Raw genomic sequence first — 72,089 nt, forward strand, 5'->3', positions numbered from 1 at the left:
GATAATGTCGCGAGTATAGCCCAAAACAAATTATCCTGGTCTGTTTGTGCCAGACTAAAGACTTACCAGCAATACAAATGCGCCTCTCAGGGAGGCGAAGAAGGCACACCATCACTGACGTACAATGATTGATTTTAAGAAGCAAAGTCACACAGTAACTCCGATACAGTCAAATTAAGCCAAAACTGCTCAAGACGGACAACATAGGGCGCTTGTACGCAGAACGCTCAATTGCCAACTGTACTCGGAAAGTTACATTGAAGTCGAAACTTCAGCAAGTTCGTCAAACAGTTACAATTAAATGAAAGTATATTAGACAGCCAACGGAAGGCAGGCTGTGCAGAGCGGCGAGAGCTCAGTCTTGTAACCTGCTCCGAGCGAAAGGCGCAGGCCGACTCTACCAAGAGCACTCGTACAAGCCAAACACAGAACATTACCGCACCCATGACAGTGGCCTTGGTTAAACGTGCCAATCAGCAACTCGAAAACCGGCGGAAAATTCCACTCTATTGCCGAAGCACCACTATTCCACCAATGGAGGTAGTTGGCGCCAATTTCTGAGCCGATTTTGCTACGTCACGGAGCTATCCCCTGATCAAGCCAATCACAGTTATGATTTTGCAGAAAACGCGTGAATTTGCCGGCCAAGACTGTCTGGGAACATAAGTCATTCCCACGCCTCGCTCGTAGCCCGTCAGAAAGCGTTTTCACTGTTTCTGCGAAGTAACGGAATCTCTAGCCCCAGCCGCCCCTTCAGGCCCCTGTGGGCGTGTCTCTTCCGCTCTTATGACAATTTCGGCATCTGGACAGCATCCACTCGGCTCCCTCACACCCGTTGGCATAACCCTTTCAAGATCAGCAGTGCCCGCCTGTCACCGGACCACCAGGGTGACGAGAGACACTGTGTGGGAAGTCCGCGTGTGAAGGAATAGCAACTTTTCACCGCATGCAATTAGAGAGGAAAATATTCATATCTTCTGAATACTCAATACTAGCCTTGTAATGACCATACTCGGCTATACTTCCCCAAATCAAATTACTCAGAGTAAGATATAAATATGAGAGGGGGCAAGTCACTATGTGCATCGTAAAGGCATGCCACCTCTCATACTTACGCGAAACATGTGTTGGCGGCAGCAGAATCCTTCTGCATTCAGTTTCAAATATCAGTTCTGTAAATTTTCTCAACAGAGTTCCTCAAAAAGAACATCACCTCCCCTCCAGGGATTCCCACTGAGTTAGCTGGCGAGTGTAATCCATTTGCAGGAAAAATATTACTCACCTTGCAAAAGGACTATCGTGATCAATATAATTAATTAGTCAATCAGTTTAATAACAAGAACGTGCCGCTATAAGGGTGCATGTTAGGGTCAAAGTACCACGAATATGATACGTGAGTTGGGACGGTAATCGAGAGTTTTCTCGTTTTAGCGAGATCTTTTAAAGAAATTTTAATCTCCCACCTACACAGGGAGAGATGGCCATCGTAATAAAATCAGCTAGATTATTATAAAGTGATATGTAGGATTAGTTTTTGAATTTTGGATCCATAAGGTCCCCTTTCTGTGCAGCGACCGTGGAATATAAAATTATAAAGAATGTAGCAACCAGTCGCAGAAACATAATTTATTTATCTTGTTATAAATCGATTTCGACTGATATCAGACATCATCGGTGCTGAAACAAATACAAGATACTGGGCATAAACAACGGCTGCTTTAACAAAGGAAAAACTTGAAAATAAAACATGTACAGATGTCTGAAATTAAAATTCAAAGTCATATCATACCATTTTTCTAACCGATACATGCCGTAAGTAGAAGTACTGTCCTTGGCAGATTTCTATCACGAAGTGACACATCATAGGTCAACACTACAACAAGACAACGTGAGGTGGCGCCACGTTTCAGTCTTCGAAAGTAACGTGTATAAAATGGAGGAATCCACATTTTGATCGAGAAATTCGTTGTGCATGGACAATAGCGTTTCCATCACGGATTGAGTAAGGTGTGGTGTCACCGCTAGACACCACACTTGCTAGGTGGTAACTTAAATCGGCCGCGGTCCTGTAGTACATGTCGGACCCGCGTGTCGCCACTGTGTATTCGCAAACGTAGCGCCACCACAGGGCAGGTCACAAGACACGGACTTGACCTCGCCCCAGTTGTACGGACGACATAGCTTGCGACTAGACCTACCAAGATTCCTCTCATTTGCCGAGAGACAGATTAAATAGCCTTCAGCTAGTCCATCGCTACTACCTAGCAAGGCGCCAGTTGTATCATTGCTAATTGCTTACTACTATGCAAGAGATGTATTTCAACAAGAACAAGACTACATTAAAGTTAAGTATATTAAAATCTCTCTTCTTTTCTTTATAGTTTTCATCCAGTCTCCTGTTTCAGAATTTACGCCCGTCTGCGTTAGTTTCGCGTGCACCTAGCCACTCATTGTGTCGAGACCTTAGGGAATCGACACAACAATATTTTGGCGCCGAGGAGTGGTGCCGCGCCCACGTTGCAGTCTTTGTGTTATACTTGCTCTAATTTGCTTGTGTCATGGCTTCGCCGCATTCTCCAGATGTACTGTCCGAATTTTTTCGCTTGCAGAATCAGCAGACGCAGGCGTTATTGGAAGCCCTTGGACAGCTCGTCCAGGGTCAACGTGCGCTGCAAACCGATGCGGCGGCAGCCGCTTCTTCGCTACCGCAGCCACACAACGCTGTCGCACCGCCATTTAGGCCCTTCGAGGCCACAACCGAAAGCTGGACTGAGTGGGCCGATCAGTTCAACTTCCACCTCACTGCTTATGGAATTCAAGGTAAAGAGCGGCAGCCGTTTTTGCTTTCTTGTGTCGGTGTGTCTACCTACCGGGTGATAGTGAAATTGTTTCCCCGACGCGACGTAGCAACTCTGACCTACGAGGAAATTTTGTCGGCTTTAGATGCCTATTTCAAAGAAACAGTTAATGTTGTTGCAAAACGGTATACGTTTTTTCGTACAAAACGTACGGCCGGTCAGACTAATAGGGAGTGGGTTGCAACTTTGCAAGGCCTTACTAGAGACTGCGCGTTTGCCTGTGAATGTGGCCTCCCATATTCAGATACTATGGTGCGTGATGCAATTGCACAGAACGTTTCTGATGTTCGCATAAGGGAACAGATTTTGAAGCTAGTTAATCCCTCCCTGCAACAAGTGATAGACATTTTGGACAGGCAAGACACACTTGACTTTGCTCAGGCATCATTTGAAACTTCGCCAGCAGTGTGTCACATTAATCGGCCCGCCCGGCCCGCTGCACGGGACGCTACGCGGCCCTCGCGCCCAACTTCGCTGCGGCCGCCTAGCTTGCAACCACGTGCGCCGCGTAAGCAAGCAAATGCAGTGAAATCTTGCCCGCGGTGTGCAACTAGACATTCGCGTGAAAATTGCCCGTCACGCCAAGCTATTTGCTTTTACTGTCAAAAGAAAGGACATGTACAAAGTGTTTGCCAGAAAAAGTTAAGAACAGACAATCGCAATAATTCCAGGCCCTTTGCTTCGCGCAGGAATCGAACCCAGGACAATCAGGCTCGTGGACCTTCGCCCATGGACATCCATGTAGTACATTCCCACCCGTCCAGTGACACTTTAGCTAACAGTGACTGTGTTCGTCCCACCCACAGTGTGCGTCGACGTCGCCGGAAATCCCGTAAAGTTGCAAGTGCTTCTGGACCTGTATCAGTTCAAATTGCACGAGACAGTCGCTCTTGTCGTCAACAAGACAATAAACTTTTTGTGGACTTAGACTTTGCAGGAAAAGTGATACCATTCCAGCTCGATACCGGAGCTGCAGTTTCATTGCTCAATCACGACACGTACAAACAACTGGGCGCCCCGCCATTGCGTGCCGCAAATGTTACGTTAACTAGTTACTCAGGACAGCATATACCTGTGTTAGGACAGTGCAGCCTTCTTGCCACATACAAGGGACAGACAAAACTTGTGTCATTTTATGTTCTTCGTTCCTCTAGTGCAGTGAACTTGTTTGGTTTAGATTTGTTTCAATTGTTTAATTTGTCTATAGTAAATCGGGTCCTATCAGTGAATCAGACTGTGCCTTCCGCCAGTGTTTCTAGTCTTTGTGAAGAATTTGCAGACATTTTTGCACCGGGCCTTGGTTGCGCTAAGAACTATGAAGCGCATTTGGAACTGAAAGACAACGCGCAACCAAAATTTTTCAGAGCGCGCAATGTTCCCCACGCATTGCGTGATGAGGTCGCAAAAACATTAGCCGAATTAGAATCTCAAGGTGTAATTGAACGTGTGCAGGCTTCTCTCTGGGCCTCACCCTTAGTCATTTTGCCAAAACCTTCCGGAAAACTGAGACTTTGCGTGGACTTCAAGGCAACTGTGAATCCACAACTGGTGACTGCTACTTTTCCTTTGCCCCGCCCGGAAGATCTTTTTGACAAACTGTGCCCGGGAAGATATTTTTCAAAATTGGACCTAGCAGATGCGTACTTGCAACTACCTGTGGACGAAGACTCCCAGCGCGTCTTGGTGGTAAACACGCATCTTGGCTTGTATCGCTTCAAAAGACTGCCATTCGGGTGTGCATCCGCCCCTGCTTTATTTCAGCAATATTTACAAACTATTTGTGCGTCGGTCCCTACGGCTGCGAACTATCTGGACGATATTGTGCTCTCAGGAAAGACAGAAGCCGAACATTTGCAGAATCTCCGAACATTATTTCAGGTCTTGCGTCAGAATGGTCTTCGCTTGAGGAAGGACAAATGTGTGTTTTTTGCTCGTGACTTACCGTACCTGGGGCATGTCATAAATGCCCAAGGAATACATCCGAGTCCAGAGCACCTTCGTGCCATTCAGGACTTGCCATCACCGCAGAACTTAAAACAGCTACAGAGTGTGCTGGGTAAGGTAAATTATTATCACCGATTTGTGCGCAATGCTTCTTCCATTTCAGCTCCGCTTCATCGCTTACGCCGTAAAGGTGTTCCGTTCGTCTGGACGACGGAATGCGAACGCGCCTTTCGCCAGTTGAAATCGGCGTTACTTTCAAATACTTGCCTTACGCCATTCGATCCCCGAAAACCCCTTTTGTTGATGGTAGATGCATCGGATTTCGGGATCGGTGCTGTGCTTGCGCACAAGGATGGCTCGCATGATCGCCCTATTGCCTTTGCGTCAAAATTGCTCTCATCTGCGCAAAGAAATTATTCACAAATAGAGAAAGAAGCTTTAGCTCTCGTGTTTGGTGTTACCAAGTTCCATGACTTCTTGTATGGTCGTCACTTTACAATCATCACGGACCACAAACCTTTGACATCGCTTTTTCATCCGAACAAACCTGTACCTCCACGTACAGCGCAGAAATTCATTCGCTGGTCTCTTTTTCTCTCGCAGTACCGCTACGCTATCTTGTATCGGTCCACTGCTAAGCACGGAAACGCTGATGCGTTGTCCCGTTTGCCTGTTGCTGAGGATAAAGCATTCGATTCTTCCGAACTTGCTTGCATGTTCATTGATTCGGAAGCCGATGACGTGGTCGCATCGTTTCCGATTGATTTTCGTCGTGTAGCTACAGCCACAGCTGCTGACCCTGTCCTTGCTCCCGTTTTGCGTTTTGTTGCTACGCAATGGCCCTTGTCAAAGTCACGGATCGAGGATCCTTTGGTTCGCCGATTTTTTGCCCACAAGGAGAGACTTTTTGTCCGACGTGGTGTTTTGTTGTTGCGTTCCGATAATGATCACTCCCGAGTCGTGGTCCCACGTTCGTTACAGTCCTCTGTCTTAAAGCTTCTTCACCAAGGACATTGGGGTATAGTGCGAACGAAACAACTTGCTCGACAGCACTGTACTTGGTTCGGAATCGATGCTGCGATTACGAATATGTGCTCCTCTTGCGTGGCGTGTGCCGAACAACAATCCGCACCGCCGCGGAAATTCTTTGCATGGCCGAAAGCCACTTCCCCTTGGCAACGCTTGCACATCGATTTTGCTGGTCCATTCTGGAATGCTCGATGGTTGGTTGTGGTCGATGCTTTCAGTAATTTTCCTTTTGTTGTCCGGATGTCTTCCACGACGTCTTCTGCCACCATCCAAGCCTTGTCTGCTATCTTTTGCATTGAAGGTCTTCCGCAGACTATTGTTTCCGACAATGGCCCACAATTCATGTCCGCAGAATTTCAGTCGTTCTGCAAGGCCAATGGTATTCAACATCTGACATCCGCGCCGTTTTCGCCTCAGTCAAACGGTGCCGCTGAACGATTGGTCCGGACTTTCAAGTCGCAGATGTTGAAGTTGAAAGAGTCGCATTCTCGGGAGGACGCTTTGTTGCTCTTTTTGTCCTCATATCGCTCTCAGCCCCGCGATGGTCGCTCGCCGGCTGAATTGCTCCATGGTCGTCCTCATCGAACTCTGATGTCTTTGCTGCATCCGCCACATCAGGTTCCTGTGCAGCGGCAGTCTCCTGCTTTTGCTCTTGGCGACGTTGTCTATTATCGCAATTATCGCGGTTCACGGCGTTGGCTCGCAGGGCGCATTGTTCGCTGCCTCGGGCGCGCGATGTATTTGGTTTTGGGGGCCTCTGGTGAGGTGCGTCGGCATCTCAATCAGCTGCGCCTCTGTCGTCGCCTGGGTTCTGCCGCTCCCCGTCTGCTTTCAGCGACGGAGCCGTCCGGTCAGCGCCTTGGGGACCCATCTACTGGCTCGCCTCATCCCCAGGTGTTACCGACGATGCCTTCCATTTTGCCTCATGGCGTCGCGCCGCCGCAGCCGCCGCCGGCGCCGCCCGCAGCGGACGCTTCGCTGCAACCGCATGGCGCCTCCCTGGGTCACGCGCCGCCGCTCGCTTCCCGTGACCAGCCGTCCTCCGCCATGGACTTCTTGCCCGCTCCGGACCAGATGTCGTCTTCGCCCGTCGGGTGCTCCGACCGCATGGAGGTCGACCCTTCTGTCTCATTACGTGCGCATACACCTCATGTTGACGTGCACCCTGGACTAGGTTTGCAGGCGTTTCCTAGCTCCCCTCGGACCGAATGGCCGGGTGCGGGTGGCACAGCCTCGCCTGTTGTTAGGCTCCCCACCTCATCGCATACGTCAACATGGGGTCCTCCCCACGGCGGGCGGAAGCCTTATCTCACGACCGTTCGCCGATTTGCGGGGGAGGAATGTGGTGTCACCGCTAGACACCACACTTGCTAGGTGGTAACTTAAATCGGCCGCGGTCCTGTAGTACATGTCGGACCCGCGTGTCGCCACTGTGTATTCGCAAACGTAGCGCCACCACAGGGCAGGTCACAAGACACGGACTTGACCTCGCCCCAGTTGTACGGACGACATAGCTTGCGACTAGACCTACCAAGATTCCTCTCATTTGCCGAGAGACAGATTAAATAGCCTTCAGCTAGTCCATCGCTACTACCTAGCAAGGCGCCAGTTGTATCATTGCTAATTGCTTACTACTATGCAAGAGATGTATTTCAACAAGAACAAGACTACATTAAAGTTAAGTATATTAAAATCTCTCTTCTTTTCTTTATAGTTTTCATCCAGTCTCCTGTTTCAGAATTTACGCCCGTCTGCGTTAGTTTCGCGTGCACCTAGCCACTCATTGTGTCGAGACCTTAGGGAATCGACACAACATAAGGTATATTTTTAAAAGTGAAGAGTCTATGATGGACCGCGGCTGCTCGTCTCGCAGTGTGCTAGCCGCGTCCTACGTAAGCGACAGAAGCGACCGACAGCTTAAGAGGACGCAACACCACCGCAGGTACGGTTACGCAAGTGTCGTACGTGGGCTACGTCCGTGGCGCTGCCTGTCCTCTGCTACAACTAGCGGCGTTTGAATTCAAACGTGTTTGAATCTTGTCGCTGCAGCGACAGTGAGAGCGACAGTCACGTGTCTTCCCGGCAAAGCAGTGGAGCGGACGCGCCGGCAGCTATAACATACTTATCATCCGATTTTAAGAAAAGTATTAGGTGATAAAACTTAATTCTTCCGCATCTTATAGCTTGATATCTTTGCTCGATAAATGTCTGAATTTATTTTCGTTATTCGTCATAGTTATTGCGCTGCACGAAAATGAGTATATGGTTCCACGAAATTTTTAAAAATCTGCAGAGGTAAAACCGCATTGCGTAGAATTTCCGTATAGTTCATTTAAGGCCATGCATTATTGCGTATGAAATGTAACAAATATGTCTAAATTGTATTTAAAGTTGAGACCGGAATGATATCTCTTTTCGTTCTTGAGAAATTGGTTGTTATATCCGCGGACGGGTCACTGGCAGCGCGTCCGATTTCTTTCCTGCGTTTCGCGAATCGAGTGGTAGTAAAAATCGTCCATCACCTAAACGGTTCCAGATATCGAAACAACGTTTTTTTTTTTTTTTTTGAAATGACAGCACGCAAAAGGACTGTTTTATCTTATGATTAACACTCGATACTTCCTTGTAAACTTGAGAGCAGAATGAAAACAAGACTCCCTATAAATTGTACCGTGAGGTTTTGTCCGAATTGTCATAGCCAAACAAAGAGAGAGAGACAGGCAAACGGTCTATCAAAGTGACCAGCGTTAGATCTTGTTTTGCACGAAAATAATTAACTGCTTGAAAGGAATCAGGGTAATTAAGGAAAACTTAATTAATGAGTTGAGGAAAAATTGAAATATTTCACGAAAGGTTGCTGCCAAGCTATGTAAATGAAGTGTCAAAAAGTTCATCTGTTCGAGAAAATCTGTTGTGAAATGATATGTGTACAAGAAATACACTATTTTGCACATAAAGAGATACATTGGTGCGGTATTTAAATGCCAAAAAGGCTTCCTTTGAATCAAGTACCAAAGTTAGAATTTTCGCGAACAGAAGACAATAGGTGGGCAAACGAGGAGTCAACAAAATCGTAATTTCTGAATAAAACTAGACAATAAAAAATGAAAGAAATCGGTCAAAGATTTTGTGAAATGATATGTGTACAAGAAATACACTACTGGCCATTAAAATTGCTACGCCAAGAAGAAATGCAGATGATAAAGGGTATTCATTGGACAAATATATTATACTAGAAGTGACATGTGATTACATTTTCACGCAATTTGGGTGCATAGATCCTGAGAAACCAGTACCCAGAACAACCACCTCTGGTCGTAATAACGGCCTTGATACGCCTGGGCATTGAGTCAAACTGAGTTTGGATGGCATGTAGAGGTACAGCTGCCCATGCAGCTTCAACACGATACCACAGTTCATCAAGAGTAGTGACTGGCGTATTGTGACGAGCCAGTTGCTCGGCCACTATTGACCAGATCTGGAGAATGTGCTGGCCAGAGCAGCAGTCGAACATTTTCTGTATCCCGAAAGGCCCGTACAGGACCTGCAACATGCGGTCGTGCATTATCCTGCTGAAATGTAGGGTTTCGCAGGGATCGAATGAAGCCGGCCGCGGTTGTCGTGCGGTTCTAGGCACTGCAGTCCGGAACCGCGGGACTGCTACGGTCTCAGCTTCGAATCCTGCCTCGGGCATGGATGTGTGTGATGTCCTTAGGTTAGTTAGACTTAAGTAGTTCTAAGTTCTAGGGGACTGATGACCTAAGATGTTAAGTCCCATAGCGCTCAGAGCCATTTGATCGAATGAAGGGGAGAGCCACGGGTCGTAACACACCTGAAATGTATCGTCCACTGTTCAAAGTGCCGTCAATGCGAACAAGAGGTGACCGAGACGTGTAACCAATGGCACTCCATACCATCACGCCTGGTGATACGCCACTATGTCGATGACGAATGCATGCTTCCAATGTCCGTTCACCGCGATGTCGCCAAACCCGGATGCGACCATCATGATGCTGTAAACAGAACCTGGATTCATCCGAAAAATTATGTTTTGCCATTCGTGCACCCAGGTTCGTCGTTGAGTACACCATCGCAGTCGCTCCTGTCTGTCATGCAGCGTCAAGGGTAATCGCAGCCATGGCCTTCGAGCTGATAGTCCATGCTGCTACAAACGTCGTCGAACTGTTCGTGCAGATGGTTGTTGTCTTGCAAACGTCCCCATCTGTTGACTCAGGGATCGAGACGTGGCTGCACGATCCGTCACAGCTATGCGGATAAGATGCCTGTCATCTCGACTGCTAGTGATACGAGGCCGTTGGGATCCAGCACGGCGTTCCATATTACCCTCCTGAACCTACCGATTCCATATTCTGCTAACAGTCATTGGATCTCGACCAACGCGAGCAGCAATGTCGCGATACGATAAACCGCAATCTCGATAGGTTACAATCCGACCTTTATCAAAGTCGAAAACGTGACGGTACGCATTTCTCCTCCTTACACGAGGCATCACAACAACGTTTCACCAGGCAACGCCGGTCAACTGCTGTTTGTGTATGAGAAATTAGCTGGAAACCTTCCTCATGTCAGCACGTTGTAGGTGTCGCCACCGGCGCCAACCTTGTATGAATGCTCTGAAAAGCTAATCATTTGCATATCACAGCATCTTCTTCCTGTCTGTTAAATTTCGCGTGTGTACCACATCATCTTCGTGGTGTAGGTATTTTAATGGCCAGTAGTGTAAATAGATAAGTGAAACGTTCTACGTGCCTTTGAAAGATGTTCGAAATAGTGAACAGAAAATAAGGTGCATCAAACGTTTCCGTAATATTTTTTATTTCATACTTTTAGACAAGTCATTTCACAAAACGTTTGACTTTGTTTTTCAATCAAATTGTATGCTTTACTTTTACAGACTATTTAGATTAACTGAAACGCTTGGCCTTAACACTGACTGCTGATGAATTACGTTCGCAACATCAAATATCTGTAAAATTTCGTGGTTGTTCATTGTAATTCATTAGGAATTTAATGTGTGTGATTTACTGGGACAGATGTTTATACACTTAAAGTCAAGTACTTTGGCATACCTTAAAAATATACTTAGCGATGCAGTGTAAACAGTATACATAAAACATAGTACTGTATACAGAATTGTAGCGGAGTCAGTTGAATTATAAGAAGTAGCTGGGATCGCACCCAGGACCTTTTCGTGGCTGTAATGACAAACCAGGAACGCTACCGTTACAGCACAGCTAGTTATTGTCCATTGCGCTCATTCTTTGTATTTCAGGTAGTTAGTCATTCTTCCGCATTTAGCGGCTGCTAACAGTTCTTGATCATGTAAAAAGCATTCGTCTTTTAATTTATTGATGAGATAGTCGAATGCTCCTCTGCTCATTCACGTGTATTCATGAATTTGTCTGGTGATCGTCGTAGTTGATGATGTATTATGAAATTTTCCATGAAGATCCCTCCCTTTGTAAATTTCACGCACAACATTCCTTTTCGCTTTATTTTCCTAACGAAAGCTAATTTTGTAGCCTTATTCTTCAGCTACAGTATTCTACAGTTTAGGGGCGTCGTTTTGTAGAAACAGCTGGTCGTCTCTAAGCAGCCATCTTATAGCGCGAGATGGTCGCTCGCACGCAGGACACTCGAACTTTTCACCCGATCCTGGTGCTTGTTGCTGGAGTGTCACGTATCCAGATGTCGCTGGCTCTCGGTCCCTTCCCGTCCTCTGCCAGCGGCAGGTGTGGTCACAGGGCTTCGGCCGACCGGAAGCCGCGGCTTCGCCTCATGTCAGGCAGGTTCAAAGAAAGGCACTGACCTGTCGGATCTCCAGGTACATAACATACTCGGTATATAGCGCTGGAATAAAATAGAGGTGATAGTCCAGTCTTTTCGGCTTGAAATTTCATAATGAGCATTACATTTGTAAAACATACCGTACGACGTACACTCCTGGAAATGGAAAAAAGAACACATTGACACCGGTGTGTCAGACCCACCATACTTGCTCCGGACACTGCGAGAGGGCTGTACAAGCAATGATCACACGCACGGCACAGCGGACACACCAGGAACCGCGGTGTTGGCCGTCGAATGGCGCTAGCTGCGCAGCATTTGTGCACCGCCGCCGTCAGTGTCAGCCAGTTTGCTGTGGCATACGGAGCTCCATCGCAGTCTTTAACACTGGTAGCATGCCGCGACAGCGTGGACGTGAACCGTATGTGCAGTTGACGGACTTTGAGCGAGGGCGTATAGTGGGCATGCGGGAGGCCGGGTGGACGTACCGCCGAATTGCTCAACACGTGGGGCGTGAGGTCTCCACAGTACATCGATGTTGTCGCCAGTGGTCGGCGGAAGGTGCACGTGCCCGTCGACCTGGGACCGGACCGCAGCGACGCACGGATGCACGCCAAGACCGTAGGATCCTACGCAGTGCCGTAGGGGACCGCACCGCCACTTCCCAGCAAATTAGGGACACTGTTGCTCCAGGGGTATCGGTGAGGACCATTCGCAACCGTCTCCATGAAGCTGGGCTACGGTCCCGCACACCGTTAGGCCGTCTTCCGCTCACGCCCCAACATCGTGCAGCCCGCCTCCAGTGGTGTCGCGACAGGCGTGAATGGAGGGACGAATGGAGACGTGTCGTCTTCAGCGATGAGAGTCGCTTCTGCCTTGGTGCCAATGATGGTCGTATGCGTGTTTGGCGCCGTGCAGGTGAGCGCCACAATCAGGACTGCATACGACCGAGGCACACAGGGCCAACACCCGGCATCATGGTGTGGGGAGCGATCTCCTACACTGGCCGTACACCACTGGTGATCGTCGACGGGACACTGAATAGTGCACGGTACATCCAAACCGTCATCGAACCCATCGTTCTACCATTCCTAGACCGGCAAGGGAACTTGCTGTTCCAACAGGACAATGCACGTCCGCATGTATCCCGTGCCACCCAACGTGCTCTAGAAGGTGTAAGTCAACTACCCTGGCCAGCAAGATCTCCGGATCTGTCCCCCATTGAGCATGTTTGGGACTGGATGAAGCGTCGTCTCACGCGGTCTGCACGTCCAGCACGAACGCTGGTCCAACTGAGGCGCCAGGTGGAAATGGCATGGCAAGCCGTTCCACAGGACTACATCCAGCATCTCTACGATCGTCTCCATGGGAGAATAGCAGCCTGCATTGCTGCGAAAGGTGGATATACACTGTACTAGTGCCGACATTGTGCATGCTCTGTTGCCTGTGTCTATGTGCCTGTGGTTCTGTCAGTGTGATCATGTGATGTATCTGACCCCAGGAATGTGTCAATAAAGTTTCCCCTTCCTGGGACAATGAATTCACGGTGTTCTTATTTCAATTTCCAGGAGTGTATTTTCCATGTTTCTGTTGGTTTGTATGCGACTTAAATAGGTATGTGTTTAATTACCCGATATTGATGCTACAGGATTAATGTACGTGGGGGCCATGGATTTATAGCATCACTGGGACGTAGGGTCGCTATGCCCGCCCCCCCCCCCCCCAAATCCTATAAGTCCCTCCAGACCCTCGAGCGCCACGCACTCTGCCTCGCCTTCTGTATACGCCTCCCGTCCCCCACACGGATCCTCTACGACCTGATTCCTTTCCCCCATCTGCTCCTTTTTGTCGAACATATCCACGTCCAACCACCGACTTGATCCCCCTCACCCCCTGGTTGCTCCTCTCCTCTCCAACCCCTGCCCTCTGCCGCGCCTTCACCGTTGTGTCCCCCCTACCCTCAACCTCTACACCCTTCACCTCCTTTCCCAGGATAGCCTCCATCCCCCTCCTGGATGATGTCCTCTCTCCCTCCATTTATTCCTCCTATCAACTCTGGTCCTCACCTCCCCCTCCCTTCCTCTGTCCTTTTCCCAGGCTCCCTCCCCCCTTCCATCCTGTTTTATCCCCCCTACCCTCTCTCTGCCTCCCTTCTCTCCCCCAACTTCTTCTGCTCTCCCATCCACTGCCTCTCCCACTCCTTCTCACGTCAGTCCAGCCCCCCTTTTTCTATGTCCCTCTCTCCATTGGCTCCCGCCTTTTTTCCATTCCTCTCCTCCCCCTTTTTCCCCTCCTTGGTCCGGGTCCTCCCCCCCCCCCCCCTATCTGCCACCGTGTCCCCTTATAGTTCTGTTTTAAGTGAGTGTTCAATGTTGTGCGTCCCCTGTCAGTGTTGCAAACAGCCACCATACTGTAGCTAGTTGTGTTTTTATCTCATGCAAACAGAAACCAGACTGTCGCTATGTTTTTTTTTTAAATTATGCCTGTCTATTTACTATTTGTTTTAATCAGCATCACCGATTGTTTGTTTTTATATTTTCTTCAAATATTTTTCTCCGTGTTTCAGTTTTTAACAGTCACTGTTTGCTCGCCTGCTTTTCTTGTTCTCATATCTCCTCATTCTGTTTTTTAACTTTTATGTAGGCTGCAGAGCGGTGTATTGTGCTGCTTTCAGCCCCCCCCCCCCCCCGCCAATCCAATAAAGAAAAAAAATTTGGTCGCTACCTACTCCTTGGAATGTAAAGTGAATCCTCCTCCCATCACCCCTGAGCTCACCGTCCCAATATTCCCCTTCGATGACCCCATCCACCCCAACAACTCGCTCCACCCTCCCACTACTGCAGAAGACACCATCTGCTTTGTCACCATCGTCCTCCAAAACATCCACCCCTTCCAGCGCCCCCACACCCTTTCCCAAATCGCCCTAGCTGCCCGTTCCGTCTTCCACCTCAAAACCTAGGCCACCTGCTCCCACAACCAAGCCCACTTCGCCTTTGCCCCCCTCGCCACCCTCGTCTAAATCTCCCATCCCATGGCGCAACAACATTACGGCTTCCTTTACCATAATATCCGCTCCCTGCCCATCCACAAACTCCTCTTCCTCCTCACCCTCCATCGACACCACGTGGATGCCTTCATCCTAAATGAAACCTTCCTTCAACCCCATATCTTCGTCTCCACAGCTCCTTACCGCCTGGTGCATGGCGGGGTTGCTATTGGCCACCTCAAGCACCTCCCTGTTCGGCCCCAACCTCTCCTCAACAATCCTGCGGAGCATCTCACCCTCAGCCTCTTCTTCCCCACCCATGCTGTCACCTGTGCCACCATCTACATCTGCCCTTGTACCCCCATCCTGTACGATTTCCTGGTCCACATTGACCACACCTTCTCCACCTACGTGATTGCAGCAGACCTCAATATCCACAGCCATGCTCCAGCTGAACTCCAGTGGTGGCATTGGTTTATCACTAACCTCCAGGGAATCCTGGTTCCCCTCCCCCAACACATCCAACCCGAATCCAGCACCACTCCCGACATGATCCTAGCCTCTCTCAACCTCCTTGGGCGCGTCATTGCAGATGTCCTTGACCTAACTGGCAGTGACCATGCCCCAGTCCTTCTCACTACACCATTCCTCGCCCTGACATTCCTCCTAAACTTGTCCACGACTACTACCGTGCTGACTGGGATGCCTACTGGGACTCCATACATACCCAGGTTGACCGCCATGACCCTACCCTCCAATCTCCTGAAGACATCTCCCAAACCACTGCCTTCCTCCACCAAACCTTGTCTGACGCCTTCGTCAGTATCCCTACCAGCGCCATCCACCCTGACAGCTCGGCCCTGCCCTCACAGACCATCCTTCTCCTTCATGAATCCGTCGCCTCTTCTGACCCATCCTCTGCACTCGTGACCGGGTGACCGGGACACACTCTCCCACCACCGGCAATTACAATGACACATCCACAACATGCTTACTGCGAAGAAACGCTGTGCCTGGCGACAGACATACACACAACTCAACACCACACTCCTGATAAACTCTTCCAAGTATTGGTGTGCTTTCTACCACCTTACTGGGAACTGTCCTACCCCGCAGTACCCTCTCCTCCTTGATGACCACCCCTTTCCTGACAACCTCAGTAAGGCCAAGCACTGAGTGACATTTATACTCATTGGTCATGTCTTGTGTTTTCCTTTCATTTCAGTACTCAAATGGTTCACATGGCTCTGAGAACTATGGGACCTAACATCTGAGGTCATCAGTCTCCTAGAACTTAGAACTACTTAAACCTAACTAACTTAAGGACTTCACACACATCCATGCCCAAGACAGGATTCGAACCTGCGACCGTAGCAGTCACGCGGTTCCGGACTGAAGCGCCTAGAACCGCTCGGCCACCGAGGCCGGCCATTTCAGTACTCTGTTAGCTTAAGTTCTCGTTATACTTTTTGCAAATTCGTTTATGACAGTCAGGTCCAAGAAATAAATTTGGAATAAATTTTGTAAATTTCACTAATAATTAAGTCTTTACTGGGAATTCTTTCCCAGATTAATCAGTTCTTGGCTTCAAGTCAACAATGCTATGTACACCTAACAGCTAGCCATAATTAGGAAAAGCTAAACAGTAAGCGTTAGTGTGTTGTGTACTGACAATCTTAAATGATCCATTATAAATGAATTTAAAGTCTGAAATATCATTATCAATCTCACTTGATATCCAGTTTGCTTTTCACGAGAACGAGGTCGCCAATTGCAAATTTAGCAAATCGTGCTTTCATGTCTCTGCTTTCTTTTTCATTACCTCTCTTAAACATTCTTTCTTCACCTCAGTGTCAATACTAACTCGTGGAGGGAAATAAGTTATCTCTTCCACCAAACTCTTAGACTTATGGTCTAATAGGATTTCCTCCGGAGTGAATCCTGTAGATTCGTGCTTCAAAGCATTAATAATCTTTTCGAAATCATTTATATATTTTCCCCAAGCTCTGTGATTTTTGTGAAAAGTGTTTGGCAAAGGCATCCCAGCTCACGCATGTATTGGTCCGCTGGATTTCCGGAAATAGACCGAGATGTGTAGCACTTCAACCCCACTGCTTTCCATGGCTTCAATCAATAATTTGGAACTAAACTGTGCCCAGAATGAGATTTTCACTCTGCAGCGGAGTGTGCGCTGATATGAAACTTCCTGGCAGATTAAAACTGTGTGCCAGACCGAGACTCGAACTCGGGACCTTTGCCTTTCGCGGGCAAGTGCTCTAGCATCTGAGCTACCGAAGCACGACTGACGCCCGGTCCTCACAGCCTTACTTCTGCCAGTACCTCGTCTCCTACCTTCCAAACTTTACAGAAGCTCTCCTGCGAAACTTGCCGAACTAGCACTCCTGAAAGAAAGGATACTGCGGAGACATGGCTGAGCCACAGCCTGGGGGATGTTTCCAGAATGAGATTTTCACTCTGCAGCGGAATGTGCGCTGATATGAAACTTCCTGGCAGATTAAAACTGTGTGCCCGACCGAGACTCGAACTCGGGACCTTTGCCTTTCGCGGGCAAGTGCTCTAGCATCTGAGCTACCGAAGCACGACTCACGCCCGGTCCTCACAGCTTTACTTCTGCCAGTACCTAGTCTCCTACCTTCCAAACTTTACAGAAGCTGTGAGGACCGGGCGTGAGTCGTGCTTCGGTAGCTCAAATGGCAGAGCACTTGCCCGCGAAAGGCAAAGGTCCCGAGTTCGAGTCTCGGTCGGGCACACAGTTTTAATCTGCCAGGAAGTTAAATTGTGCCCCATTATAGGACAAAATCGCTTTTGGCTTGCCAATATGCACAAAGTAATCGTTTGCAAGTATGTTATAAACTGCTTTAACTGTTGCCTTTCTGATCGGATATAGCTTAATGAACTTCGAGAAAGCGTCCAGCACTACTAGTACGTAGGCGAAATTACCTGAGGTTTTTGGCAGGGGGCCATACAGGTCCGTGCACACTAACTCCAGTACATCGTCAGGTCTTATGCTCTGCATAGGGTCACGATTTGTGCAATTGGTCACTTTCACCCTATGACACATATCGCAAGTCTTTATCCTATCTGTTACTCTCTTTAACAAATTGACAACCTCATCCATTTTCTCTGTACATGTCTTTGGTCCACAATGACCATCGGCTAAATGATAATAGTCTACTATTTCGAAGATGTACTTGGTGGGATAACACAAGCGCCAAGTGTCACTATTTTCATCTTTGCGTATATATAGGATATTGTTGTGCATTCTGTAATACTTTCTCAACTTTTCTCCGTCTTCATTCTTTTCGTCATACTTGGTCTTCACAATTTTCAAGCATTTGTCCTCGCTTTGATGACGACGCATATTTTTACAAACACACTCTATCTTCTTTTGTACTTCCACGTCTTGAAAGTAGTACAATTTCAGTACACCTTCGGATTCGTCATCCACTCTTCGCTTGTCGGTTTCAGGTAAAAGCGTCAGTGCATCCTTCATTTAATAATTAAAGTGCTGTAAATAAAGAGACCATCTTGTCAATCATTGGTGCAGTAAGCAACAGTCTTTGAGATAAGTGAGCGCCTTAAGGTCCTACAAGTAACCTTTAAATTTCTTAAAACCCCATAGGACTGCGAGATCTTTCTTCTCAGAAATCGTATAGTTTCGCCCACTTTTCGTCAGCGTCCGACTTTCGAAAACAACCGTCCGGTGCTCCTTGTTCTCTCCTTCTCCCACCTCCTGAAACAGTTCCACACCTAAACCGTAATTTGAAGAAACCGTTCTCATGTGAAAGGTCGGGATGGTACAATACGTTACTCTGTAAAAACTAGCTTTTCAGTTTCTCAAATGCGACCTGACACTCGTTAGTCCACACAGATGGCGTATTCTTGCGTAACAGGTTATTTAAGTTTGGATCATGAACGCTTGCCCCTGCACGAACTTGCGATAAAATCCGCTTAATCCTAGAAAACTTTTCAATTGTTTTCTAGCCTTCGGAGGGCGACCAAGAAAATTCAATTCTTGCTTCACAAACGCGCACTTTTTAGGGACCGATGACCGTCGCAGTCTGGCCCCTTTAATCCCCCAAACCAACCAACCAACGCGCACTTTTTCGGTTTCAGTTATTCCACCATGGCGTAACGCACTGAAAACCTCGCCTAAAAGATCGGTGAGAAATTTTACAAACTTTTCAAATGAAACAATGCATTTCTCATCTGCATTCTTCTTTTGTAAATATTTATTTCTCAACTTAGGCGCCCTGGTGACGGACACGTTTCTCGCAATGAGAAACCAGTTTGTTGATACCGTCACTGTTGAGTGTCTGAATTTGTTGACGGAGCCACACCCTCACCTCTGCTTGCACCACTTCATCACTGTCAAAGTGAAGTCCTCGAAGGTGTTCCTTAAGTTTTGGTAACAGATAAAAATCGGATGGGGCAAGGTCAGGACTGATTGATAGCGGTGTACCCAAGGCGTCGAATTGTTGCAGATATCACAGCGCTCGTTTATGGTCTGGAATTGTCATGTTGAAGGAGCGGGTGTTCTGTGTGTGGACCAACTGTTGGAATTCGAAACTCAATTACAACACGCTGCTTCTCACGCACCGACATACACTCCTGGAAATTGAAATAAGAACACCGTGAATTCATTGTCCCAGGAAGGGGAAACTTTATTGACACATTCCTGGGGTCAGATACATCACATGATCACACTGACAGAACCACAGGCACATAGACACAGGCAAGAGAGCATGCACAATGTCGGCACTAGTACAGTGTATATCCACCTTTCGCAGCAATGCAGGCTGCTATTCTCCCATGGAGACGATCGTAGAGATGCTGGATGTAGTCCTGTGGAACGGCTTGCCATGCCATTTCCACCTGGCGCCTCAGTTGGACCAGCGTTCGTGCTGGACGTGCAGACCGCGTGAGACGACGCTTCATCCAGTCCCAAACATGCTCAATGGGGGACGGATCCGGAGATCTTGCTGGCCAGGGTAGTTGACTTACACCTTCTAGAGCACGTTGGGTGGCACGGGATACATGCGGACGTGCATTGTCCTGTTGGAACAGCAAGTTCCCTTGCCGGTCTAGGAATGGTAGAACGATGGGTTCGATGACGGTTTGGATGTACCGTGCACTATTCAGTGTCCCCTCGACGATCACCAGTGGTGTACGGCCAGTGTAGGAGATCGCTCCCCACACCATGATGCCGGGTGTTGGCCCTGTGTGCCTCGGTCGTATGCAGTCCTGATTGTGGCGCTCACCTGCACGGCGCCAAACACGCATACGACCATCATTGGCACCAAGGCAGAAGCGACTCTCATCGCTGAAGACGACACGTCTCCATTCGTCCCTCCATTCACGCCTGTCGCGACACCACTGGAGGCGGGCTGCACGATGTTGGGGCGTGAGCGGAAGACGGCCTAACGGTGTGCGGGACCGTAGCCCAGCTTCATGGAGACGGTTGCGAATGGTCCTCGCCGATACCCCAGGAGCAACAGTGTCCCTAATTTGCTGGGAAGTGGCAGTGCGGTCCCCTGCGGCACTGCGTAGGATCCTACGGTCTTGGCGTGCATCCGTGCGTCGCTGCGGTCCGGTCCCAGGTCGACGGGCACGTGCACCTTCCGCCGACCACTGGCGACAACATCGATGTACTGTGGAGACCTCACGCCCCACGTGTTGAGCAATTCGGCGGTACGTCCACCCGGCCTCCCGCATGCCCACTATACGCCCTCGCTCAAAGTCCGTCAACTGCACATACGGTTCACGTCCACGCTGTCGCGGCATGCTACCAGTGTTAAAGACTGCGATGGAGCTCCGTATGCCACGGCAAACTGGCTGACACTGACGGCGGCGGTGCACAAATGCTGCGCAGCTAGCGCCATTCGACGGCCAACACCGCGGTTCCTGGTGTGTCCGCTGTGCCGTGCGTGTGATCATTGCTTGTACAGCCCTCTCGCAGTGTCCGGAGCAAGTATGGTGGGTCTGACACACCGGTGTCAATGTGTTCTTTTTTCCATTTCCAGGAGTGTAGTTACATTACACAGCCACATCACGCGCTACAGTTCGAAGCCCTCCAGGAGCAGAAGGCAACAAATATGTAAAAATGAAGAATAAAGATGGAGAATGTTAACAACGTTTGTTTTGAAACTTCGTGGCAGATTAAAACTGTGTGCCCGACCGAGACTCGAACTCGTGAGCTTTGCCTTTCGCGGGCAAGTGCTCTACCAACTGAGCTACCGAAGCACGACTCACGTCCGGTACACACAGCTGTGAGTACCGGGCGTGAGTCGTGCTTCGGTAGCTCAGTTGGTAGAGCACTTGCCCACGAAAGGCAAAGGCCCCGAGTTCGAGTCTCGGTCGGGCACACAGTTTTAATCTGCCAGGAAGTTTCATATCGGCGCACACTCCGCTGCAGAGTGAAAATCTCATTCTGGGAACGTTTGTTTTATTTAAAAAGCTTTAAGAGTATTCACATAAAAATTCGGAGACAATACTTTTCAGCACGCCCTCGTACTTAGCAGTAATACTAAAAAGCGGTATGAAATCGGACGATCCTGTCAGATCAGTGCTACGAACGGCGAAAGCCAGATTTAGATATGTTGGAAGAGTCCTGATGCAGTGTGGCACACCCGTAAAAGAAATGGCATGCAACACGCTAGTGCGGTCAGTTCTAGAATTTTGTTGCAGTTCTTGGAGTAGGCATGACGACAGACATCAAATGAATTCGGGTCGCAACAGGCCGGTATAGCCCGTACCAAAGTCTAACAGAAATACTCGGGGAACGCAAATGGGAATCCTTCGAGTAAAGACGATGTAGTTCTCGCGACATCCTGTTGGGCACATTTAGAGAACCAATACTGACGACGAATGTGCGATCATTACGCTACCAACGTGCAGGTGGTGGATTAACCACAGTAACACAAAAAACACAAAACATTACCCTGCCTACACGGTGTAGGAAACCCGTTGGTGTTCAGAACAGCTTACAGCGTTTCGGAATGGATGAATGTGGGTATTGTATTGTTTTCAAGGGAATCTCATACCATTATTTCTGTAAAATAGCGTCAGGTTCAGGTAATGATGATGTAAGTGGATGGTGATCACGGACCCTTCTCTCCAGAGTAGACCAGAAAGGTTCAATAGTAATGGTTCTGGTCACCGCGGTGGGCAGGGGAGATGCGACAATTCGTCCTCGTGCTCACAAAACCAGTCCTGGTCGACGTGAGTTGTGTGAATCGAGGTGCTGTCGTCTTGGAAGACATCGCCGTTGGGTAACAAGCATTGTACCATGCGATGGACCTGATCTGCCAAAATGGTCACATAATTCTTGGCAGTAATGTGGCCGTGCAGAGTAGCCATGGGGCTCGTGGAATACCACGATATGGCTGCACGATGCAGTCATGTTTCACTCTTACGACGTATGCCCGGCCAGAAGTTGGAAACAGTGTGAATCAAAACTCATCCGACCAAATCATTTTCTTCCTTGGCTCTATAGTCCAGATTTTATGGCTTCAGCACCACGTCGTGCGGTAGCGTTCTCGCTTCCCGCGCCCGGGCTAACCAGGTTCGATTCCCGGCGGGGTCGGGGATTTTCTCTGCCTCGTGATGACTGGGTGTCGTGCGATTTCCTTAGGTTAGTTAGGTTTAAGTAGTTCTAAGTTCTAGGGGACTGATGACCATAGATGTTAAGTCCCATAGTGCTCAGAGCCATATGAACCATTTTTTCAGCACCACGTTTCCCTGCATTCTGTCAATGATGAGAGGTTTCGCAATTCCATTTCACCCTGCAATTCCCTGATTATGGAGCACTCTGTGTTGTTTAGATGCTGACAGGGTTAGCGACTGTGACATTGGTTCTGCAGCAACTTTTGCAACCGCCGTCCTCTTATTTCTCGTCACAATCCTCTTCAGTGACCGTATGTCACCATCACTCAATCCACACTTTCGCCTGCATTGTGATAGCTGATGATCTTTTCCCCTAACAGTGCGCGGTATAAATCTTCCATACGGTCCTTTTGAAATACCAAACATTTCGGCCACCTCGGTTAAGGAAGCACCCATCAGACCAGCACCAACAATTTACCCGCTTTCGAATGCACTGAGCTCTGACATAATTCCCTCGCAACTGCAGGTAACAATGTTCTGGCCACGATTGACACTTGCAATGCTTTGAGGTGCCGTTCGTGGTCAAATACACTGATGTGAAAAAAATCGCAACACCAAGAAGGAGTTGCGCGACATAAACAAAAGTTGATACTGGTCGTGAAGCAAAGCAAGCGCTGTATCGTGTGTGAAATAGAGAGGCGAGCGTGTGTGCCGGGACTTCCCCCAGTTCACTGCTAGTAGCGCCACGTCACCTTAACGCGACTGCGCGTAGCGCCCAAGTATTGCACCACAATTAAGTATGAAATTAAAAATCAAAATTTATGTTTAAAACTTTGTTAAAATATAGTTTAGCGTTATAATGTACAGATACCAAGTCTTTATGTTCTAGACTTAATAGTTTACGTAAAAATTCCGTTTTAAGAGAAAAATGAGTGACCGCCGGGGTGGCCGAGCGGTTCTAGGCGCTACAGTTTGGAACCGCGCGTCCGCTACGGTCCCAGGTTCGAATCCTGCCTCGGGCATGGATGTGTGTGATGTCCTTAGGTTAGTTAGGTTTAAGCTGTTCCAAGTTCTAGGGGACTTATGATCTCAGAAGGTAAGTCCCATAGTGCTCAGAGCCATTTGAACCATTTGAATTTTTTGAAAAATGAGTGGCGCTAAATAATAAAGCTATAAAGCCAGAATTTGGTCAGAAGGCGTCTTTAGAACTCGTAGTGCAGGTTTCCAAAACCATATAACAAAAATTAACACCGGAATACACGTTTTTAGGAAAAATCAGAGGCGCTAAATAATAGATTTAGAAACATGAAAATTAGTTTTATGCTTCAGTTCAAACAAAAAAAAATTATAACTGAAAGACCACGTTAAGCTACCTCTTATACTTTTTGAGTAGTTAATTAAAAATTAATTTTGTAACTAAAATTTACGTAATTGTTGTAGATTAAGTACCTGTGATTTTGATGATAGAGAATTTTGGTTAAAGTGGATGATAAAACATACCTAGTGATAGAGCTATACCAAATTCGAGATTTGTGGTATTAATAACTGCTGACATAAGTTCTAGTAAAGATCTACCGTTAGTTCCACTATAAAAATTCTAGAAGGCAAAGTTTTCATTCTTAGCAAGCTGAAACTTTTTCTGTGCCTTCAAACAGCTTAGCTGTATACAAGTAAAAATTAATAAGTTTCTGAATTAATTTGTAACCATATTATTAAAGATTATGTGTCCGAGAAAGCGGTCGTTCGCGGGAATCCCGTTGTTGAAGAGCCGCTTCCGCGCGCTCGGAACAAGTTTCTACGAGTCGGCGAGGACATCACGCAACCCGCTGGTCAGTTGACTGGGAAACCAACTCAACTGCCGCCCAGCGACCAGATGGCCTGGTCTGCTGCTGGAATAACCGCCAGGCAGCTAGAGAAGAGGAAGACACTAAAGTGACAACGAGAAGACGAATCTGACAGAGAGGACCACACACCAACTGTGATCTACGACGCAGGATCAGCAGGCCCTGCTTAACCTGCTCCAAATGTGCAGAGAATGCACGCGAGTCACGCACGCACGTACGCTTTAGAAAGGTTCACTTCGCATTCAGCTACTATAAGATCCACGTGTGTTAAACGTCGGATCGCTCTCTGCCTCGGATTACGTCAGAGCCGAACTGTGACAAAGCGCGTATTTTGCGGTGAAAACGGATAGTGAACTCGCAAAGACTGTACACTGTCCTGGATCGCTTAGAATTCGCCAGTAGCTGTTAGTGTGCCGTCCGTGTGAATTACAATTCCGCGTGACAAGGGGTGACTTTATTTCCACTTTTATGGCGAGCATTAATTTTGAGCATTTGTTGCAAACTTTCATTTGAATAATTTTAGTCAGGGCGAAAGACAATCTGGTACGAAGATACCGTAGAGGTCGCCTCTGAACTGCTAAATGTACTGTTAGAATAGAAAGACTTGTTTTCACTTGAACATAGTAAATTTCCAAGTGTTGTATGTGAGGAACTTTACGTTATATAAATTTTGACTGGAGCTTTCTACTTTTATTTGAAATCATAGTCCTGATCCCGCAAAGAAATAGGAGAACAGAATCGGTTTTTTTTTTTTTTTTCAGTGGACTGGACCAGAATGTGGCCGTGCAGACTGGAAACTAAGGACAGTATGTTTCCCTTCGCTTTCTGACTGACCACAAAATTAGTTGCCAGGCTCGCGTGAGAAAAAAGGCGAACAAACAAATGACTAACTTTTACCCGCCGGCCCACAGTCGTGTTTCCATATCTGAAAGATGACATCTGTTCAGATTGCGTGCCAGTCGCATAAGATTGGCGCTAGTAGCGCCATTATGAGGATGCAAATTAAGTTTGCTTTCAATACACGCAGTAGCGATCGTGGGCGTTAGTTACCTTTGAGACTGGAAGTGGTGAATTGAACGAGGTCGTGTTATGCGTCTGTGATGTTGCGGGAAGAATGTAACACACTGTACGTGATTGCTGGCAGTGGTGGTCATGAGAATGTCGATTACAAGAAGAACGGGCTCCGAACGGCCACGTGGAACTACCGAGAGGGGACAGCATCATTTTATTTATTTATTTACACGTCAAGTTCCGTAGGAACACATTGAGGAGCAAATCTCCCTAAGGTCATGGAACGTATCAGTACATGAAATTACAACATAAAAATAATAACAGATAAAACTAAAACGTTTATGAACCCGAATAAAGTCAAGCCATAAGTTTAAGTTAACACAATCAACAATATAACAAGAATCAGCTCAATTTTTCAAGGAACTCTTCGACACAATAGAAGGAATGACCCATGAGGAAACTTTTCAGTTTCGATTTTAGAGCGCCTGGATTACCGCTAAGATTTTTGAATTCTAGTGGTAGCTTATTGAAAATGGATGCAACAGTATACTGCACACCTTTCTGCACAAGAGTCAAGGAAGTTCGATCCAAATGCAGGTTTGATTTTTGCCGAGTATTAGCTGAGTGAAAGCTGCTTATTCATGGGAATAAGCTAATATTGTTAACAAGAAATGACAGTAAGGAATATACAGGGTGTACATGAAGTCTGGGAATACTTTCAATTATTTATTGCACAAGAACTAAACGTTGTACAGATGTCATACATATTGCATTTTGAAGAGAAACTCTGAAAGTTTTTTTACAAACGTTCGATATGCGAACCATGAGTGACCCGGCAGACGTCAATACGGTAATCGAATTCTTGCCATACCCGTCCCAGCATGACATCGTCGATTTGTGGCAGTTGCTTCCCGTATTCTCTCCCGGAGCTCTGCTACATCACGTGGCAGAGGCGGTACATATAGCAGATCTTTAATGTCTCCTTGTTGGTGGCTTCTTACCGTACTTGGTTCCAAACATCCGTTGAACAGCTGTGACACATTTGTTTTCCTCGAAGTCGCGCACACAGAAGCCTCGCTCCGCACCTGAACTCGCCGTGTTTGCGACTAGCGCTGACTATCGGCAAATTAACAAACTACGCTGTGGCCGTATACATGGAAAAAAAACTTTCAGGGTTTCTCTTCAAAATGACATATGTTTGATATCTGTACAATGTTTGGTTCTTGTGCAATAAATAATTGAAAGTGTTCCCAGACTTTGTGTACACCCTGCATATATTGAGAGGCCAATGTCCAAATACCCAGACTCCTGAACTGGGGTCGACAAGAGGTTCGTGAACTTACACCGCTTATTGCCCGAACAGCCTGTTTCTGAGACAAAAATATCCTTTTAAAAAGAGAAGAGTTACCCCAAAACATAATACCATACGACATAAGCGAATGAAAATAAGCAAAATAGACTAATTTTCGTGTCCAACGATCACTCACACTTGTTTTCGTCGAGCTCCAACACACAGAAAGCTCGCTCCGCACCTGAACTCGCCATGTTTGTGACTAGCGCTGACTATCGGCAAATTAACAAACTACGCTGTGGCCGTATACATGGACTGTGAAATTAAAACGTCAGGTTTTGTTGAATTGTGTGTTAGAAACTGTAAAAACTGAGTCTTATTGTGATTTAGCGTTAGTTTATTTTCTACAAGCCATGCACTTATATCATGAACTGCACTATTTGAAACCAAGCCAACGCTGCACACAACATGCTTTACCACCAAGCTAGTGTCATCAGCATGTGTATGGCTCTGGCGCATCGTACTGCATCTGCAACGGCAATCTGAGCAGCAATTGGCACCACAGTGATACAAAAAACTGTTACAAATCTGTTACTTCGAGGACAGCTCCGAGCCAGATGCCCTGTAGCGTGCATTCCACTGACCGCATATTACCGCCATCTACGACTTCAGTGGTGTCAAGCTAGAGCTAATAAGAGAATAGGGTAGAGGGCTGTTGTGTTTTCTGATGAAAGCCCGTTCTGCCTGGGTTTCAGTGATGGCCGTGTGACCAGTTGAGGACACTAGTCGAGGGCCTGCAAACCACCGTGTGTGCGTGCTAGACCAACACCGACTCAGAGGAACGCCTCAGCGCTTGTTCGTGACGTCACGTCAGCTAGGCACGGCGAACGCCAGGTCTGTTACAGGCAGAAACTCCTGGACGTGCTTATCACTATAAATCTCTTATTTTTGGACAAAATGCTTGGTATTGTTTTGGATTCTGCAGTTTTTTAGATGAAAGATTTTCTTACTATCGTAAAGCTACAAATGATCATAGTTCTGTATTACTGAATCCTGTCGAAACAAACGTAGATCAATATGAGAAGAAGCTTTGCCCCATTGCAAGCTTTGGAAATTTTACATTCAAGAAACTATATTTACTTGATCTATTTTGCTATCGAAACTTACACCAACCCCCTTACATTGAACTCGTTTCTTTTATTTATTTATTTTCGTTTGACATCGTCACTGGAAATATGAACTAATTTACATGTGTAAATGTCCAACTGTTGCCAGTCATTAGATTACAGTCGTTTTCAACGAAAGGAATTCTAAACAGGAAACAAAATATCTTCATACATCGAAAATACTGCTGAGCTTAAACTTTGTTAAACATGCACATTAGAAAAAATAAATATTCCCCTCTTGCAACTGAAAGGAGAAACTTTATAAGATAAAAAATTTTATTTGATAAAACAAGTATCTCTCTTTTTCCTCTTCTTCTGTCCCCCACCCCCTCCCCCAACGTGTACAATCGCAAGATATTTAATTGACATTCAGTGCTCCTCATCCCATAGTCAACCAAGATACCTAAAGAAGAGCACCAATATGTTCACAGTTTCTTGTAAAAGCAACCCAGTACAAACGTGACTTCCTCAGATTTACAAATAAGGTAAAGAAGCACGCCCGCAGCTCGTGGTCGTGCGGTGGCGTCCTCGCTTCCCACGCCCGGGTTCCCGGGTTCGATTCCCGGCGGGGTCAGGGATTTTCGCTGCCTCGTGATGGCTGGGTGTTGTGTGATGTCCTTAGGTTAGTTAGGTTTAAGTAGTTCTAAGTTCTAGGGGACTGATGACCATAGATGTTGAGTCCCATAGTGCTCAGAGCCATAATTATTTGGACTGGTCGGTATCATTGATACGCACTCGGCGTGAATACAGTGCAGCAGGAGAGATTTATTTTTTATGTAATGTTCCTCATAAGACAATATTACCGCTAGTTGGTCAGAGCACGAATTTCATCAACGAACATTTCCAATATATCTTAAGAGGAGCAGTTACATTAAAAATTGGCGCCCAACGTGGGGCTCGAACACGAAGCGCGGACCCTGAGATTAAGAATATAGGAATTCAAGAAGCAAGAAAGGCGTAGGCGCCACATTTGCGCCACAATATAACACGCAGAACTTGGAGTCGACGTGGGAGGACGCAGTGCTGACCGAGCTACAACGGCGCGCCGACTTTGACTACTCGGAGGCCGCCGACTTCTGAGAACGACGACTTCCGGTGCCCTGAAGACTGGGGGCGCTGTTGCTGCGAAAGCTGACTGCGCATCCGCCGCATCCACGCAATAAAACACTAATCAGTAAAGAACTGAATAACTCAGGTTAGTGAGTACTAGTCCAAAGTTTATTCTCTGTGGTGCAACACCGAAATCCTTGCACCATTATTTGTGTATTTGTGTATTGCTGTGTACAACCTTAAAGACAACTGAGTATTTATTGTGTAGAAAGGTTTAGTAAACTGTTAATTAGAGAATAATAATTTTCAAAATGTTAAAGATAACCAGAAAGTGTAAATTAGATCACGTCAAAGATGAATCTGAAATCAGAGATATGATAAGCATTTGATTAAACCTGTTACCTATCGAGTTGGAGAAAGTATCATGTTAAGATCTCATCCGAAATCATCTACCATAAAGAAGTTAAACAAGAAGTGGAAATTAAAATATGAAGGGCCTTTCAAAATAGTGAGAATATCTCTTCCTGGAAGTTATGTTTTGTCTAATTATAAGGGAATGAACAAAGGCATCTACAGTCACCAGGACTTAAAACGATTTTGGCAGTAGATCGAAGTATTTTTTTTAAGGGAATAAATATTTGTAATTTTAAGTTGTTGCGTCTTGGCCTATAAACTAAACTGAAGATTTATATGTAAGTAATTTTACCTGTGGACTTGTTTGTTGAAAGAAAGTGACAGAGAAGAAGATCCTCAGTAATACTAATTATTGAGATAACCTATGCTGAAGAACCTTAAAGATAATATTGAGAATTTGATAATAGACTAAGGAACTGTAACCTGAAACTATTATAAACTGTTGCTGTCCACCTTTAGTAGAGGATTCGTGTACTGATCAACCTTACGAAAGAAGAGAAGTAAGAAACTCAGGCTTAGTCATAGACTTCACGATTTGTGGAATAAGACATTTTAGGATAAATAGTATTTAAACTTTCTTCATTTTCTATGTTTTTAGTAAGAAGGTTGAAAATCATTGTTGCCTTCAGCTAGGATATTTTTTCAGCAGTTAAAATGAATTTAAATTTGAACATTTATTATTAGGATAAGCATTTAAAAGATGCATTTGTATTTACAGAAGTATTTTTCTGTCTCAGAGCTTTAACTTTTGCACAATGTGCTGGTTTAGAACTTTCAATCGATTATGCAGATTTAAGTATCTTACAGAATGCTATGAAACTATTCAAACAAGAATAGACTCTAGAGACTAAAGAAGAAAGAACTTCGTAAGAAAGAGACTTATGTAAATAATAATTGCATGTAATTGACCATTCGTAACAGGAAATTATTTGTAGCCATATTTGTAGAGATAAGAAATGGTACAATGATTTCCGTGTTACTATTTTACCACGAACTGCAGAAGTAGGTAAGTTTTGAACACAATAGCTGACTAAGCTGAGTTGTTTACGTAAAGGTAACTGAACTTTAACAGTGTTAAACACGAGTGAAAAGTGTTTCGTGTGGTTTCGTGTGACAAAATAATATGAGGCGAACTTCTAAATACAAGTCACTGAGAATGATACCTTCTCTTCAACTTGGTTAAAGACAAGTCCAGATTATATACTGTTACAAGAAGTCCACTACGAACCTAAAACCACGTATCCTTTGATAAACTCATATGAGTAAACTACATAAATATTGACAACAATGAATTAATAAGTGTTTGTATTGTTCTGTAATCTGGTATATTAATAATGTGTTTGTTTCATATCACTGTACGAGAATGAAGTTAGCAGCTTTCTGGTGGACCGCTAATGTCGTCACGTCTCGTCAACCACAAGCGATGAAGAAGGCAAAACCGATGGGGGGCGTACACGTTAGCGGACGTCCAAAGGAGAAGAAGATCGGTTTTAACTGCCCATTGCAGTACAAACGGATGAACGAGTCCGAGGCTTCGAGCACCGCTCTAAATGCTCATCGTCTAGAAGATGCCAACGACGTGGAAAATTTAAATGACCGGTCAGCGCAGATGGCTGTTATTCTCCAAAAGGCGTCGTCATCAGAAAAGATGTTAAGTAGCACAGCTTTACACTCAACAGTCATTCTTTAAAGAAGATGTTGTCGTCATAGAAGAGGCTGAGCAGAAAAACAATAGATCCAATGACAATTCGTCAAGATCAAGAACGATGCAACCAGTATGAGACTGATACACATCGAAGGAACCATCGATGCAACCACCAACAGAAGTAAAAGTAGACGTAGCTGGTCAAAGGGAGAATCAGAGCCGCAGTCAACAACAATGCTCGATACTTCTACGACTGGCCGGCAACTATTCAAGATGGGCGTATTAGATAAAGATGTTGGCTGCTGTACCATCTACACTACTGTCCATTAAAATTGCTACACCAAGAAGAAATGGAGATGATAAACGGGTATTCATTGGAAAAATATATTGTACTAGAAATGACATGTGATTACATTTTCATGCCAAATTCTGAGAAAACAGTACCCAGAGCAACCACCTCTGGTCGTAATAACGGCCTTGATACGCCTAGGCATTGAGTCAAACAGAGCTTGGATGGCGTGTACAGGTACAGCTGCCCATGCAGCTTCAATACTATACCACAGTTCATCAAGAGTAGTGAGATTGTGACGAGCCAGTTGCTCGGCCACCATTGACCAGATGTTTTCAATTGGTGAGAGATCTGGAGAGTGTGCTCGCCACGGCAGCAGTCGAACATTTTCTGTATCCAGAAAGGCCCGTACAGGACCTGCAACATGCGGTCGTACATTATCCTGCTGAAATGTAGGGTTTCGCGGGGATCGAATGAAGGGTAGAGTCACGGGTTGTAACACATCTGAAATGTAACGTCCACTGTTCAAAGTGCCGTCAATGCGAACAAGAGGTGACCGAGACGTGTAACCAATGGCACCCCACACCATCACGCCGGTTGATACGCCAGTATGGCGATGACGAATACACGCTTCCAATGTGCGTTCACCACTCTATTGCCAAACACGGATGCGACCACCATGATGCTGCAAACAGAAACTGGATTCATCCGAAAAAATGACGTTTTGCCATTCGTGCACCCAGGTTCGTCGTTCAGTACACCACAGCAAGCGCTCCTGTCTGTGATGCAGCGTCAATGGTAACCGCAGCCATGGTCTCCGAGCTGATAGTCCATGCTGCTGCAAACGTCGTCGAACTGTTCGTGCAGATGGTTGTTGTCTTACAAACGTCCCCATCTGTTGACTCAGGGATCGAGACGTGGCTGCACGATCCGTTACAGCCATGCGGATAAGATGCCTGTCATCTCGACTGCTAGTGATACGAGGCCGTTGGGATCCAGCACGGCGTTACGTATTACCCTCCTGAAACCACCGATTCCATCTTATGCTAATAGTCATTGGATATCGACCAACGCCAGCAGCAATGTCGCGATACGATAAACCGCAATCGCGATAGGCTACAATCTGACCTTTATCAAAGTCGGAAACGTGATGGTACACATTTCTCCTCCTTACACGAGGCATCACAACAACGTTTCACCAGGCAACGCCGGTCAACTGCAGTTTGTGTATGAGAAATCGGTTGGAAGCTTTCCTCATGTCAGCACGTTGTAGGTGTCGTCACCGGCCCTAACCTTGTGTGAATGCTCTGAAAAGCTAATCATTTGCATATCACAGCGTCTTCTTCCTGTCGGTTAAATTTCGCGTCTGTAGCACGTCATCTTCATGGTGTAGCAATTTTAATGGCCAGTAGTGTAGCAAGTAGCAAACGAGATACTTCATCTTCCGCCGCTCACCAACAAAGAGGCGCAAATTGATCTAAAACAGCCCATTCCTGCTCTAGCATATTTATGAGGTAGCAGATGAAAAGATGGTGTTCTGCTATTAGCCTACTCAAGAGGTTGCAGAAGAGAAGATCGTATCCTGCTACTAGCCTATTCAAGAGGTAGCAAATGAGAAGATTGCGCGTAGCCTAGGGATCCAGTTGCCTAGTCATCCGAGAGGCAGCAGAGGTAGCGGATGATCAGACTGTGATCCCAGCCTGCACAGTCTGGTCCATCTCTCATGCGAACAAAATGACACGATGGGGAGCTGAGCCCTCATTGCAGGCAGTAATCCAGGATGTGCTGTCTGCCTACTCTTCGAGAGAGAAGACAACGAAATTCATTATTGTACACACTTTGTAACATCATTGTTATGTATAATACAATTAAGTTAATAATGAAATTTTTAGACATGGCAATTAACATAGGCCATTCTTAAATTACGTAATCATAATTGAAATTATTTAAGACCTAGTTTATTTAGTGAACACTTTCCTTAAGCCTGAAGTACTTTCGCATTGAAGTAATTAAGGAATGAGATTTGTAAACAGGCAAAATTCTTAGGCCTTCAAATATTTAAACGGGAAATTCTGTAAGTCTGAATGTTCTTAGAATGTGTTAACAACTGCGAGTTAGTAAAATATTATATTAGAATAGAACTGTAGCACGTTACGTTAAGTGCCATTTCGGACATGCTTCGCCCTCAGAACATACATTTTTGCTTTGTTTACAGTGACGTTATGCGATATGGAAACGAACACCCCGAAAAACAAAAGTTTCAGGTATATTGGGGACTTTTCGAATAGCGATTTGTGTACTCCTGGCATAGCAGAAAAAGTGATAGATGTGGCAAGACGGCAGATTAGCATCAAAGCCAGAAAGTTAAAGAATTTGCAGCGGTCATCTCGTGGGATGAAGAAGAAAGTCTTGTCTTTGAAATCTTTGATAAATAATCTTGAAAATAATCGTGTTATAAATGAATCCCTGGTTAATTTACTAAAGGCAAGTATATTTGCAATGCCTGTCATTTTTAAAATGTATAACTGATTGCAGGTTGGAATACTTATGCTTAAATGATGTGGCTTTTTGCTATCAGATGCTGCCACTTGGTACTTCGGAGTTGCTCCATCGTGTCAGTAAAGGTAAAGAAGCAAATATGTATCCAGCAGCTCTTCGGACCTTTGCTCTAACACTAAATTTTTACAGTAGCAAGGCATATAGCTATGCAAGGAAAAATTTTAAAACATCACTGCCACATCCACGAACATTAAGAAAATGGTACAGTGTTGTTGATGGGGATCCTGGTTTCAGTAAAGAAGCAGCAATAGCACTTAGAATAAAAAGTCAGGAACTCATTAGCAAAGGTAAGAAATTGCTTTGTGCCATGTCATTTGATGAGATTGCCATAAGGAAGCATGTTGAATTTTGTGGAAATAAGTTTGTTGGTTACATAGATTATGGTACACATCTTGACAATGACAATCTGCCTGTTGCAAATGAGGCATTAACATTCATGTTGACTGCTGTTAATGGTTCATGGAAAATTCCAATTGGCTATTTTTTAGTCAATGGCCTGGGTGCTGTTGAAAAATCAAACCTACTTAAGGAGGCATTGAAATTTACATATGATGCTGGGGTAGAAGTAATTTCTGTTACTTTTGATGGTGCTCACGTAAACACTGCAATGGTAGACAAGCTAGGGGCCTGTCTTTCAACGTGCAGAATGAAATCTTTTTTTAAACACCCACTATGTAAGGATGATGTTTGCATATTCCTTGATCCATGTCACATGTTCAAGTTAATACGCAATACATTAGCTGGTAAAGGTGTCATTTTTTATGGAAACAGAAATCCAATAAAATGGGATTATGTATTAAAATTACATGAGCTGCAAAAAGTGGAGAAACTTCTGGCTGCTACAAAAGTAAGAACAAAACACATTGAGTGGTATCGTCATAAAATGAATGTAAGGATTGCTGTGCAAACATTTAGTGGTAGTGTAGCTAATGCTCTAGAATTCCTTGACAAAGATTTGAAACTAACTGACTTTAAAGGATGTGAACATACAGTTAAATTTATAAGGACAATGAACAACCTGTTTGATTGTTTCAATAGTAGGAATCTCCTGTCCAAAGGGTATAAATCACCTCTGTCAATGCAGACAGATGGCCATATTTTACCATTTCTTGATGAAGTGGAAAAATATATTCAGGAGCTGAGACTTGAGGCTAATGGGCCATATATTTTGTATACTAGCAGAAAGACTGGTTTCCTTGGCTTTCTTGTATGTATACAGAGCCTAAGAAAATTATATGTTTCCCTCATAGACAGCTCTCAACCAAAAGTAAATTTTTTGCTTACATATAAATTGCTACAGGACCACATAGACATTTTTCAGCTCAATTAGAAGATGTGGTGGTGATAACAACAATTCCACAGCAGCTCAATTCAAAGCAGCCTACAAACGATTGCTTATCCATCAGCAGGTAAGAGGGTCAGAGTTTGGATCTACTTTGGATACTGCAGATTGTTCCATTCTCAGTGTATCTTCTGGACAGGATGTGATGCAATCTAACCCATTTACATCAGTTATCAATTGTAATTCAGAGTAGTTAGGCCTAGATGTTGCATCAGTCTCTCATGATCACTCATACAGCATTCCTGCTGTCTCATTTGAACAGCTGTCAAATTATGTACGGAATGTGGTTGCATACATAGCAGGATTCATTGTGCGTAAATTGACTAAGTCAGTACATTGTGTAGAATGTGCAAATTCCTTGTGTGGGGCAGTGGACAGTGACATTGGACTAATCAGAAGAAAGAATGTGGGAGGTTTAGTTACACCTTCTGCTGACGTTATTAAAATTTGCAAAGCAGCAGAGCAAGCTTATCAGTTGCAACAGGCGAAGGGAATGTTGCAAAAGAAAAATGTTATGCTTGTTCTTGTTTCAGATGTTATGGCAGATGTTGATTGTAGTGTTTTTCAATCTATCACCAAACATATTATGGACTTTGAGCCCACAGAAAATCACAGAAATGCTCTAATTAAATCAATTTTATTTGAGTATTTTAAAATTAGAAATCACCATTTTGGAAAGTCTGTGACAGAAACATTTCAGAAAGATTGTGTGAGGAGTTTATACACAAAAACTGTGCTGTTTAAGGGACATTAAATATTCTATGCCTGATCCCTATCACATTAGAGTTAATAATTGCCAAGGTTATGTTGTTTATTGTTATTAATGTTTGAACCTTGATGTCTACACAAAGTACAGACAGAGGTATCTGGAGTTCTTAGCCTTCTAAGTGCCCATACTGCACCCACAAAGCCTTTTTCAATATATGTTTGGACTTTACTTCTGTTTTCAGACCAATTGGATTCATTTCTTTTATGTAAACCTAGATATTCTTTTGCTCTTAACAGAATATATATTTATGTACTGTCTTTTATTTTTTTGTTCCTTCTAGGCCTGTATGTTGTGTTGTTAATTTGTTTGGGCCCTTATATTTTTACTATATTTATTCTCTTGTCAGTGTCTTCTATATCTTTTTGCCTGTTAAACATTGTTCTGCCCTCTTAGAATATGGGCTTAAGAAAATAATCTGTGGGAAAATATTGTGTTGTAAGAATAAAATGTGAAATAAAATTTTGTAAGAAATAAAATAATGTTGTGAAATAAAATATTGAGTTAATTTTTTCTGAATATCTATTTTTTCCAAGATATGTTAGTTTTCTTTGAATACTTGCAGCAACTGAGAAAAAAGTGTAATAAATTTAAAATGAGAAAAGCACTTGAAAGAATCAACATTTATTTCTTTTCATGTTATCTATGGAAACTCAAACACCCAAAAGTTGTTTCACGTAATAGTTTAAACCTGTTTCTTGATTCTTAGTCAACTGTAGTTGGTGCAATGGATTGTGTTCACTTCGGTAAAATGTGTCTGCTATAGATACATAATAACCACCAGGTAGCAAGGATTTGTCAGATGAGATTGTAATACAAAATTCAGTAGGCTCTGAGTGAAGCATGTACAGGTACATATATTTCATTCATATGCAACAGCTTTCAAAATTTGCTAAGGAACTTAGTGAAAATGTGAGATTATGCATGGTGTTGGCAGTGCATGTTTTTAAATATCATTGGAGTGTCAAGCACAAAAGTATTTCTATTATCTCAGTTGTTACTGCAATGGATAGTGTTCACCTCTGGCAATATGCATCCACTACAGACACCAGGTACTAAGGATTTGTTGCATAAGCTTGCAATAAGAAATTCAGAATGCTGTTTGAGTGAAGCAAGTACAGGTATATATATTTCATTCATATGCAACAATTTGGTACAAAACATCATGAAAATGTGACATTGTGCATGGCATTGGCAGTTTATGAACTCTGCAGAAAACAGACCTCACTTTTCAGTGTAAGAACAAGTTTTCCTATCTTTAAAGGTTACTCCTAAGGTAAGCCTAAAATTTCTGTTAAAAAAGTGAGTTTTTAAGCTCTAGGTTGACTAATTGTCTTCTGCTGCTTTTGTAGTAAGCTATTCAAATTGTTCACTAACTGCAACGATAATCATTAATATGTAATTAAAGGGGAGTTTTATTTGATTTATGCCCACATGATTATTATGCAGAGGCAAGGAAAAATTTCCTCATGATCTCACACAGTGTCAGAACAAAATCAGATGACTGTACAGGTATTATTTTTCTAAAATAAGAGCCCCTATTCTTATTGTACTGAGAGACTGCCAAATGTTTTTGTTTTGGCAGATGAGCTCTAACCTGTTTGTGCCCTGGGAAATAGCTCTTAATCTGGATGAGGGTCAGTAGAGTTTTGCAATATTAGGAATGGAAAGTGTCCCTTAGTTTTCTTAAAAAATTATATATTGTCACAGTTCATTGTGGGAATTATTTTGCAGTTTGTTTCCCCACAGAATGACTATCTTAAGACAGAAGTTGACAACAGTGTTTTAACCTTGAAAAGAGATTTCCTTGAGATTGTTTTCATCAACTGTGAAGAAATACCTGTAAAAAAATTAAAATCATTGCATAATCTCTTGGAACCTTTAATTCATGGCCTGCCCTGGTTAAATTTATTGCTGTAACAACTGTTTCAGTTGAAATTTTGTAGGTGTTTCTGGAGTCATAATTTACATCTTTTACGGTGCACAATATTCACTTTGGTATATGCATTATTCGTTTTGAGGCACTTAATAGCCCACAGGTAGCAAGGATTTGTATATTCAAGTGAGATTATAATAAGGTAAGAGCACCTATAGTCGACACATTAAGAGAATTTTTTCAACTTTCTAATTCTATTAAATAAACGTAGGCTCCAAAATTATTTTCTGAAACTTCAAAGTGGCACCTTTCATCTAAAATATTTTTTTAAACTGATAGTTTAAACTTTTGTAAAAATATTGGGAAATGAACCTTTGAAGTGCACCTAAAATTGATACTCTAAAATGGACCTGCTCCTAAAGTCGACAATTTTGTCACCTATAGTTGACATAATTCCCATATCCCATTTTCTTTTATAACTGACTAGAGCTCAAAACGCGGCGAATCCAATGTTTAAAGTTTTGACATGAGCCCACTCCTACTGTTTAAAAGAATTTTAACGACATTTTACTTTAATTGATAGTTTATGGTAATTTCGCCCCGCTGGGCACCAGAGTGGCGTTCGATGAATTTTTTAGATTTTATAAATGGTACTGTGAACAAATCCAGGTCAAATGTAGTTCTGGCATAATTTTTCGCAACTAAAAAGTAATTTTTGTTGGAAGCGTTTGGCAGTCAATTGAGAAATGTGGGGAAAATACGATACAAACATAGGATGGCAGACTGCTGATTTGAAATCCCGCCACGTTTTGCCAACAGTCACGTGGTTTATGTTGGAGCCACACCAGCCCTATAGTTTCTGCACAGCAAGGCCAGTCTACTACTATCTATGGTCGAAGTATTTACCGTACGGATACCTAACTCTGGTATCGATAGCTACGATGCCGCGGCGTAGGTGCAAGTTCGTAGGTTGGCACTACACCGACACCGACGACAGAGCCCTCTAGCCGGCGCTGTGCAGCTCTACGAGCGCCGCTGAAGATTCAGCCCATTTGATTCCGAGTAGACGATTAAGCAACATTGTTTCTATTTCATAGAGGGCGAGCCATCGCAGATTTTACTTTTGTAACTTGATGTACGGCTTTGCACCTACGTCGTCATCTCAACCAAAGTTACGTAAGCCTAATGTAATCTTAATTCTTCCTGTAGTAAAGGTGATTTAAATTTAAACGCTGCACCGAAGCATTTCACCTTTTCCTGCTCCTACTCGCTTCCTACATTCGGCCTACCCTTCAGTTAACAGGAGCAGACCCACGCGCCTACCAGGCGGGATACAAAAGTAACGTTATAGGAATGATGGTCAGACTGTGCGCTGCAGGATTTACGTTGTTAGTAGTGTCAGGCCGGTCTGGTGCAACGACGTACGGTTGAAATACAAACTTCAGAATGCATTACAGTTGCAGACAATCAACGTGGGTCTGGAGAAGATGAGCAGAGCTTTACTCAAAGAGAGCAGCGAGTATCGAGGCATTAAACAATATGGGAGGTCCTCTTCCCGCGCGCGGTTGAAGAACACGATTCGGAAGTTCGAATTAACTGGCGATTTGGGAACTGCTCCTGGGAGAGGCCGACAGTTAATTGCGCTACAAATTGTTGAAGAAGTTGCTGTTTCCACGGCTGAGAATGCTGGTCGCAATGTGCCCTCTTCGAGCACTGCGCGAGCATATCGAGGGAGGTAGGCAACATGCCATCTGAGATGTTTCCGTCAGCAGTAGAGCAATCCCTAGTGCGGTTCCAGACCGTCACGGATGAGGATGGGCGTCACACTGCTCAACATTTGTAGCTTCGAACGTAAGCATGGTACGCAAATAACAAATGTTACCCACTTATGTGGAGAATAAAATGTGTTTCTTTCAATGGTTTATTCGTTATCTCTCTTCCGCACGTCCTTACAAATGTATACACAAAGTTTCATTGTCCTCCGATCACTCGCTTTTCATGGTGGCTCTTTCAAGTAGCGGCCAGCCTGCACACTGCCAGACAAAAAAAATGGCTCTGAGCACTATGGGACTCAACATCTTAGGTCATAAGTCCCCTAGAACTTAGAACTACTTAAACCTAACTAACCTAAGGACATCACACACACCCATGCCCGAGGCGGGATTCGAACCCGCGACCGTAGCAGTCCCGCGGCTCCGGACTGCAGCGCCAGAACCGCTAGACCACCGCGGCCGGCTGCCAGACAAAACAAGTGAAACACTCAGGAGGGGAGGTTATTACAGTGTTTACAAAATCGAGCAAAATTTGTGAACTACTTGATAGGATTGACGCACGACATCGAAAAAGTTCAAAAAAGTGCAGTTCGTCTTGCATCATCACGAAACAGGGGAGAGAGTGCCACGGGTATGGTAGGCTAATTAGGATAGCTGTCATTCAAATTAAAGGCGTTTTTCGTTGCGACGACAACTTCTAATGGAACTTAAGTCACCAACTTTGTCCTCCGAATGCGAAAATATTTTCTTGTCGCCTCTCTACATAGGGAGAAATGATCATTGTAAAAAAAAAAAAAGAGAAATCAGAGCTCACGTGGAAACATTTCATTGTTCGTCTTCCTCGCGCGCTGTTCGAGAGTGGAATAGTAGAGAAATAGCTTGAAGGTAGTTCGGTGAACCCTCTGCCTGACACTTAATTGTGTACTGCAGAGTTGTCTTGTAGATTTAGATGAGCCCACTTGTCAGTACAACTCTGCGCCTCCTCTGACCTGGATTCGTGACTGATTCCGCCGGGAAGATTGTCGTAAGGCCGTTATATCCTCTCCTGGGACAAGCTTAATCACAAGGGTTGTAACTGGTCCTCGTCATCCTGCATATCGGCACTAGGACGCAGTTGACGTCCGAACTGACGCCCAGGGATACATTTGAGGACATTGTTGGCTACAGGAATACCTCAACATCACCAGATGGCTCATAGACACACGTGTCATGTGTCGAAGGAGATTGTACTGTTGAAAAATGGCACCACGACAGTGTTGCAAGGGAATTAGCACATGAGGACACAGGATGTTCACGATGTACCATCGGGGCATAGGAGTTCCGTCAGTCAACACCAGAGGTGACCTAAAGCCATACCCAACTGCTAACCACACGATGACGCCAAAGTAACGCCACTGTGTCTCTGCAAAAGGCTGTAAAGGAGAGAGGTAGGTAACCTTCAAATGATCTTTGATGTCATATTGCAGCTGATGCAGTTGTACGTGTTGCATTCGAGGTTAGTGGCGACACATGTAAAGGTCACTAACTCTCCTCCCTCCACTCCCCTCCCTTCTCTCCCCTCCCCACCATCACTCTGCTCTTGTCCAGTAGGGATCATTTGATGCCTTTACGTGGTAGTGAAAGGATCGTCATGAAGTTCTATCACCAGAGATCGGCCAAAAAGCAGAAGAAGATTGAAAGTAAGTATTTATCCAACAGTTAATAATACTATTATTAACCACTTATAAATATTGCCCTTTTATACTTACCTTTCGTTATTTTTTACTCCAGTAGCACAAAAAATGGCTCTGAGCACTATGGGACTTAACATCTATGGTCATCAGTCCCCTAGAACTTAGAACTACTTAAACCTAACTAACCTAAGGACATCACACAACACCCAACCATCACGAGGCAGAGAAAATCCCTGACCCCGCCGGGAATCGAACCCGGGAACCCGGGCGTGGGAAGCGAGAACGCTACCGCACGACCACGAGCTGCGGGCTCCCAGTAGCACAGTGCACCACAGCAGAAGCGCTGGATGAGGACATGCAGGTGTTCAATATACCACTGTCTGTGCCGCTACAGGCGCAGCCCACACACGACATTCCAGATTTATCGGACCTGCTGTCGGTTAACTATTCTGTGTCACCACCGGAGCTTCCTCAACTCATCGACCCTCAGCTAAGTCCCACAAGAATACTGTTATTCGCCAACACTTGCAACGTGACGGCTAGTGGTTCTAAACATGTGAATGTAGGTCAGGTACCTGACGGCGATTTTGGAGTAGTTGTAGAGGTAGAAAACCTTTAAGATGTTAGTGCTAAAGTACAGTATTCATGGCGCGAGTGGGGCAATCTGTGCAGCATGAGGGTGTATACAGAGTGAAGTGAAATTCGCGCACTCGGGCTTCACGTGCAACTCCTCACATGCCAGCAATAAAAAAATGTCGCTCACAAAATTTCGTCCAGCGAGTACGTCCGGCAGAAAAAGGATGTTAAAGGGTGGCAATCGATATGAACTAAGTCTGTTGGGCTATGGACTCAGTGGCGAATACACTTGGTGGTGGTGCTGCCTCTAACGAAAATGTTCGATTGATTGTGGTGGGATATCGGAGCGGTGAGAACATTTGCATATGTTGAGAGCAGGAAGGCTATCACGTTATGTCCGGGAGGAAGACTGGATTCGGCGATATTTATGTTATGGTAGGAATTTTGGCTCATGCAAGCTGAGACAACAAGAAAGCGAGCATTATCTACACTCCTGGAAATGGAAAAAAGAACACATTGACACCGGTGTGTCAGACCCACCATACTTGCTCCGGACACTGCGAGAGGGCTGTACAAGCAATGATCACACGCACGGCACAGCGGACACACCAGGAACTGCGGTGTTGGCAGTCGAATGGCGCTAGCTGCGCAGCATTTGTGCACCGCCGCCGTCAGTGTCAGCCAGTTTGCCGTGGCATACGGAGCTCCATCGCAGTCTTTAACACTGGTAGCATGCCGCGACAGCGTGGACGTGAACCGTATGTGCAGTTGACGGACTTTGAGCGAGGGCGTATAGTGGGCATGCGGGATGCCGGGTGGACGTACCGCCGAATTGCTCAACACGTGGGGCGTGAGGTCTCCACAGTACATCGATGTTGTCGCCAGTGGTCGGCGGAAGGTGCACGTGCCCGTCGACCTGGGACCGGACCGCAGCGACGCACGGATGCACGCCAAGACCGTAGGATCCTACGCAGTGCCGTAGGGGATCGCACCGCCACTTCCCAGCAAATTAGGGACACTGTTGCTCCTGGGGTATCGGCGAGGACCATTCGCAACCGTCTCCATGAAGCTGGGCTACGGTCCCGCACACCGTTAGGCCGTCTTCCGCTCACGCCCCAACATCGTGCAGCCCGCCTCCAGTGGTGTCGCGACAGGCGTGAATGGAGGGACGAATGGAGACGTGTCGTCTTCAGCGATGAGAGTAGCTTCTGCCTTGGTGCCAATGATGGTCGTATGCGTGTTTGGCGCCGTGCAGGTGAGCGCCACAATCAGGACTGCATACGACCGAGGCACACAGGGCCAACACCCGGCATCATGGTGTGGGGAGCGATCTCCTACACTGGCCGTACACCACTGGTGATCGTCGAGGGGACACTGAATAGAGCACAGTACATCCAAACCGTCATCGACCCCATCGTTCTACCATTCCTAGACCGGCAAGGGAACTTGCTGTTCCAACAGGACAATGCACGTCCGCATGTATCCCGTGCCACCCAACGTGCTCTAGAAGGTGTAAGTCAACTACCCTGGCCAGCAAGATCTCCGGATCTGTCCCCCATTGAGCATGTTTGGGACTGGATGAAGCGTCGTCTCACGCGGTCTGCACGTCCAGCACGAACGCTGCTCCAACTGAGGCGCCAGGTGGAAATGGCATGGCAAGCCGTTCCACAGGACTACATCCAGCATCTCTACGATCGTCTCCATGGGAGAATAGCAGCCTGCATTGCTGCGAAAGGTGGATATACACTGTACTAGTGCCGACATTGTGCATGCTCTGTTGCCTGTGTCTATGTGCCTGTGGTTCTGTCAGTGTGATCATGTGATGTATCTGACCCCAGGAATGTGTCAATAAAGTTTCCCCTTCCTGGGACAATGAATTCACGGTGTTCTTATTTCAATTTCCAGGAGTGTATTTCTGGGGCACTATAAAATTACGAAGAGCTGGACTTGGCTGATATTATTTTTTCACAAAGCCATGTGACGTAAGAATAACATTGAGAATCTTTTAGTTAGCGATGTGTCAGTCACGCTGGGGCGGGTACGTGCGGTTCAACACGTGTGTCAACACGCTCTGTGCTATTCTGCCTTCAATGGTAAAGACAAGTGGCGCCTGGAGACGCCTCGAATATGAGACTGGCGTGAACGCACTTTGGAATGCTATGACAGTATAGTGACTGTATAGAGGCATGTAACTTTCACCGGTGTTTGATGACACCAGTTCGGGGACTGTGACGGAGCGTGTGGCTGCCTCACTTCGCGGAGGTTGTGGCACACGCTGACCTAAATGGATGTCTGTGAGTGCTTTGACAGCTGAGGCAGCGTCAACCGTACTTGCGATCGCGTCATCATCGGTGTCTAGCGGATAGGAATTTCTCAGGTGTTACGTATGAATGGAGGTACCGCCACCTCATGCTTGCGGAAGCCGAACAGGGACCTGTGCGGGGTTTGACATCTGACTGATGTGTCACTTATCCCTACCTCCAGTGTACTCTGCTGGACATGGGGCGGTGGACTGCGGTTGCACGCCGTTGATTGCATTATTTCGCGAGCGGCTCTGTAGGCCATGCTATGTGCTATTTTGACAGTTTACAAGTACTGAGCGTGTCTACACATCAGTGTGAAGAATTATTTAGGAGCAGTTTGCTATTGTGTACTGAATTTACGAGTTGCTTGCGTGTCTGTTGGTTGTGTAACATGGCCCCAGGCACATCAAGCTGGATCTTTTGTATCAGTGTGATAGATATAGTCTATCGTTAAATAAGTTGTTTCAAAATAAATAGAGTGCCGTCAATACTTACTCTCCTCAACAGCCCAGAGCAGGCTGAGTCGTATTGCCACCAATATCCCTAACCACGTCAGGAAACGGACGACAGCATGCTCTGATGGTGGTACTGAGTACTAGACCTTGTGGAGAACACACGGTTTGCCGCCATCATGGATAACTGTACTTGCATCATCAGCTGGTGTCACGGTGGTGTCCTCTGGTGGCAAAGAAATGTACTAAGCCGGTTGGGGTCTGGAGCTCGTGGTGAAACCACTAGGTGGCGCCATCTTAGATTACAGTACTTGCTTCATCACCTGACGTCACTATAGTGTCCTCTAGTGGCATCGATATGAACTAAGTCAGTTGGGCTATGGACTCAGTGGCGAATACACGTGGTGGTGCTGCTGCCTCTAATTGTTTAAATAAAGAGTGGTGTATGATTTGATTTAGACAGTTGATGATTAGGAAGCAGAGTCTTTTAGATGGATTATTATTTTAACAATTTAGTTGTTTGCCTATTTGAACGTAAATGTATTGCATTATTTGCGAGTGGTTCGCATGTTTGTAGGCTGTGCAGTGCGTTATTTGTGATGGTTTACAATTAACAAGCGTGTGTGTAGAGTCTTATACATGAGTTATGTAGGAGTAGTTTGCAGGTCTGTATGCTGTGGGGCATGTCAGAGCGTGTGTTCTGTAATACATATACTCCATCCCTAAATAAATTGCTCCCAAATAAATAAAGTACATTCCTTCCTCTCCCCATCAGCCTAGTGCGGGCTGAGTCCTTTTACCAGCAACCCCTACGAAGAGGTTGCACCCTGGAGGCTTAGGTTAGTGGTGGTGAGCTTCATTTGCAACAATTTTCTTAGGTTGGTGGCGAAAGCGCCAGTGACCTTTCTTTACTGCCAGAATTCCAACTCGGCAGCAGTTCCTAGGAAGAGGTGGCGGTCTGGACCTTTAAAAGTTGTTGAAACTAGGTAGTTGAAAGTATAGTGGATCCCTTTTCTTACCTATATGAAGTCGAATAACACGACTAACGCAGTAGCCAATAGGAATGCAGCATTCTAGGGGTGGGGGGTGCTAGGTCATGAATGAACACCACATTGATAGTAGGAAAATGTGAAACTTCTCGTTTGATCATTGAATATTGAAACTGTAAATTGACTTATTGAATATGATTAAAATTGAAATGGAATTAAGTACTTAGGTAAATGATAGGTTAGATGCATGATGTGGGTGTTACTTTAGTTAGCATATTTACAGAAGACTATGTACGGCGCGAGTATAAAGGTGCGGACTTCAGGCTGTGGAGTTAAACGGCAATGTAAAGTTACGCTGCCGCAGCAGGCAGGACCATGGCATGCTATTAGCGCAGGCCCATTCGCTGGCTGTGGCGACCGGGCAGTCCCACGTGCTCACTAACTGTCAGACGACGTAGCAGCTGTCAACAGCCCCGATGTGTCGCAAACTGTCGGATGGCGTGGCGTGTTCAGGATGTCAGAGCAATCTTGAATAACAGTACTCGCGTGATAAGCTTACGTCACGACAGCGTCCTCAGTGTACCAAGCCACGTGGTGGATACTCTCGGTGCAGCCATCTTGAATGACGGTACTTGCGTCATGATCTGACATCACAGTGGCGCACACTGGTGGCGACGATATGAACTAAGCCATTTGCAGTCCAGACCCAGTGGATAATACATCTCCTTGAAATTGGTTAAATAATAAAGAAAAGTCCTTTTTTCCCCATTTTTCTTAGGTGTGACGCATTATCCTGTTGGAATTTGAACTTCCCGCCAATTTTTCTGGAGGGTTAGGTTAGTGGAGGTAGCCCAATTGACCTATCTTCCCACCAAAATCCGCCGTATTGGATGACATCATGCGCTGTCGCCAAGTCTACATGACGCCATCTTGGATGACGTCATCGCCGCCACCTTGAATACATCTGACAACAATGGAATGTGGGCGACACGCAGGTTGTCCCACTACTAATTGTATCCCACGTGTGTTAATGCCTAAAACCAATGGTGTGAATTCACTAGCAGTTTCAGCAGAGGGCTCAAGGCGTCTCTTGTCATCAGCTTCAACTGGACAGAACTGCCTCGGTTCTGAAAGGCAGGCAACTTGTGTCACGCAGGCACAGCAGAAGTTGTTCTGGGAGAAAACTTGTAAAGATTTGACTGGGTCTTTGAAATATTTTTTTAAACCAATTCCCTAAAGTATTCCTTGACTGGCTGCCACCCTGTACGTGAGGGAACAGATCTCCGGTAAATCGTTATTTCCATTATCTTATGTAAGAATATTCATCTCATCATAACTATGGTACCACTCTAAGTCCATTTATAAAAAAACACACGAAAATTTATTAATTCACATTAATCTAAGAACGTACAATGTGAAAATATGCCGAGAGTTTAAGATCTCACCACAATGTGCGCTGTGTGTTTTTACAATACCCAGTGCTCAGGATAACATACAGATTTAAATATTTTTCGCATAAGCGTCCTCAACCACAATGTCTTATAAACCTGTCACAGTACAATAATTATCAACGAACTGTTCTCTATAACTGAAATTACAACTAGAAAAACTGGAGGACAAGACCAGAGCAGCACTTGATTGATTGTCAATTGCAAATGAGGATCGGTTACAACCTTATTTTTCCCCTTAAAATGACAAGGTCTTGTCTACTGTCATAGAGTTAACTGTTTTCGCGCTATCAGGGGACTGTCATATTAAATAAAATAAACTTATAAAACAAAGTTATAGGCGTTGACAAACATACAGGCAATACTCTAGAAAAATAAATAAAATGTGTGTCCACCACGACAAAAAACTAATATCCTCGTCGGACCTATGAAACTTCAGATAAAGGAGGGGAAAGAATGCAGTGAGTTTTTAATCTGTTCACAAAATATAAAAAGGTTCAGGGCTAGAATGTGGTTCTGTGCGACAGAAACGCATGCACAGTTTGTAAACAAACTTCCATTTGACGGGGGAAGAGCACATGGCTTGCACGGTGGGGAAGAAGATACGTGCATGTGTGATGTCGACAAACTATAATTACACTGCTCTCTAACTGGATGATGGAGGAGGGCATTATTGCGGCATTACGCACGTCTTGCGGAGGGGAAAGAGCGGAGCAGTAAGAGCACGGGTTGAAGAAGGGCGAGAGGGGGAGGTGGCACTTTGAGCATTCGGCACAGCACACGTATGCTTATTAAGGCGATCTTGAAGAAAACATTTCTTGAAGCATTGCTGGTGGTGTGCACCGACGGTATAACGCTAAATACATGCAAGAACACACAAAGACAATGCTGGCTAACAGACGGTCAAACACCAGAGCGACGTCAAATTTGTGTATGAAGAGATCCTAACTATTATAGGACTAAACCAAATGCACAGCAGCACAGTAAACAACGTTTAAGAAGGCTCAGTTCAGATCGTTAGTTCAATACTTGCATCAATTCTGAAACAGACACAGCCGGCCGCGGTGGTCTAGCGGTTCTAGGCGCGCAGTCCGGAACCGCGCGACTGATACGGTCGCAGGTTCGAATCCTGCCTCGGGCATGGATGTGTGTGATGTCCTTAGGTTAGTTAGGTTTAAGTAGTTCTAAGTTCTAGGGGACTGATGACCACAGATGTTAAGTCCCATAGTGCTCAGAGCCATTTGAACCATTTGAAACAGACACAGGTTGACAGAGTGCATCTCTGTGTCGATTTCCAGCAAACAGACTACAACAGAGTCGCCTCAAGACGACGAAAATTCCGATACGTAACTGTCGGAGCGGGTAATAGAGCACTGCAGGACTTGGTATACCGTGTAAAACACGTAGGTAAGAAAAAAGTAAATGTTAATTTCACAGGACAAGCCCAAGAGAGTTTTGTAAAGAGAGACTGAAGGGAAACAGTGAATTCGGTGGACATGAGATATAAAACGCACAGTTATTTTAAAATCTTAGTGACAGCTTGAAAGAAAGAAATTCTTCTAAACCGCAAAGCAGTGGAACATTAGTTGCAAAAGTTAGATGAAAATTCGAAGTATCACAATCAATTGAACAATAAAAGACAGACAGAATAGACGCCGCGAAGAGGGCCTCCACATTCTAGGTTTGACAACAAAACGAAACATTCATCGAACCAGACTTGTAATAAGTAGCACTGTACAAAAGCTTTAGTAAGGTAAATTGTAGCATTCTTTCGAAGGACAAAACAATAAACTTGCCAATAAAAGAGATCTACAAGTGAAATACAGTACAATGCCAAAATTCTACAACAAATCTGAACAACGCAAACAGCTTAATTCATCACATGACAAAGGCCTATACAGTAGTTGGGAGAGCGTACCTTGAACCACCTCAAAATCTTCAAAACACCTAAACTTTCCACATAATACATAAATAGGCATGAATCTGGGCCATCCTTCTCACAAAAAATATTAACGGTTACTTACAACCACTGAGTATTTGTACTATTATAATACTCTCAGTACGTTGTGACTTCTATGCAATAAATCACTTATAAATCAAATAAAAATATGAAAATTAAACTTAATTGCGACAGACAAGACGAACAAGAAGGAGAGAAGTGGCAGCGCATGGCATATCGCAAGGCGACAGCTGTGCTGATCCACGTGTTTGAACCATGTGGTCTCTGATTGTAGTAAGCGGTCACTGGTAACATAGCCTGCAATTTACATAACTCCAAAAACGTTGGAAACTCGCTGCATGGTAGAATGAATCTCGGGTAACGGCTCTGCTGACCTCTGGGGCGACAGTATAAAATAGACCATTTAACATCAATGAATCATTTTCTCGCGTACAGTTAACAACATAATTAGCATTCATTGTATCCTCGTCAGCTTCCACAACAAAACATTATTTTAACAACAGAAATAACTACACTTAAAAAATTGACACAAAAACCCTTTCATGCGCATAATTACCTTCAACCACATGAACGACAGGACTTCTTGCCTGCTCACAAATAAACTCAATAAAACAATCTCGTAGATATCTTCATATCGACAAAACTTCGCTGCCCTCTGGAGCAAATTAGCCGAAAGTCTTCATATCCTCACTTAACAACTTACAGGAGGAGTATAACAAATCAGTTCTCCTTCATCACTCATTATAATTCTTACTACGGTACTGAACTTACGACATCTTAGCTTGTTGCGTCGAGTTAACCAGTTAAGCAACTACCAATTACGATAAACAGAAGGCGTGGACAGAAAAAGAATAAAAGGCCGGGAAAGAGAATTTAGAGAGATGCAGAAAGAAGGGAAAGAGAAGGCAGAAAAAGTTCAGTCCTTTCGTTCCACAATCCGGTATGTCACTCAGCGTCCTATCGGTATCGGCAACACAAGTGCCAATCGTGTAATTACGGCTGTGTGTGCGCTTGGGGCCTCAAGTCACCTAGTACCTATAGTAAACTATAGACGATACCAGGATCGTCAGAATCTATGGTCTGTCGTTTTTCTTACAAGACCTAGGCGCTGATTTCGCGTCTGTGTCTGGTCTTGCAAAAATAAAGAAACTGTGCGGACGTGGTTTGGTGGCATAGAGGGTTATAGAGCCCTTAAGGATACAGGGTACTTTTCCGGCTAAATATTATGTGAAAATCGACACCTATTTCTTTCAGGCACTGTTTATAATATATATGTTTTACAGATTTTTTTGTTGATATCAGGTAATGCAGCACACTTTCTAAATAAAGTAGAAGTATTTTGAATATTTTTGAACCTGCTTAGGGTTATTAAAAATTACAAAGAAACTGATGCAATTTTTTTTCCAAAATGCTTCCTCAAATTGAGGTACCATTTAATCCAATTTTATACATTTGAAGGAGACCAATTTTTTGCCAGATATGCATGACATGGTGGCTGAGGTACTAGACCTATTTAATTCCACCTATTATGTATATTACAAGGATAAAAAATATCAGATCCTACATTTTAATTTTTATAATTTTTTTCCTAATAAAAATGTTATGTTTGCTATAATTTAGTTGATTCTGCAATAAAGCCTAGGTCTACTACATAAGTATGGGCTATTGTAAGTTACATAAAAAATTAGAACAACGCTTCATAAACTTTAGTTGTGGGAAATTGCAAATGAAGATAGAGTCCAATTAAACTGTGCCTCAGAACATTCCTGAAGCATAGTCTTCATCCCGCAGCATTTCTTCATCTTCAAGCTCCCTCTGGCATTCCTTTTAGCACTTCTTGGTTCTTTGGTAACTTGAAGAGCGAATCTTTCAGCTTCATGCACCCATTGTCTGTCACACACAAGCAATTGATCTTCCATATTAGCGCCACATTTTATGCCTAAATTTCTCAGGACTTCCAACCTTCCTATCAATCCATCACTGAAACATATCACTGCATCTAGTACACGAACTTTTTAATGTATTTAGTCCTACAGAAACATTTTTGGGTAATCTTTCCGATATGCAATGGTTGAAACTTTCATTTGTATTGTGAGTGCCCCATAAAGACATTTACTAAGCAAAACAGGATCACTCAGGTCTCTAAAAATTGGTTTTATTTCATTCATAACCGGCTCAGGAAGAGAATGCTTATTATGGTATATTTGACCACTCTCTTTTGCTTTTTGGTAACCACACCAAGAATTTGCTCCTTTAGTGCAAAGTCTGTGATCGGGGTGGTCATCTGTGGACAAATTATTAAAGAAGGTGGTCCATACAGCTTTTCTCATTGCTGTAACATCATTCAGCGGTGCAGTTCGTCTAATGGCTAGTCCATAATAATTCTGAAGAAAGTCTATTTCAATTTCTGTCAATCTGCCAAGGCCAGACAGAGATTTTCGATCAGATAGCAAATTTACCTTCATTTCTGTTCGTAGCTTCCTCAATGTAGCACCCATCCTCTTCTGCACATGTCCGCAACACTCCAGTTTTGTTACCAATGTATCACCATTAACATTGAACTCATTAATTTTATTGAAAGCTTTAGAGTCCCCATCGCCTAGGTACTTCGTATATATAACGTTATAAACGGGCGCCGGCCTCTGAGATATTTGTAGAGCTCCATCACACTCCATACCTCCACTGTAACCATCATAATTCTTAGAACACTGATGTTCAATATGTCCTTCATTGTTACCATGGTAGATGTGGCCATACTTAGATAAGCACTCAACATCAACAATTTTTGCATTCTCCAGAGAAGTAGCACTTACAACACCATTCAAGGAACGATGTCCTCGACGTTGCCATGTATTACAAATGTATGGAATACGTTTTGAGATTTATTTCATAGGGCATTTACTATAAACTACGATTTGACGTTTATTATGATAGTAGTAGTAGTAGTAGTAGTACTAGTAGTAGCAGTAGCTTTATTCATCTGTAGATCTCTTTTTATGAGGATATAGGACATGTCAAAGTATTTACAAGTTTAGGCCAATTTAAAATAAGCTAATTCGTATACACATACATTTACAGACTTCTAGTTAGAGACAATCATTAGAGTTACTCATAGTATACAATACTTGTTTTACAAATAGCTTATTAAATAATGTAATGCCACACTGTTCACTCGTATCTCACTATCAGTCACTGCACACACTATACACACATTGTTTCATAACACTTCACTCATTACACACACAAACAAACACACACACTGGTGATCTCTGGGCCATTTTCTGTACCACAACTTCCGATTTGCTATCCTGAAAAACGGAGTCAGCATCCGTCTATAATGAGTGAGATGTTGAGCTCAGAAAGAGGAAGTGGTGTTAGTATTGTACAATGTATAGCTTGGGGGGGGGGGGGGTAAGTTTTTCTAGAAAAGGAAAAGAGAAGGAAAAAAACATAGTCTAAAGGTGTTATGTGGAATGTTGGATATTTTACAATCATTATTATTATTTATTTGTATAACATTTTTTACCAACGCCCTACTCTATTTTATCTAAGTAATCCTTCAATGTATAAAATGTATTGAAGGATTACTTAGATGCTATACGTTTACAAATCGTAATTAGCTAAGCAAGTATAATGTTATATATCACTGACTGGATTTTGCTGTGAATTATATCTTTAGTCTGAGTATGTTTTTTGTCCATATGTACTATCCTTGAACAGAAACGACAGTAACCAATCTAGCGCAAGAAACACAGTTCGTACAGGAAACAAACACCTACTACAGATAAATAAACGATAAAACACAGACCAGAACAGATCCGTAACAGGTTTATGGAAGCATAGAGACGTGATGCAACTCACTAGGCTGGAAGAGCCAATGACAGCGTTAGGGCATCTGGTAAGGAGTATGCATCCAGAAGGGGAGTGTATTACTTTTCCTGTACCTGATATCGCAGGTAGAATAAATCTCAAAGTGAACAATCTGCCAGCATAAGTGATAAAACTAGAGAAGTTACTGAAACAGGTTTCTGCCAGAAGAAATGAATCATTCTTCTTAGATACATTGTATAAGCACTTTGTGATGACGTATGGTCGCAATCTGCCAACGTAAGTGGTAAAACTGGAGAAGTTACTGAAACAGGTTTCTGCCAGAAGAAATGAATCATTTTCTTTAGATACGTTGTATTAGCACTTTGTGATGACGCATGGTCGTATAGCGTGGGATTACAGACAAGAAGGGAGAGATTATCGAATATATGCCGATCATCCGCAATGGAGATAAAAACAGGAAAGTTTCATGCCGTGAGAAGTGTCAGCGTATTGCATAGGCAACAACAGTTGTAGTTAGATGTATTGTGCCTCGAAGAATTGTACACTAACAAAGGAAAGGACCCCGGTATCCCAATAACTGTCCAGATAGTCACCCAATGGCAACATCCTACAGAAGCAATAAAAGTATTTAACAAGGCCATAACAGTGACAAAAATATCACAGTATTGTTCAGAACATGTAATCTGTGTGCAAAACTAGAAGGGAGAGTTGCATCCTGGTTTCCATGAATTTTCAATTTAGTGATGAGATCGACGACTGTCTGCTAAGATTAAAAGATATTACTCACCCAGGACGAATTAAGCCTCTTGTGTACTTCATTGATGCGAATGAGAAATCAGTATTGTATGACCGTGGAACACAAATATGAGAAACCATTATTAAACTCAACCTACAAGTATTGAATGCACCTTGCAATCCACCACCCAATGAAGGGAGGGGCGGAACGATGTCAAATATTGACTTCACTCTAGCAAATACGGCACTCGGAGCAACGTGTGGAAGGGTGGACGACTGAGAGTGGAATGGCATCGAGTGATTACAATATAATACACCATACCATCACTAGAAGGGAAATCCAAGACTCCACAGAAAACGTGTGCATGAGACCCAAATGCAACAAGGAGGCTAACTGTGAATAACTAAGAAGGGTGTTTCAGTGTCCGGGAAGTAAATTGTTGGGTGATAATGTAGATGTTAAAGTGCAAGAACTGACGATGGTTATACATAGAGCAATGGAGGTATCATTATCTATAAGGAGAGGTCATTCTGGAGGAGTACCTCGCATCTAGACCGAGGCACTGCAGAAATTAAGATGTGAAACAAGGAGAGCTGGAAAGCTGTGCCATAGTGCATGACTAAAGAGGAAAGAGTGCGAAGGTTGTATAGGTAAAGGTATGTTAAACAATGTTTTAAGGAAGAGTTATGGAAAAATAGAAAGATGGAAGCATTTCGTGGAGGTTAACTTATAAATCGATCCCTGGGGTATGCCGTATGAAATAGTCTGCGAGAAAATACTGTCACCAACAGTCTTATCCTCGCTGAAAAGGAATGACGGGACCGTAACAGAAAGCTGAGAACAGTCAGCTGTCCTGCTAATGGAAACGCTACTTCCTGACGACGCGAAGAAGGTGAGACAAAAATGGTTCAAATGGCTATGAGCACTATGGGACTTAACTTCTGAGGTCATCAGTCCCCTAGAGCTTAGAACTACTTAAACCTAACTAACCGAAGGACATCACACACATCCATGCCCGAGGCAGGATTCGAACCTGCGACCGTAGCAGCCGCGCGGTTCCAGACTGCAGCGCCTAGAACCGCTCTGCCACTCCGGCCGGCACGAAGGTGAGACAGATCAGCTTAGGTTACGAAAAATGTTATGGAAAGATTATAGAAACAATAAATTTGCGTACTCCTTTGCTCAAGAAGAAATTAGGCAAATAATTTTAAGACTTAAAAAAATATCTTCAGGACCGGATGGGATCCCTGCTAAAGTAATAAAAGCCCTATGTGACCAGTTAGACAGTTACTAGCGCGAACTTGTCTCTTGCAAAGAAGGGTCCCTTGCACGTTAGAATGCTCAAATGGTTATACCGTGACATCGTTGTGTTGTATTGTAAGGCGACACGTATACTGTTTGTATATGTATAAGTATATGTCGTCGTTGTCGTCTCTTCTTTCCCTCGTCGACGTCAGAGAATGAGAAATGTTTATGTTTGTGTTTACTTATTTGCTGTTGACAACACACAACTACACGGCCAGAATAGCTAGCTTAATATACACTCCTGGAAATTGAAATAAGAACACCGTGAATTCATTGTCCCAGGAAGGGGAAACTTTATTGACACATTCCTGGGGTCAGATACATCACATGATCACACTGACAGAACCACAGGCACATAGTCACAGGCAACAGAGCATGTACAATTTCGGCACTAGTACAGTGTATATCCACCTTTCGCAGCAATGCAGGCTGCTATTCTCCCATGGAGACGATCGTAGAGATGCTGGATGTAGTCCTGTGGAACGGCTTGCCATGCCATTTCCTCCTGGCGCCTCAGTTGGACCAGCGTTCGTGCTGGACGTGCAGACCGCGTGAGACGACGCTTCATCCAGTCCCAAACATGCTCAATGGGGGACAGATCCGGAGATCTTGCTGGCCAGGGTAGTTGACTTACACCTTCTAGAGCACGTTGGGTGGCACGGGATACATGCGGACGTGCATTGTCCTGTTGGAACAGCAAGTTCCCTTGCCGGTCTAGGAATGGTAGAACGATGGGTTCGATGACGGTTTGGATGTACCGTGCACTATTCAGTGTCCCCTCGACGATCACCAGTGGTGTACGGCCAGTGTAGGAGATCGCTCCCCACACCATGATGCCGGGTGTTGGCCCTGTGTGCCTCGGTCGTATGCAGTCCTGATTGTGGCGCTCACCTGCACGGCGCCAAACACGCATACGACCATCATTGGCACCAAGGCAGAAGCGACTCTCATCGCTGAAGACGACACGTCTCCATTCGTCCCTCCATTCACACCTGTCGCGACACCACTGGAGGCGGGCTGCACGATGTTGGGGCGTGAGCGGAAGACGGCCTAACGGTGTGCGGGACCGTAGCCCAGCTTCATGGAGACGGTTGCGAATGGTCCTCGCCGATACCCCAGGAGCAACAGTGTCCCTAATTTGCTGGGAAGTGGCGGTGCGGTCCCCTACGGCACTGCGTAGGATCCTACGGTCTTGGCGTGCATCCGTGCGTCGCTGCGGTCCGGTCCCAGGTCGACGGGCACGTGCACCTTCCGCCGACCACTGGCGACAACATCGATGTACTGTGGAGACCTCACGCCCCACGTGTTGAGCAATTCGGCGGTACGTCCACCCGGCCTCCCGCATGCCCACTATACGCCCTCGCTCAAAGTCCGTCAACTGCACATACGGTTCACGTCCACGCTGTCGCGGCATGCTACCAGTGTTAAAGACTGCGATGGAGCTCCGTATGCCACGGCAAACTGGCTGACACTGACGGCGGCGGTGCACAAAAGCTGCGCAGCTAGCGCCATTCGACGGCCAACACCGCGGTTCCTGGTGTGTCCGCTGTGCGTGCGTGTGATCATTGCTTGTACAGCCCTCTCGCAGTGTCCGGAGCAAGTATGGTGGGTCTGACACACCGGTGTCAATGTGTTCTTTTTTCCATTTCCAGGAGTGTAGTATAAAGATATTGGGTTTCGGTGCAGCGCTGTTAAAGTGTGATTTTATTCTTTACTTAATCTTTGAGACTCTAAGATCTAGCTACTCTTAATCAGGCCCAAAACTCGACTTGTAACGAGAGCATTTACGACCAGTCTGTCACAATATTAATAATACGTAAGGCTCTACGCCACTATAAGAAATTATCACTGTTCATGAAATAGCAAAATATACGAATAAACTTCTTTATATCTTTCCTTTCATTCAATCAAATGCTTTAAAATGTTTATTTCGTACCCACAAATCATTCACACCTCGATGTAGAGTGTAAATGTGTGCATGAAAAATAGTACACTGTTTCTGCTGTTACCCACGTATGAGCTTTTGCGTTGCTAGGCTACTTCGATCAACAGGATTTATATTGGATTTTGAAATTGATCTTTCTATCCAAACTTACGTCCTTCACAATGACCCATCAACGGTGGGATAACCATCAAATATTCTACCCTTTCGCGATAATTAAGAATTCGCGTAAATTGTATTTTCGCGAATTTAAAGCAAACCATTGGCGGTGCGAAAGCAGTCTTGATACCGCGACACACTCGCGAGGCTTATTAGTCTGTCACGAAATTGACCTGCATACATCTAAAATCAATTCCAAGGTCATAATTCGCCCCACGCGATTGTGTGCAGTTGAACTTCGACAAATCAATTATTTCTCGAATCGTAATCACTGATCCCGATACTGACCGTTCATAAACGCACAATTAACACCCTTTTCTTAGAGTAAAAGAATGACGTCACGTCATCTACATAGCTATTAAAATATTATTCCAAATGACCTCAAACATTTATCGTCATTATATTTTAACGGTAATCAGAAAAAAATATGATTTATTATCGGAAAATAAAACATAACAGATCGCAAATCGCTCGTAACTAAATGACAGCTTTGCATAGCGTCGGGACTTAATCTCGCAAAACTATACAAAGAAATGTGAGAAATCTCAATTTATCCATACAAACTGACAGATACAAATAAGATATTCAAGACCTCATAGGTGAATCCTGACCTGTAATGTTATACGGCGAAGACAGCTCTCCTCCTCCCTTGGGGGTGAGGAGACTGGTAGAAACTTGCCATTGGCAAGGTGACCAGCTGCTGGTGGGATGCGATGCCAATGCCCACAACCTAGTGTGGGGCAGCAAGGACACCAACAGTAGAGGTGAGTATCCTCTTGAATTTCTTTTAGCTAACGACTTAGAGGTCCTGAATAGGGGCAATGAACGTACATTCAGGAATAGCAGAAGGGAAGAAGTAATTGATATAACCTTTGGTTCCATGACGATGGGTAGCTATGTCAAACAATGGCATGTGGTGTTGGAGCCATCCTCATCGGACCACATGTACATCAAATTCAAGGTTGAAATGGGAATCAGACAGACCGAGACCTATAGGAATCCCAGGAAAACAGACTGGGAGACATATAGGAGGGACCTGGACTTAGGTTTACCGGAAATTAAAACCTCGATAAGGAATCCAGTCGAATTTGAGGAATTCACTAGGAAGTGCACAAATAGGAGTGTTCCTTGGTGGAATAACAAATTGGAAACGCAAAGAAAACAGGTACAGAGACTGTTGAAACATCCCCTTTTGAACAATTTTACGTAACTGTGCTTAAACTGACACACAGTATTTTTAGCGCAACGCAATCTGACTTTCCACACACAATATTTTGTTAACGCAACGCAATCTGACTTTCAAAATTCTCTACAAGAGAATGGCCCTGACTAACATTAACCTGTACTTTTCAGAAATCACTTACCTCACAAAAATCTTGGTTACTCCCACTACTGCAATACAGCAAGCGCCACTACTGCCAGCTAAATAAAAGATTCAAACTATGGAAGGCACTAACTACTGATAGGGATAGTTAGCAAATTAAAGATATTAATAGAGAACAAACAATGTATTTACCTTGATATCATGACAAATTACAAAACTCCGCCATCTCTCTCCCCACATCCACCACTGCTGGCGGCTCACCTCCAACTGCCCAGCGCTACGCGCTGTTCACAGCCAGCTGCCTAACACTACAATGGTTGAGTATTACAACAATGCAAAGCAGCCACAGACTGCACACGGCACAGCTGGTGATTTTCATACTGAGGTGGCGTTACCAATAAAGAAACCTAAACAGCCTACTTACATAGCCCCCATGCTCCCCACAAAAAATTTTACAAATTGGGTTGGGCAGTGGGCAATACATATTTGTTAAAATTTTTCATAATCGTAATTACAATAACAAATAAATCAAATGCACACACTTATTGATACAATGTTGGTCAAAAGCTAAAATTTTCTCACAGTCCCTAAAGACAGTCCTGATCATTCATCACATTGCAGTGTTTTTCTCAAAGTCTGAGCAGTAAAAGACAATGCACACAGACGTAGTGGATTTCCATGCAGTCTTGAAGAAGTAGTGTTGTCCTTCCAACGGAAAGACAGTGCTGACTCTTGACATGCTGACAGGTAATGGGCCACAACAGAGCAAACCCACAACAGAGTCAGTCGAAGTTTTGAAGAGTATTGGTGTGTAGGTCATCACAGAGCAGACCCACTGTAGTCCTGGTAGAGATTACGGTATTGGTGGGCCACCAGAGGTGCAGACCCACTGTAGTCCTTGTAGAGATGGCTAGCAGCCATCTGTTATGACTGTGCAGGTACACAATCACCATTGAAGAGTCTTGCGGATAATATAGCAAGTCCATAACCACCACTTGTGCACTCACAAAGTGTTTGGAATTGTCCTTATAACCAGCAATGCTGTTATCCAGTCCCTTGCTGAATTATTAACACACGTGCAAACACTAACAGTCCCTACTTGTCACATATTGTCCATATATTATGACCAACAAAAACGTGTGCAGTGAAATGTAACTTACAAGTTACTTAATTTGATGACCTGGTGTCAATTACAATTTTATAACATAAGAATACAATAACAACGGTATAAAATACATCATTAAAAACATAATAATACAGATAACATTTATAGGAATAGGGGCTTTACAAAAGAATAGAAATAAACAAATACATCAGTGTTACAAAAATAATGACATAAGTACATACATAAAGATCAGAATAACTTTTGGAATATCAACTTCCACATGAGCATTAAAACAAAACAGAACAAATACTGTTTAAACATGTTTACAAAGTAAATAACATGGTATTATAAAAATTCTACAACATAGGTCTTATCAGATAAACAACTAAAGACAGGAAGTACACAAATACACAAGGGAACACAAACACATAGTGGGATAACACAAGGAAAGGACAGGGTTTCTTTTACTGCAGTATCTTGCGAACAAAACTTTTTTTGTTCTTGGAGATCTCCCTTCGTTCCTCATTATTTCCAAAAGTCCTATCTGTACCTCTTTTCTGTATTCCAACCATAATTCTTTCAAAATAAATATGGCTCATTGTACAATACTCATTTTGGCCCTATCTGTTTCTTGCGGCTTCTCAATGCATTTCTTCCAATTCATCATAGTTAGTTTCTTATATAGTCTACCCCCTCTTAAGCTAACTTAAATCTACTGAGCTCAGATATATATACCAAGGGACGAGGCAATGCAGCATCACATAAAACAATAAACATCAATGACAAATATTTCAAACTGGCAAAGCAAGCTACAGTAAATCTAAATTACCAAGCAATTCAACATTACAACTAATATGAGGCAATGCGCAGCAAACAATAAAATAATCATTAGTAAAACTGGCTTAACAGCGTAATACAAAATCAAATTCAGTAACATTATGCCTGGCAAACAGCAGAAGCAAAAGCAATAAATTATATCTAAACATGACAACGCTCAAGCAGAAAAATATTACAGTAAAGACAACAATGCAGATAAGGGAAATGTATAATCACATCTTAATGTCTATGTAATTAAAGTGGTGCACCACAAAAACTAATTCTACAAAAAAATTACTAAGTACTAGAAAAGAAAATTATGTATGCAGTTCCTGTGATTAGTCCCTTCTTATTGTTCTTTCCATTCCAATAGCTCCTTTTTCGAAGAATGTGGATCATAAAGTAATTATTTAATAGATCTGTTGACAGAAAGTGTTCACATTAGCAAATGCATTTAATTTTATTTTATGAAACCAATGCTGCAAGACAGCTGGAAACCAGATATCAAATGAAATAAGCAACTATGTACAAAGCAAAGCATAAAAATATCATTCAGTAGTCATGAGGTATTTCATAAGTTAGTAGAAAAATCTCTCAACTAGAGAGACAGTAGTCATAATCAGGTGTGTAGACATAAAAATATTTCTCGTCATTTCATTAGGCATTTCTGTCGCCATATGGCATTTCTCTCAACTAGCACGACAATAGCCGTGAAATGTTGCGATGCTTTCTACAAAGGAACGTCAATAGCGATTATAATGGCCTCTTTTTTTTTCTACCTGTGCCGCTGGAAGGCTAATGGTTTTTTTTTGTTCGGGCGGCTGTCGCCCAGGTGTCTGACACAGCTGTGTGCCCACGACGTATTACGTGCAGGTGGTCACTTAACTTTCGTACGGAAATATTTACGACAGCAGTTTCCGCTACAATGGCAGTCTTAAATAAATATATTTCACAGGTCAAGAATTAGCGTTGCAAACCTGTAAAAACAAAATCCCATGAATAAAACAGTGTCCAAAAAATTTTCGTCGGCATTGTGATACATTCACGCATTTACACACATTTCATAACTCTTAAAAGTACGATTCGCGGTTTACAACATCCGTTTTCACCAACCAGAGTCCCTAACTTCTACTCATTATTCCTTACCTTATTACACATATATATATCGTCGACACATAATCAAATTCCTCATATAGCATCAGCTTATTGATCATAAACGTACCTCAACAGCATAAAACATATCGTCGTCGTAAAAATAACATCATAATACCTCAGTCAACCCTCAAAATCGTCGTAGCTTCCTCCAATAATTTCAAAACCTAAAAAAAATTCTCTGCTCATTTCAAAAGTGTCATCTGCCTCAAACGTACTTTAAAATCATGATTCCATACCAAACACATCATTCAAAGCTCACATTGTATCACAATGGTTCCGAAAAAATATGAACAGTGTACAAAGTACAGACAAAATACAATTTCATACGTATGAAGTTATTCAACTGTGTAATTACGTAAACATCTGTCACTGACGTAGTAAAAAAAATGTTTGTCTCTCTCAGTTAAATGATCTGATAGCTGTGTAATACTGTGTTGGAGAAATATGGTACCGATGTGTAAAGTTGTATAAGCAAATACCATATTAGCTAGGGTTCCTTGTGGTTGCCACACACATGGTACACAAAATAAGCGTGTACCCCCCTGAGGATTAATGTAATTATACCCTCAGGAGTTACAGATTACAGCAATGGAATGAAATGTATCACGGAAAACTTTCTTTGTACTTCAAATATCTTTAAAAATAAATGTTTTGAGTACCAAATTAATCACTCAAATGCGTGTCCTGCAGCGCTAAACTGTGCGTCATGTTGTAAGATAATCCTGTGGAAGTCTCGTAGTTATCGTCCTCCGAAAGCTAAGTTCTGCAGAAGTCAATGTACTTACCTCATGATACACAAAAGTGAAATGCTTTGCGTATAGATATCTTAGTTATTACGCTTATTGTTGTGATGAAGAAAGTACTGTGCTGTAACGTATTGTTGTGCCACGAAAAAGGCTGTCTCATTGTTGCTATACCACAAAAGTTACTACTAAAACATGTTTTACTTTCCAGAAGAATTCAGAAAAACTGTGCAGATATAAAACAGATACACCGCAAAAGCAACAAGGTGAATTGTGTCACACATTAGTAGTGTCGTGATATAGTCGTGTAGCTGTCAAATAAACTAACCGCTGTGTCACCTGGTATCTCTCAGAAAGCACCTTGAATCCATAATGTATTTGCAAGTAAACCAAAATGTTGCATTAAAAAAAAGCAGATTATCTCTTAAAAAATGGTTTTACATGTGAAATGTGGTGTAAACCTTTGCTCTTCCTAGTACGCAGAGTTTCAACTTTAACGCAATTGTCAAGTAATATACGTCGGTAAAGAATACTGGAATATTTCTCAAGGTTAGCGTCTATGTTATTTTTCCCTGAGCCAGCTGGCGCACGCGGCTGCCTGCTGTGTGGGTCATTGTCTGTCCCTCTGTTGGCGCGCGTCGTTAATGGGATTCGGAGACCGAACCTCCACAAATTCGCCCCGACGAGATGGCCCAGTTCTGCCACAATCCCGCCAGTTCCGATGAAATTCAGGTCTGTCGTTATGTCGGTAGTTTCTGTGGTTTCTTTCTTGTCGGTTAAGTGGTGGAGAATTTCTCCCTGAATCGTAACTGCGCTCTGGACCGTTGCGTCTAAAGTTATTCTGTCCCTCGTAATAATAATTGTTTTGGTTCCCATATTGTCTGTTTCTCTGATTGTCTCTGTGATAGTCATTACCGCGGAGAGGTGATCTTTCCCTGTAATTATTACTACTCTGCCAACGGTTGTTATACGGGTGGTGTCTGTTTTGGTCACGATTTGTGTTGTGAGAATAGCCTTGTCGCGTCCAGTTATTATTTCTTTCATCGCGGAATTGCGACGGATGTGATCTGTAGTGATTGTTTTCCTGTTTTCGCATCCCGCGACTGTCAGTGTCAATTTCCAGTTCTTGTAACAGTCCCTGAAAAGCTTCAATGTCGTCTTTACAACGTCCTGCTAAAATAATATGCCGTAAATGTTCAGGTAATTTCATTAAGCAAATGCGGATGAGTTCTGAAGGGCTGTATGGGTTTGAAAGATACTGATTCTTATGCAACATGTCTTCAAAATATTTCATAAGACTGGAGAATTCAGATTGTTCGAAATGTTTCATCATTATGATGCTATGTTTTACTCGGTCTTGTGTGGCTTGAGACCAATATGCTGAGAGGAAGGCATGATAAAATTCTCCTTCACTGTGACAATCGTGAATGACCGATCGCATTCTTACAGCTGGTTCATTCTCTAAATAGCCACACATAAATTCTAACCTGTGCTCCAATGACCAGTTGGGAGGAAAACAATGAGAGAATTGATGGAGCCACGCTTGTGGATGAATGTCGTTGGCAGAATTTTTAAACGTTTTGAATTTACGTGTAGTAATGAACAGCTTATAGTCAAAGTCATCATGTCGGCGAGTCGCATATCGGTCATTATTACGTCGTTTCGGCGGTTCCATCTCAAAATTCGGTGTGCCTTGCCAATTTCTGTCATAATTTCCGAAGTGTCCTGTGTTATTATTTTGTGGCTGTTCCATATTGCTAAGTCCCTCTTCCCGTATTGGGGCGCGAGTGTCCTCCGAAATACGTAATTCTTGTACTACCTGCGTCAGCTGATCTTGTACTTCGCGGATTTCTCTTTGGTGTTGCGTATTAATTTGATTCTGATTTTGTTTGAATTTCCTAATTTGTTCGCACTCTTCTGTGTCATTAAAGACTACCGGTTTTGTGTCATTCAGATTATCATCTACCTTCGTAGATAAATTATTTAGCTGATCCGAAAGTTCAACTACTTTCTCTGATAATGTACTAATTTCCTCCATGTGTCTTTCTACTGTGTCTTTTAAGTTTTCCTGGGTTTTTGCAAGTTGCGTAACCGAATCGGTAGATGCAACTGAGTCAAATTTAGCTTGCAAGGTCTCATGATTTTCATGAACAGTAGTTTGCAGTTCTTTTATGGCTACTTCGTGATTCTGTAGTGCATTTTCATGCCGCGAAAAAATAGGTTGGAAATGCTCACAAATTTGTGTTTTTACGTCGTTACAGACTTTTTGACATTTCGATTCAATGTGATGTAACTCATTAGTTAAATCCTCACGTGTTTGTTCAAGAGTTTGCTCCAATGAGTCTAACTTTTGAAGCTGTTGCTGTGTTTGACTCTGATTTTGTTCCATTTGTTTCTGATTTTGTTCGAGCGTTGTGTCTAACTTTTGAAGCTTTCGTTGTGTTTGTCCCATTTGTTGTATTAATTGTAATAACAATGCACTGGTGTCTGGAACATGTTCCTCAGTGCTTTTCGGCAGTGAATTTGCACCGGAAACATTCACATTTTGACAAGCAGAAAATGTGTCTTGACTCATTTGAGAAAACGGTGAGGACCCAAATCCTGAATTCACAGCATTTGCGAGATTGTTTCCTGTCGTTTCGGATTCCTGAGGCGAGCTGTCGCCGACCGATCGATCGATAATGCTTCCCTGTTCTCTAATTGTTTCGCTGTCTACACCATTGTTTGCAGCCCGCTCCATTTCCCTATGCACAGCTACCAAATTATTACTTTGAACATCTGTTAATTCATTACACAGTGGTGCTGGCAAGCTACGCTCGTCGTCACCATTATTTCTCAGTTTGCTTTGGAGCCTAGTGTTACGTTTTTCACACGCCATTATTGTCACAGTATTTCACACGACAACACAGAAAAACACAATTTGAAGAGCAAAAATAAGAAAACACATTAACATAGCACTGAAAATAATATCTAGTTAATTGCAAGCGCAGCTGCGAAATACTTGCTGCAAATCTACATGCATGCCACAACTGTTTTACTGTACAACAATGAAAAACTACAACTACAAAGGAAATTCTCTCTATAATTACGCGCTAGCAATAAACAAAATCTACACTAATTACACAAACTACAAGGAAAAAATCAGAAGATTCCAGTGAGGTATCCTCGGCTAAGGGTCGACATATGAAACATCCCCTTTTGAACAATTTTACGTAACTGTGCTTAAACTGACACACAGTATTTTTAGCGCAACGCAATCTGACTTTCCACACACAATATTTTGTTAACGCAACGCAATCTGACTTTCAAAATTCTCTACAAGAGAATGGCCCTGACTAACATTAACCTGTACTTTTCAGAAATCACTTACCTCACAAAAATCTTGGTTACTCCCACTACTGCAATACAGCAAGCGCCACTACTGCCAGCTAAATAAAAGATTCAAACTATGGAAGGCACTAACTACTGATAGGGATAGTTAGCAAATTAAAGATATTAATAGAGAACAAACAATGTATTTACCTTGATATCATGACAAATTACAAAACTCCGCCATCTCTCTCCCCACATCCACCACTGCTGGCGGCTCACCTCCAACTGCCCAGCGCTACGCGCTGTTCACAGCCAGCTGCCTAACACTACAATGGTTGAGTATTAAAACAATGCAAAGCAGCCACAGACTGCACACGGCACAGCCGGTGATTTTCATACTGAGGTGGCGTTACCAATAAAGAAACCTAAACAGCCTACTTACACTGTTAATACTGCGAGACGTAAAGACAATGGGTTAAATATCGTGAGGCCCTTGTCAATTACACTCTTGCAATAAGACAAGCAAAGGAGGCGTCCTGGAAGGCATTCTGTGAGGAAGTGGAGGGTACAGCTGCACAAACCAGACTTCACAAGATTCTCACTAGAGTGCCAACCAATCCAGGAGGATGGGGAATAGACAAAGACAGCACATGAGATGCTGGAATTGCTCCTCAAAACTCACTTTCCTCAATATGCTCTGCCGGACAACACAGACCAGTATGTGACCCCAGAGAGACAAGGGTTCTCAGGCACTCGAAGAGAAGACTGGGAATCGGGCATGGAGTGTGTGAACTTCAACAAAATCCAGTGGGCGGAGGGAACATTCCAACCGTTCAAGTCACCTGGCCCAGATGGAATTTTTCCAGCTCTCCTGCAACAGTCAGGAGGAGAGCTCATGGACGCAAGCTATTCAGGGTTAGCCTAGCAGTAGGAATCATTCCCAATGCTTGGAGCGCAGTGAAGGTTGTCTTCATTCCAAAGCCAGGGAGAATTGATCATGCCAAGGCCAAGGATATGAGACCAATAAGTCTGTTCTCCTTCATTCTCAAAACATTGGAAAAACTGGTTAATGTATATGTTGGGGAGAGGAGGCTAAGTAGGGTCCCTCTACACCCGAACCAACACGCATACCAACCAGGTAAATTATGTAGGACAGCTCTCCACCAACTCGTTGGGAAGGTGAAAAAGCACTTCACTTCCAAGAAATAGCCCTCCGCATCTTTCTGGATATCGAGGGGGTCTTCAGTAACACGACCTTCGATTACATGGTAAGGGCAGCAGAGGTGCATGACCTGGGGACCACTATGTAGGCGGATTCGGGCCATGCTTAGTGGAAGGAAGGTAGAGGCTACCATAATGAATGAAAAGATGGTAATTAAGACCACTAGAGGCTGCCCACAAGGAGGAGTTTTGTCTCCTCAATTGTGGAATCTAGTAGTGAACGAAGTCATTGAGGAACTAAGTGCTAGACAATGCTTCTGCCAAGGATACGCAAATGACCTTGTCATAGTAATACTTGGCAAATTCACTGACAGTCAGGAATATGGCACAAGGAGGATTGGACATTGTGCAAAAATGGTGCATTAAACAGGATCTGAGAGTTAATCCTGAGAAGACTGTTGTGGTGCCATTTACGAAGAAACAGTCAGCACGCAAGTTGGAATCTAAAGCTCTTCGATGAAACTCTACCTGTGAAGGGGATAGTGAAATATGAAGGGGTCACCTTGGATGAGAAGCTAACTTGGAGCCCTCACATTAAGAGCATCTGCTCCAAGGCAAAAACTCTAGTGAGTACTAGGAGCGCTTGTGGTAAAAACTGGGGCCTAAGCCCCAGGGGTATGCACTGGATATACACCACAGTGATTAGACCTCGGATTTCCTATGGGGCTGTAATGTGGTGGAAGAAGTTAGAACAGCAGGTTACTCCTAAGGAGCTTGCTAAGGTGCAGAGATTGGCCTGCTTAGCCATAACGGGCGGAATTAGCAGCACACCAACCATTGGAATGGAAGCCATGCTGTATGTGCCTCCACTTCACCTTTGGGTCAAGATGGAGGCAGCAGTTGCGGCACACAGACTTAAAACTGGCAAAAACTGGGTCTCATTCGAATATCCAGAATCACACACTAACATAGTGAGTGAGGTAAATATAAGAATGGCTGGGGAAATGCCTGCCGACTATATAATAACTCCCAACTGCTTCGACAAGCCTTACAACATAATAATTGGAAGTAGGGAGCAGTGGGAAAAAAACAGTTCAACACCGTACGGGGGACATCTTTTGGTTCACCGATGGGTCGAAAACAGACCAAGGCGTTGGGGCAGGGGTGTACGGGGTTCAGCCGAGATTGGAGAGCATTGTCTCTCTAGGGAAACTGGCCTCTGTTTTCCAAACTGAAATTACTGCAATCAAGGCATGCGTGGAGGAGAATACTGAAATCATTAGCAGCTCCTGCAACAAGATCTAAGATTGTTGCAGATTGCCACAAGGCTCTGGTGGATGAAGGGGGAAGCAACAGGGTAAACCTAGTGTGGGTCCCTGGCCACTCAGGGATCTGTGGCAATGAACAAGCCGATAGATTGTCTCGGATGGGGGCAACAACTCCATTCATTGGATCAGAATCTGTTCTGACAATCACCAAGGCTATGATCAAATTAGAACTACGGAACTGGCTTAGGAAACAACATGTAGGATATTGCACCAAGGTCCATGAACAAAAATATGGTAAGGTAATGATGCCCAAGGCATGTTTTAAAAGAAGCTCTGTAATCCTGGGATTGAACAGGAAAGAGATCAAACTCATCATTCGACTGATGACCGGCCATGGGAATTTCAAAAAACACCTACACGCATTGGGTATAACGGAAGAGGACCCTAAACGTAGGATCTGTGATGAGGATGAAGAAACTGCATCACATCTAATCTTCGAATGCATTGCATTGGAGAGTAAAAGATACAGAATCTTCGGGACAACTAGACTTGAAGAAATTTTGTCTAACAAAAAACTGGTAGAGGGACTCGATGCACTATTTAAGGGCACTGGTTGGCTTTACTAGATATACAGGGAGCGATACCGCACAATAAACCTAGTTTCGGTGCGGGCAGTGGCGGGTCAGACCTAAGCTGTTTTAGCTTCCATGTTAAAATCAATCAATCCATCAATCAACACACAATTAACACTCTTTTCCTAAGAGTAAAAGAATGGCGTCACGTCATCTACATAGTTATTAAAATATTATTTAAAATGACCTCAAACATTTATCGTCATTATATTTTAACGGTAATCAGAAAAAATATGATTTATTATTGGAAAATGAAACATAAAATATGGCTTGGTTCAAATGGCTCTGAGCACTATGGGACTTAACTTCTGAGGTCATCAGTCCCCTAGAACTTAGAACTACGTAAATCTAACTAACCTAAGGACATCACACACATCCATGCCCGAGGCAGGATTCGAACCTGCGACTGTAGCGGTCGCGCGGTTCCAGCCTGTAGCGCCTAGAATCGCTCGGCCACCCCGGCCGGCGAAAATGAAACATAACAAATCGCAAATCGCACGTAACTAAATGACAGCTTTGCATAGCGTCGGGACTTAATCACGCAAAACTATATAAAGAAATGCCCGAAATCTCAATTTGTCCATACCAACTGATAGATACAAACAAGATATTCAAGACCTCATAGATCAATCCCGACCTGTAATGTTATATGGTGATAATTAGTAAAGGGCAGGACAAGGGTCCGATGATACCTAAATCATACAGACCATTTCGTCTTTTGAACGTTCTCGACATTATTTTTGAAAAACTATTATGCAAGAGATTACAAGATCATAGACTGTTACATGGTATGAATCCTCACCAGTACGCGTTTAGAAGAGGCAAATCAGCTGAAGGCGCAATTAATAAGGAGCTTTCGCTAACGACAGATACTTATTCCACGCACGCTCTGACGATGATGTCTGATATTACTGGCGCTTTCGATAACATATGGTGGCCGTCTTTCTTTGGTCGCCTTTGCGATCTGGAGTGTCCAGAAGCGCTGTACAGCTGCCCCAGAGATTACTGCCACGGGAGACCGCTTCTTTAATATGCAAAGGAAAGAAAATAATGAATACAATAACAAAAGGCTGCCTGCAGGGGGTCAGTGTGTGGTCCAGAGTTTCGGGATGTAGCGCTGAAGCCCACCCTCTAGAAGTTACATGACAGCGGTAATATAAGCGGACTGGTAGCATTTGCAGATGACGTGCTGTTCGTTGTAAGTGGTGACTCCAGAAGAATTATAGAAGACAAATGTAATATGGCCCTCCACGAACTTTAGGGCTGGTATCGAATTGTCAAACTGTCACTAATATCTCACGAAACGAAGTACCTCCTGCTGAAAGGGTGCCTAGCAAGAAACATAAAATAAAATTAAATGCTGTTGCGATTAGAAGAAGCGCAGTAATGAGATATCTAGGGGTATTTCTGGACGTACGTCATAACTTCGCGCGTCATGTGGAGGAAGCAGGCAGAAAAGGTAGAAACGTGATGAATAAAATTAGAAACATTGCAAACAGGCAATTTCGGCTTCCCTTGAAAAGGATCAGGGCATATCACCAACCTATATGTGCACCAATCGTAGGACATGATGCGAGCGTTTGGGCTCATAGATTGCAGCTCGTGAATTCGGCTGCATTAGCGAGAAGAATTCAACGAGAAACGCTACCAAGATTGATGGGCGCCTACTGCACTACGACGAATGATGCTTTGTTAGTAATTCTAGGAATATACCTACTGGACTTGGAAATTAGGAAAAGGATAGCCCTTTAATGGTTAAAGAAAGGTAATCAGATGAAAATGTAAAGGATGCTTGGAACTGAGGCCAATACGAGAAAGTTAGTATGAGATCCATATTATAACTGTGTCAAAATGACTGGGACAGGTAAAGCAGAACATACTAATTTCTCCCTACCATCAGGGAGAGACAAAAAATGAGACTTCTCAACCCGTCGAGTGGATTGATACATCACCTGACTGGCCTTGGCCCGTATGCTATGTTGTTGTTGTTGCCGTCAGTCCTGAGACTGGTTTGATGCAGCTCTCCATGCTACTCTATTCTGTGCAAGCTTCTTCATCTCCCAGTACTTACTGCAACCTACATCCTTCTGAATCTGCTTAGTGTATTCATCTCTTGGTTTCCCTCTACGATTTTTGCCTTCCACGCTGCCCTCCAATGCTAAATTTGTGAGCCCTTGATGCCTCAGGTCTATACAAATTCAAAATACAGATGAATGATAGCTGCACCTGCAGCAGTGTGAGCACTCCACAACACATATTGTGCGATTGTGCACTTTATGAAAATGCGGCAGGTAATGGCTGACAGGCATTAAGGATGTTAAGGGGGGGGGGGGGGGGACGTTGATGAAAAACACACACTATTTCAAAAATGCACCAAATCCACAGTTTTGGAGATATGGCAATGAAATTTTGTACGACGCTTTACATGAAAGTAACACATTTACATATAAAATCCTGTGATTACATATATTCAACTTTTTTTAATGAAATTTGAAGTTTTATTTTCAAAAAATAATGTATGATCCTTTTTCTCAGAAAGCATTCAAGAGATTTCTACAAAAATTTCTCTGTTTCATCTCTACATATGTTATTAGCTTCTCTCTTGAGGTTTTTGGAATAGGTCAAATAGGAGAATTTTCATAATTTTTTAATTATAATTACACAAGTACAATTTTAAATTCATTCAAACTTCCAAGCACTTTGCCCCATATTTCAGCTTGCAATCACAATTTCAAAATTTGCTCTTGAGACAACCTTTATTAGGTTTACAGAAATATGGTACAAAATTTCATAATTCTCGCATTCATAGAATCTGAGGAAAAGGTACATAAACGTTAAAAAACAAATTTTTCAGGAAACGCAATTTAAAGTTCAACCTAACTTTTTTTCTATATGTCACTTCTTCAGAAGGCACCACATTTGTACTTTGGGTCGTCTTTCCCTTCAAGGCTTCTCTTCTGGTTTCTTGTTGTCTGTCTTCTTTCCTTTACCAGGTCTTCAACTAACTTTTCAGCTGCAGAGACGCGCTGTAAATCTATTTTTCTCAGGATGTCTTGAGTAAAATTTCCTATCTCGAAGCCCATTCTTTCTAATACCTTCATCCTCCCGACGTTCCCAGTCATTAAATACAATAACTGCATCATAAGTTGCAATTCTGACAACTTTAGCAGATGCAAATGTATTTTTAGGGCATCGTTTCTATATGAGTGAATTTAGAGACTCATTTGGATTTTAGGTTTTGCCATGAACACACTTTTTGAGAAGTGCAGGATCGGCCAAAGATGATCTATAAAACCAAAGAGTATGTATCACGGCCTTCTAGATGTATGCCGCACACGTTTGGTTGAACGTAATACACAGAATCGTTGTTCACTGAGCTGGTATTGAAGTGCTGCTTCAAAACGTGGGCATGACAGGGAGGCCGCGTCACACTTTTAATCAATTTTCAGGCACTTCGAATGCGATTTCAACATTGAAACCTTGGGAACTTATTGTCCATGAGTTGTACTAAAAAATAAAAAATAAATCGAAAATTGACATTTTTGTTCAATTTCATCAACGTCCCCCCTTAAATCCCAAAGCAGCACTACAGAACGAGTCGACGTGCCGCATCTTGGAGAATACTGCAGTCACAGTATCCAGGAAGGCCAAGGAAGACCTCACGAGGCATCCAACCACACGTCAGCACACTGCCATCCCGGCTAAACAGCATACTCTGCAGATGCAGAGAAGAAAACTGAGGGCAGCGACCACTGAATGAAATAGTTTCAAGAATTTTCATTGTGTTGATGCAAGTGATCAAAGAAGTGTTGACTTTAAGACGTAACAGTGATTGGTGGAATGCTTGTATTACAGAGTAAACGCTGTTGGGGTGCTGCCCAACACCCAAGGACTCCAGCAGACAATGGCTATTGATGAGGGCG

Source organism: Schistocerca nitens, chromosome 3 (assembly GCF_023898315.1).
Source record: "Schistocerca nitens isolate TAMUIC-IGC-003100 chromosome 3, iqSchNite1.1, whole genome shotgun sequence".
Taxonomy (NCBI): domain Eukaryota; kingdom Metazoa; phylum Arthropoda; class Insecta; order Orthoptera; family Acrididae; genus Schistocerca; species Schistocerca nitens.